General features: G+C 40.8%; 1 protein-coding gene across 3 annotated transcripts; it reads right to left on the bottom strand.

The window, feature by feature from the left end:
• Window positions 1-23,017: 23,017 nt before the first annotated feature.
• Window positions 23,018-61,279, bottom strand: SLC16A9 (solute carrier family 16 member 9). 3 transcript variants are annotated; one of them, XM_075216349.1, is made up of 9 exons: window positions 60,869-61,279; window positions 60,699-60,746; window positions 54,491-54,528; window positions 51,511-51,568; window positions 47,855-48,076; window positions 37,239-37,382; window positions 36,004-36,099; window positions 30,290-31,186; window positions 23,018-27,337 (listed from the first exon to the last, which is right to left on the bottom strand). In XM_075216349.1, the coding sequence occupies exons 5-9, from the start codon at window positions 48,048-48,050 to the stop codon at window positions 27,159-27,161; spliced, it is 1,512 nt and encodes a 503-aa protein (XP_075072450.1). In that variant the 5' UTR covers window positions 48,051-48,076; window positions 51,511-51,568; window positions 54,491-54,528; window positions 60,699-60,746; window positions 60,869-61,279; the 3' UTR covers window positions 23,018-27,158. The 3 variants fall into 3 exon arrangements, with proteins under 3 accessions (XP_075072450.1, XP_075072451.1, XP_075072452.1); XM_075216350.1 differs by lacking the exon at window positions 51,511-51,568; XM_075216351.1 differs by lacking the exon at window positions 60,699-60,746.
• Between the last annotated feature and the right edge of the window lie 10,810 nt (window positions 61,280-72,089).

The raw sequence follows: 72,089 nt of genomic DNA, 5'->3' as shown, positions 1-72,089 counted from the left end.
AACTCTCCTGTGTTCATCGTGTCTGCAGTCAGCTGATTCCTATCTGCTACTGCTGCCGGATTCCAGTCCGCCTCAACTCTCCTGTGTTCAGCGTGTCTGCTCTCCACTGCCTCCGTTACTACTGCCGGGTTCCAGACCGTCTCAACTCTCCTGTGTTCATCGTGTCAGCTCTCCACTGATTCCTATCTGCTACTGCTGCCGGATTCCAGACCGTCTATACTCTCCTGTGTTCAGCGTGTCTCCCCTCCGCTGCCTTCACTACTACTGCCGGATTCCAGACCGCCTCTACTCTCCTGTGTTCAGCGTGTCTTCTCTCCGCTGCCTCCGCTACTACTGCCGGATACCATCCTCCAGTGGTCTCTCCTCCTGCCGGCGTTCAGCCGTTCAGGTATCCCTGCACGTCTCCTTGACAGCCTGCTCTCCTGAACCGCGGTATGCATACTTTCCATTGACTTTGCTATTGTATTGCATAACCGTCTGGACTGTGTTGTGTTCATCTCCGGAGTCTTCCATCTACTGAAGCTATTGTTGCTATTGACTTTGTTTCCTATTACCTGGATCTCTATAGTGACTTTGTATACTTCAAGCAGCGCTTGTCAGTTATTATTGTATTGTGGTTATCATCGTGGGATCAAGTTCCGTATGCCCCGTGTATCCTCTGCATTCCATTCATCTCCTCGTGCCCCTCCTCACATATATATATATAGCAGTGGTACAACTTGCTGAACGCAGACCACTGACTCCTGTTTCCCATTGGCACCAGTTTCAAGTATCCTCTCACATAAGCAGTGGTACAACTTGCTGTACGCAGACCACTGACTTTCCCGTTACCTACTTGCTCCTGGAATCCATTCCTTCACTATAGACAGTGGTACAACTTGCTATACGCAGACCACTGACTTTCTCTACTCCTGGACATTCCTCCTCACTATAGCAGTGGTACAACTTGCTGTACGCAGACCACTGACTCTCCTCACGTTTACTTGTCCATCTGGTTCCTCGTGTTCATACATCTAAGTTAGGGGTGTCCAACCTTTTAGCTTCCCTGGGCCACATTGGAAGACGACGAGTTGGTTTGGGCCGCACATAAGATACACTAACAATAGCGATCGCTGATCATCCAAAAAACCATAGAAAACATAGTTAACATATATATATATATATATATATATATATGAGAAAAAAAGTGATATATATATATATATATATATATATATCTATCACTTTTTTTTCAAATCCCCCTATACTTACCTTTCAATCGCCCTGTTCAAAAAATCCTCTCTAGTTATTATACTATAATCACTTTTTGTATTGTTTCAATGCAATATCAATAAAGTGCATTTAAGCCAGGCATTGTATATCAGGGTGCCCTGACCAGGCCTGTGGTACCAGACATATACATCACTGTGACCCCAAATTGTGACCTGTTTTGCTAATTACACCACTATCTTAGTTAAAGGATAACAACTTATAATGGGCCAAAGAGAATAATATATAATGCCCCATTAGTATTACAAGTAGAAGTATATAGCAGGGAGATAAGGTCCATGATGCTCCAGGACCAGGTGACTTTTATTCACTGGTCAGCGTCCCTTGAAATAATAAAAAAAATCCCCCTTAACTTACCTTTTAATCGGCTTGTTCTCCTGTCCTCTTCTCTTCTTTTCTCCAATTCTGTGCTGCTGATTGTTCTTCTCGCGCGGGTGACTCCTCTGTGCTGCGCTCCGCAATGGATGTTGGGCGTGATGTCATTCACTGCGAGCACCGCACGGAGGAGACAAGGGAGGGAGCCGGAATACCAGCTGACATGACCGCGTGACCGCAAGGTAAGTATTTTCTTTTCTTTTTTTTGCAGGATTTTTTTTTTCCATTAACAGTGCTACCCCCTTGCCACAACCAAAACTCCTTCTGGGCCACATTTACAGGCGTGCTGGGCCGCATGGCTCAGGGAGCTGAGAGCTGAAATCCAGCGAGTAAATTACCGTATTAACTGTTTTTCCGCGCACGATTACCACGATTACCGTAATAACGGTAATCGTGTGTGGACCACGGGATTTTCGGCGTTTCCGCCGACAATTGAATACGCCCCTTAAAGTTGATCAAGGACACACATTTTAAATCTAGCTCCCTCTCCAATGCAACATGGTTTTGTCAAGGTGCAAAGTTACTCATTTTTTTTGCTTTACTTTCCTTAATGAATCAGGCCCTACATGTTTAATTTCCCTCAGCAAAGACCATTTCAGCTAATCCAGGGTACACTTTTGTCGATGATTACAGTCTAATACAACATTTGGATTTAATTTTGTGTGTGATTTAAAAGTGTCTTTTTGCACTTGTCAGTCTCTTTCTCTGGAATGTATTTGTGTTCTTTGCTCAGTTTCCTGTGATTGTCTTATGTAAACTTGCTTCATAAACAAACTGTGTGAGAAATCAGCTTTTACTCTCTTCTTCTCTTTAGTCTAAAGTTTAGACCAATGTGTTGCAAACTCATCACCTTTCTGTTAATGTTTTGCCAAGGAAGCAGTTGGCCATGCAAAAAGCAGATTAAGCAGCACTATCTATAGATTTTGATCTATATGGGTCCATTACAGTGTGTGACAAAGGATGTCTTGACTTTGTGAAAATTCTATAAAAACACATACAGGCAGGTTAAGGCTGCAATGGATCATTATTATAATTATTATCCTTTATTTGTTAGGCGCCACAAGAGTTCCGCAGCGCCGTACAATGCACAAACAGTAGACAATACAGGGTAAAACATTACTGAACGATAAAAAAAAAAATGCCAACACTTCAGAGGCTCCAGGCAGGCTAATGCAGTAAAGACGGAGCAGAAGAGCAGGTATGGACACAGGAGGGAAGAGGGCACTGCTCAAATGAGCTTACATCCTAAGGGAAACACAGTAGAGGTAACACAGAAGGGGTAACACAGTGTGTAGAGCAGTTGGGCAGCCAAATAGATAGAATTGAAAGAGGAGGGGGTAGCAGTGGTCAACAAAGTCTACAGTGACATTCAGGAGAGCTCCATTGCTAATTCTCATTGCAGAAAAATACAAATACAAGTGCTGGCAGGGTTGGTGTAAATTCTGCAGTCAAATTCTACTGTGTTATATAGGTAACACACAAAGAGGAGAGCTCCATTGCTAATTCTCATTGCAGAAAAATACAAATACTAGTGCTGGTAGGGTTGGTGTAATTCTGCAGTCAAATTCTACTGTGTTATATAGGTAATACACAAAGGAGAGCTCCATTGCTAATTCTCATTGCAGAAAAATGCAAATACTAGTGCTAGCATGCTTTTCTTCTGACTTTGCAGTCAAATGGTACAGTATAGGTTACACACAAAGAGAAGAGCTCCATTGCTAATTGTCATTGCTGAAATACAAAAAATAGGCCTTGCAAGCTTTTCTTCTGACTTTTCTTTTCTGCCACTGCTGTGTGCCAATGTGTGTCCTAGATGTGCTAGGAACTGCCATGTGTTTGAGTCATTGCTCTGTCGCTTAGCATCCTACCAGGTCGCTGCAGTATTTGTCCAATAGTGTATGAAAATAATAATGTGACCTGTGAGGTGGTCAAAATTGACTGCAAACGACTTGAAATTACAATTGTAATAAATCGCAATGTAGAGTGGCTGATGTGTCAACAGTTCGTTGCTAGTGTTTGTAACAAAACATTTAGCAATACGCTAGTAATATTAAAGAAAAAATAAGTTATGAGAATTAAACCTTTGATTTGTGCAAACTTAAGCCAAGCATACTCTTACACCAGGGACACTGGACATCAACACAAATATGGGAAGGATATTATTGATCCCACAGAGACAATAGCTTTGTTGAGGATTTGAACTCAGGTTTCCACTGTTGCGAGGTGGATTGTCTAACCGCTTCGCCAATGTGCAAGTGGTGAAAGCAATATGTGAATGAAAAAGAATAGACTGAAAAGCTGAGCAGCAACTTCTCTAATAACAAGCTTTTTTTCTTTTTTAATTTTAATTAATGTCAATACTTTGGAATATTATAGACAGAAAGCATTGGTACATGCACAGTTAAAACTTTTGTATATGGAAATTCAGTCATGCATACTAATAGTAATAAAAATTATAATAATAGTAATAATAATAATAATAATTGAACTTCAAATTGTTTGTCCGGTTTTTTTTGTTTTTGTGGCACTAAGGTTTTTTTTATCTTTCATCTGTGGATATTTCCTATGTCTTTGCAATCAAGTCATTTTGAACAGCTGCTTTTCTGTGTTGTAGCTAAACACAATTTTCAACATGCCATTTAGCCATATTACACAAAATGTAGCAGGAATCAAACTCATGAACCCACTGATACAAAGTGGATTGTTGAACTACTACGCTAACATGCAAGTGGAAACAGTATGTGCATGAAATAGACTAGAAGGAAAAGCTGAGCATCAACGTCTCTCAAGACAAACAGTTTAACGTGAATATTTTTAATTAATGTGATTATCAGTCAATTATATGATTATTATCAAATCTACAATTAAATATTCAAGCCCTCAGTTCTTGGTACATGCACAGTTTAAATTTTTGGATATGGACATTCCCAACACAACACATGCATTACTGCCAACATGAAGATTTAAGGATAAACACTAAAGTATTACACACACACATTCTCTTGTTCTCCATAACTAAAAATTAGGAAATTAATAAATGTAAATAAACGTGGATGCTGATGTAATGGCTAACAATTCACAATCATAAATATGCACGACAATAGCCATATTACAAGCCAAAATATATACTAGCATACTCTTTTATAAGTGACACAGTGGAATACATCCACAGAAACATGTGGATATACAAAGTCAGCACAGATACAGGCATGAATCTGCTTTCGAACTCTTGACCCTGCTCTTGCCAGCTCATTGCTTAAACCGGTAAAACATACTTCAGATTGAAACACCTATACAACACAGCACATGAACTATTGGCAAAATAAAGTGTTAATGACCATAATTAAATAAACAATTGCACACACCTCCTTAGTAACAGACATAAAGGATCATGTTTTGTTTTCTAAAAATGAAAATAAGAGAGTCTACGCTAATGCATATCAGATTAATACGCATTCAGAGATAAGCACAAACATGTTTTAATCGGTATAAAAGGAAACAACAGATTTTCTTAACCAACGTGGCATAGACCCAGCATCAGATCTCGTCATCTGATACCTCAGTGGGCCTATACACCTGCATATACTTGTCTCTTTACAATCCACTATAAAAGACTGCTTCATGCACAATTGAAATTGGTTAGGACTCTTTGGGGGGAATTCAATTCCCCCTGAAGTACCGCCACGCTAAAACTATTACCATTATTAGGGTAGTTTTAACCCGGATTTCTGCTTGCAGCTCAGGGAGCAGTGAGCAAACAGCCGGCGTACTAACGATAATTACACGCACCATTAACGTAATAACAATAATAATGCGCAGGCGTTACTTTTAACAGTAATATGGCCAATTGAATACCCCCCTATAGCAGGGCCTTCTTAACAGCATTATAGGCCCCCAGGCAAAGCAGTACACTGGGGCCGTACTTACACTACCACTCACCCACTGATGTACTTGTACATTGCTTTCGTCAAGGTCAAGGTATGTATTTGCAACAGCAAGATCACGTGTACAGTTAACAGCTGATACTGAGGTGATTAGTTCACCTAAACATTTTAGTAAAGAGAGTTTGAAGGTTCTGAATAAATCTCCCGGAATAATATACTGAAACGTTGTCAAGCCTATGGGGCCCCTAGGCTCATTGGGCCCCCGGGCAACTGTCCAGCATGCCCATGCGTTAAGACAGCCCTGCCCTGTAGTGTGTTGTTCTGCTGTGGATTTATATAGTGGTCCTTTATTTGTTTTGAGTGTTATATTTTAGTTTGCTCTTTTATAGACACTTTAAATGTTTGTGTTTGTAAGATATTGTATGTTACACAATAACAGTGCATCTATATTTTCATATGTAATGTGCAGTTTAATGTGTTATTTGTGTTTTAAATTTCAACCCTTTTTTTCTTGTGGTTGTGCTGTGAAAGCTTTTCAATCTAATATCTATTAATTTAAATCTTATGTGCTTTTGAAAATTGCCCCCCCCCCTAGCAGGGGCTTGCTGACGGCGGCTGCACATTATGTGCAGGTCCATTCAGCAGTGACAGGCAGGGCCAGCGTTCTGCCCGGCCGCTCTGATTGTGTTTTAAACACAATCAGAGCATCCGGGCAGCACACTGTCCCTGCCTGTCACTGCTGAACGGACCTGCACATAGTATGCAGCCGCCGGCAGCCTCAGATGTCAAAAAGAGGGCGATGCCTAAATCGCCCCCCCCCCCTACATCGCCCCGGGTAGCAGTATTCTCTAGATCCGCCCCTGTCCCCAGCCCTCCAGAAACGATGCTCTTTTGATAATTAAAATTATCAAAAGAGCATAGCGTACATCAACTTATAATGTCAGAGTAAACCCATGCATACATGGAAAACACCATACAAACTCCACACAGATAAGGGCATGGTATGGTTTGGAATTGAACTTATGTTCCCAGAGCTGTAAGTCAGTAGTGGAAGCAAATCAACCACTGTGCTGCTTCACTGTAGTATGCATTGTTTTTGTGTAAAGCTGAGTACATAACATAACACATACAAGCCGTAGATGGAGCAAAAACAAGGATTCAAGTAAATGTTGCATTTTAGTCCAAGAAAGACCCCTAAAAATCAACCCACCCCCTCCGAGTCTTAGGCCATTCATAGTAATAGATGTCAGCATGCACATAGTAATGTGATTGTGACCTGTGGGGCAACTTTCTTTATGAAGGTAAAACATTGTATTAAATTCAAAATGCACCTTGCCCTAAGAAAGTGGCATTTGAGTGGAAGCTACATCTAAAACAGGACTCATTGTGATAGAGCATGTAGTAGATCACGTTTGAACGACAGAGTAAAAATCAAGCTAAAAAGTGTTTATGTGTTACATAAAAGCAAACCATTACTTTATCTAAATAGTATCCTAATTGTACACCTTGCAATGTTGTATAAAAAAAAAAAGCCTGGCTTGGCCAAAGTTCCTGTTGTGCTCATTTCCTTAATGATTCACAGCTGAAAGCTGCACACAGATGTTAAAGGACATGTTTGGTATTTGAACTTAGGATGTCAGTGTTGTGAGACCAAAGTGCTAACCACTAAGGTACCTGTGCAGATGTTAACTGGCGTTTATTTATGGGTAATAAGGAAGAGTGACTGTGTTGTGTTGCTTTTTTCTCTTGAAGTACTATTATCTATCACTTACATCTGTAGCAAGCATGCTGTATTGTTGAGCGTCTCACTCTTTTTTTCAAAATGAATGTTTCCTTAGTGGTTAGCCAATCCAGGGGCGGATCTAGAAATTTGTCCTACCCGGGACGATTTTAGGGGGGACGATTTAGGCCCCGCCCCCTTTGTGATGTCTAAGGCTGCCGGCGGCTGCATAGTATGTGCAGGTCCGTTCAGCAGTGGCAGTGTGCTGTCCCGCTGCTCTGATTGTGTTTAAAACACAATCAGAGCAGCCGGGCAGCATACTGTCACTGCCGAGCGGACCTGCACAGTGTGCAGCTGTCGGCAGCAAGCCCCTGCTAGGGGGGGCGATCGCCCCCCCCCTGGATCCGCCACTGAGCCAATCCACCTTCCAACAATAGAGTCATGAGTTCAATTCTTGACTTGTGCCCTTTGTCTGTGTGGAGGTTGTATGTATTGATCATGGAAGAGTATGCTATGCATTTTGTAACAGACGGAATACAATTTTAAAGCATATATTATTTATTTAAATTAATATGCATATTTATTTATGCTAGCGAATTACATGCATTTGCATCTACATGAGCTCAGTTCAACTCATTATACAATCTTTCATGTTGGTGATTAAAAAGGTATGTTCATTTAACTGAGTCACACTTTAAAATCATTTTATCAGCATCAGCTATTTACACACACACACACACACACACGTCAATTTGATAGCAGCCAATTAACCTACCAGTATGTCTTTGGGAGTGTGGGAGGAAACCCATGCAAACACGGGAAACACAAACAAACTCCACACAGATAAGGCTATGGTCAGGAATTGCACTCATAACCCCAAAGCTGTGAGGCAGAAATGCTAACCCCTTAGCCACCATACAATGTACAATATACACATTAATGATTGTGTTTTAATATTTGTAAACAAACTCTTCATACCTCCCACATTTGCCATTACATAATACCGTCTTGAGATTGAGGATCTTAAGATGAGTATCTTAAGATGGACTGACTGCTTAAGATCCATTGCATCTTATTTTGCATTGCTTAAAAGACTTAAGATGGGCGTGTCTTTGAACTTCCTTTCCTTATTGAATTGCAAATTTATTATCTTCCCTGTTTCTTCTTAAAGTACTCACAGCAACTTAAGATGAGGACAGATAAGATAAGATCAGTAATGAATCAGGCTCAAAGAGAAGAGCTCCATTGCTCCATTGTTAATTGTCATTGCTGAAATATAAATACTAGGCCTTGCAGGCTTTTCTTCTGACTCTGCAGTCAAATTGTACAGTGTTATATAGGTTACACACAAAGAGAAGAGCTCCATTGCTCCATTGCTAATTGTCATTGCTGAAATACAAATACTAGGCCTTGCAGGCTTTTCTACTGACTTTGCAGTCAAAGTGTACAGTGTTATCAAAATGGATTCACAACAGTACACAGAAGAGCAGGAGCACCAAGCAGCTGCTGCCACCAGTCATGATGCTAGTAATCCCTGTACGTCATCTGGTAAAGCCTATGTAAAAGTACATAGTGTTTTTAAGTTAGGGAAACAAAAATGTAAAAAACACCTTTTACCCTGGTCAAGAAAAAAAGACCTGTAATCCAGACAAAGTTATCTGCAGAAAAAATAAAATTGCCAACATGCCATTCTACACACGTAGTGGCAAATAAAGAATGAGACCTTCGCCTTTCTCTATGAGTGCGAGTTCTGCAGCTGTTTCTGAGGTATCTTCTTGTAAGGTCAGTCGTGACCAAGCAAGACCTTGTCACTTGGACTCCAAAAGTGGTGCCCAAATACTTTTACGTGTAAAATCCGAGCTGGAAGAAAACATTAAGGCATTAGAGGAAAATGTATGCTCAGAATCAGAAATGACACCAATCCCTGAGGAGAGTCCATCCAGGATTGGTATGTGTAATTGTGACCATTCAGATAGTGTACCCATAAAGAAGGGACCTTTCAGCATTTCTGCTGATGTGTGCCTGAACAGCCCGAGTGTAGCCGATGATACACCAAGTGAGGATGACACTTTGGAATTAGAAGAGGATGAGGGGGAGATTTGTGTAGCATACGAGGGCATTGATGAAGTCCTGCACCAGTGGCAGCAGTGTGGCACCAGTGGCAGCAGTTCTGGCACGTGAGGTTCTGGCACCAAATTGCACTTTCCAAACACAAGCAAGGATGACGCAGGTGGCAGACCACAACCGTTTGACATTTGGGCTGGTTTGAAAGATTTTACCAAAAAATGTGGGACCTTGCCCATAACTCCAACCAATCCCACTATTAACATGCAAAGGATGGTAGAGGGCCTAGCAGAAATTAAACTGTATTTTTTCTAATTTGCACTAATAAGGTTTGGGTGTAATATACAACCAAAGACTAGTGCTCAATTCCTAAGAGACAAGATGGCTTGTCTGTAGAATTTGCAGGCAAATTCTACAGCGTTACGTAGGTAACACCCAAAGAGAAGAGCTCCATTGCTAATTGTAATTGCTGAAATAGAAATGATAGCCCTGCCTGGCTTCGTCTAAATCTGCACTTACATTTAATTGTACCATAGCTCACTCAGAAACAGGAGAGGTGGCAGGGTTCAGTGCTAATCTTCCTCAAACAATACTAATTCATCCCACCATCATAGAAGTCTGTGTACTATGATGAGGAAAATGTATGTTCAGATTCAGAAATGACACAACAGGATGAGGGGGATATTTGTGTAGCCGACGAGGGCGCTAATGAGGATGTTGATATGGATGATGTTGTTTGTGTAAGTCCTGCACCGGTGGAAGCAGTTCTTGCACATGATAAGAAGAAGACAATTGTCATGCCTGGACATAAGACTAAAAAATCCACCTCTTATGTGTGGAATTATTTTTATCCAAATCCTGACAACAGTTGTCTAGCCATTTGTAGCATATGTAAAACCACAGTCAGCCGAGGTAGGGACCTTAACCATCTAGGAACCTCATCCATTTTACGCCATTTGACACAAGTTCATGACAAGGTGTTGCAAAAATCACAAAGTTATGCTTAAAAAATAACAACAAGCAGTCCATCATCAGCTAGGACCCTTCCCTCACCTACATCCCGACGTCTGCAATCTACACCCACAACACTGTCCTCGTCAATATCCTCAGTAGCGATCGGAGATAGTCCTGCATCCAAGTTGCTAAGGCTAGATGACTCCTACACTACCCTGGATTCCTCAGAAGAATTCTTGAGCGCTAGTCCCATTGCTGCTACTGCTGCTGCTGCAAAGGGTGAATGTTCATCCCAGAAGCAGACCAAGAAGAAGACTACTAGTAGTTTACAACAATTAACTGTTAAATAATCATTTGCAAGAGGAAGCAAGTATGAAAGCTGTCACCCAGTCGCGAAGCGGATCACAGACGCCATGTAGTATTAGATCTGCGTCCAATATCCATTATTAATGCAGCTGGTTTTAGACAGTTACCTGAGGTCTTCTGTCCCCATTACAAAATACCATCACAACACCATTTCAGCTGAAAAGCTATTCCTCACCTCTACCAGAAGGTTCGTAAAAATTTTATTATTGGGCTGCAAAATGCCATTCTACCCACTGTACACTTAACCACAGATATGTGGACAATGACTGTGACAGCCCACTGGGATGGTGATTTGCCTTCAGCAGCAGGAACAGCAGCAGCATGTACCCAAGTACATCACATTTGTCAGAGGCAGGCTACGCTGTGTATCACCGGCTTCACTAAGAGGCATATTGCTGACAATCTGTTACAGAAACTATGAGATGTCATAGCAACATGGCTTATCCCGCTTGGACTCTCCTCAGGATATGTAATTTCTGATAACGCCACCAATATTGTGAGAGCATTACAATTAGGTGAAATCCATCACATTCCCTTTTTTGCTCACACAATAAACTTGGTGGTGTAGAGCTTTTAAAAAAATGTCAGGGACGTGCAAGAGATGCTGTCTGTGGCCAGTAAAATATCTGGACATTTACGGCATTCAGCAACAGAGTGTAGGAGATTGCAGCAGCTGCAAGAGCAATTTAATTTGCCCTGCCACCAACTGAAGCAAGAGGTGGTGACAAGGTGGAATTCCACCCTGTATATGCTTATGCGGATGGAGGAACAGCGAAAAGCTATCCACGCTTACTCCACAAGCCATGACATTGGGAAAGGAGAAGGGATGTATTTTAGTCAAGCACATTGGAGAATACTTTCATTGTTGTGCAAGGTGCTGAAATCATTCAAAGTAGTCACCTGTGAAATGAGTTGAGACACTGCTAGCTTGAATCAAGTGATTCACTTAATTAGACTTTTGGAAAAGCAGCTTGAGAATGTCAGAGGTATCCTACCACTGGACTTTAGAAAAGTCCTATTAACTTCTTGTTCACACGTATTTTGGTATAAATCACCCAAGGAGAAGTAATTAGGCCAGGCCTGAGAGTTACATATGACACAGACAAGAAATGTATGTATCAAGTTGTAAAAAGCTCTACCTTTATTAGGTCACAGAAACATATATATACATTAGGACAAACGGTAGTGAGAGGGAGCAGCCCTCTTCTAAGCCAATAGAATCTATATATCAGATACTATTTCCAGTAAAAGCACGCCTATACAGTTATTTCTCATAAATGCATAGTTCTAAGTTCCTCTTTTTTGAATTAACACCATATTTAGCCTAAGCTTAGTTGGAAACTACAGTTAGCACAGGAAGCACAGGATATTTGTTCAGATAACTGGGAGTTACATTTTAGTATTAACCTCTTCATGCCTCCTTCAGACCCTCCTTTTAATACTAAATTAACTCCTTCCTATTCCCCAGAGGATAACCCAGGCTCCTTCCCCGAGAGTAGCAGGCGATACTACTGTCATGCACGTCTGACCTCACGAGTCGATGCTAATCATCTGCTTTTAGAGTTCATAACTATCAGGTGAGGGGTAATGACCGTCCCGTGCAACAGGATCCTGGTTTATCTTGGGGGACTAAAACACCCCTTTCCTACAGGTGGGTCTCGGAGTCTGAGATTCGATCTTTTCCAGCACGTCTGTCAGCTTCTCTTTGCAGTGCAGCTGTACGGTCATCAGCCTCTTGCAGCTGATTATAAGAGTCTCTGTTAGTGGTTCGCAGAGCCGGGTATGTGTCATCCCTGGGACCCTTGTGTTTGGTCTTTCCAACTCTCAGTATTTTCTTAGTCACATATGGAACACACTAGAGAAACAACCTGATTAGTAAATATATCAATAAACCAAGTCCTGCAAGTTTTGCTATGATTAACAGAATGCCTGACACCCATCCAAACATTCCAGAAAACCAGTTAGAAGGGTTCAGCCAGGACCACCATCCCCCTGAAATCCATGCTTCTTCCTTATGATTACTAGCAAAGTCTTCCTTCAATCTTTTTACCTCATTTAAATGTTCTTCTATAGCAATTTCTACATCATATGTCTGATTAATGTAGTTACAGCATGCTTCTTTTACTATCATGCACATGCCACCTTCTTTTGCTGTGAGATAATCCAAGACTAGTCTGTGAGCCTGTACCTCTTTAGTAATTATTTGCATCTCCTTTATCATTAGTTTGAACGTTTCATCATACAAATCTGTTATGTTGTCAATCAGACTGGCTAAATCTATGATGTACGAGAAAGCTTTTTTTAACAACATCTATTTACCCAGGGGAGGTTAATTAACTTGGTGTTGGATTTCGGGGCTGAGGGCACTGACCTCTTTATTATATCATGGGCCTTTAAATTTGCGGGGTCATAATAACCTGGAATCATGTTATCTATGTAGTAGGTGCTGGGTAAGATCTTTCCTATTGTGCAGTTACCATATCCCCCATAGGGCAACCATTTATATGCTCTTTTTCCACATAAGAAATAAATATTCCCTGGGAGATAATAGGTACCTGGAATCTTTGCTATCAGTAGTCCAATTAATCTTAACAGATCTAATGCCTGGGTTCTATCGATACCTAACATAGTCTCATTTCCTCCACATTCTGACTGGTTTAACCATTCTGGGTATTTTCCCTGTAATTTCACCCCGAGTAGCTTGTGCCTTGACAATGCATATGGCCTTGTTTTGTTATCTTGATCGCAAACGTTGCACTGAATAAGGGACCCTCCTGCCTCCCCAAATGTTATGTTAGCCGTGTGACATTGTGTATTTCCAAGAGAATAATTCTTTGGTCGCAGATCCATACTTACACTCCCCAGCGTGGCTGTCATTCTCCTAGACTCGGATTTTGTTAACCGGGGAATTGTTAAACAAAAATCAACTGGTTTTGCATAAAGTGTAGTTAAAATTGCTACGGGGAGAGTTACATATTGCTCTACTTTTACTGTCCTTAATTTGGTCAGGTTTACCTTGGCCACTTCTTGGATACTAAGGGGAACCGCAATCCAATTCATGGATCTAGCTGACAAAGGGGAATGTGTGCAGATCCAACAGTTAGTCAAATTCAGCGTTTTTGCTGCCGTATAGTGCATCTGGACAAAGGCATTGCTCCATGGTTCATTTAGTACCTCATGCAACTGCCTGCTTTTGCTATCTACATTATTATTACTATTGGTGTTGGATTTCTCTGTTGGATGGCTACACCATTCTATACATCTTTTCTCAGGAGGTTTCCCACAGTATTTACATTCTTCATTATGTAATTCATCACAATTATTGCATACACATTTTTCATAGCCTGTGTTCCCCCTGCATTCTCATGTGAAGAATTGACACATACAGCTATTTGTATAGCAATTACTAAAATTAAAGCAGTACTTCTCTTAGCCATTGCTTTGGCCTGTCTGGATGGTTATCTTTGTTTTCTTGCAGTGGGATGCGTGTACCCAGGAATCTTTTCCCTTTAGTTTTACTGAGGTCGGCGTAATCAACAACACTTGATAAGGACCTGTGTACCGCGGTTCCAAAGCCTTTCTTACATGTACCTTCAGATAGACCCAATCACCGACCTCTAGCCCATGCGGTTCCACACTTTCGTTCTCAGGCTGAGAATTCTGTACCTGGGTGTAAATGTCAGACAAGTATTTAGTAAGGGACCTCACATATGATGTCATGTTCCCATGTTTGTGCTGTAGTTCTTGGGGAAAATAACATCCTGTCTTGGGTCTGGTTCCAAACAAAATCTCATAAGGGGAATACCCTGTCTCTTTCCCCGGGGTAGTCCTCACTGCGAACAGGGCCAAGGGAAGACATTTTACCCATGTTTTGCCAGTTTCTGCCATTGCCTTCTGGATTTTTAATTTGAGTGTACCATTTAGCCTTTCTACCCTCCCACTGGCTTGTGGTCTGTATGCGCTATGGAATGCCTGTGTGATCCCTAAATCCTTCATGATCAATTGCATGGTTTCACCTGTAAAGTGGGTACCTCTGTCTGACTCGATTACCTCCGGCACTCCATACCTACATACCACTTCTGCTAGGATTTTCTTTGCGGTAGTTATGGCATTGGCTTTTGTCACTGGCCATGCTTCGGGCCATCTACTGTAAATATCACTACAAACTAGGACATACTCATATGTCCCACTTTTTGGCATCTGTATGTAGTCTATTTGTAGTCTTTGAAAAGGGAAAAATGCTTTGGGTATATGACCCATCTGTGTTCTAGTTCTCCTACCTGGATTGTTTTCTGCACACACCCAACATTGATCACAGTACAACTTAGCTGCCACATAGAATCCAGGTGCTATCCAATGTTCTTGGACTTGTGAAGTCATCTGTTCTTTTCCTTTGTGGTCCGGTCTATGAGCAACCTGCAACATAGGAGAATAGAGAGCCCTAGGGAGACACAACAGTTCACCTTTCTGCCAGAGTCCTGTGGATGATTCTAATGCTCCCACCTTCTGCCAGGCCTTTTTCTCTTCTCTGGATGCTTGTTGCTGCATGTTCTGTAAGTTTTCCAGATTTGGTTGCTCTGGTGTCGCTGGTAGGAGAGTGTAGATGGTTGGTATTTGCTTTACAGCTGCCTTTTTTGCTTGTTCATCTGCAAACGCATTTCCTTTCTCTTCCTCACTTTTTCCTTGTGTATGTGCCTTTACATTCAGTATTGCCATTGCTTTTGGCAGATCTAGTGCTCTAGTCATCCTTTCAATTAGTTCACCATTTTTTATGGGTTGTCCAGTGCTGGTTAGGAAATTTCTCTGTTTCCAAATTGAGGAGTAGTCATGTGCCACACCCCAGGCATAACCTGAGTCTGTGTAAATGTTCACTGTTTGTCCCTCTGCCAATTCCAGAGCTTTGATTATTGCCATGAGTTCTGCTGCTTGTGCAGAGTAGCTTGGTGGAAGAGGTTCCGCTTCGATCACTTCCTGCAGGGTGACCACCGCATAACCCGTGTGACATTTGCCATCTATGAAATAGCTTGAGCCATCAACGAAAAATAAAAAATTTGGGTTATTTAGTGGTTCTTCAGACAGGTTCCATGATGATTTTACCTCTTGTTCCATTAAGGATAGGCAATCATGTTCCTCATGCTTCTCATGTCTCTTTTCGTTTTCTTCATTACTCCCTCCTTTTGTACCGTCAGGTACAAATTCAACTGGGAGAAGCGTGGCTGGGTACAAAACGGTGCATCTTTTTATTGTCACATTGCTGGCACTGAGGAGAGCTACTTCAAACTTGGTGATGCGGGCTGCAGAGAGATGTTTAGTAGAAGCATGATGAAGAATTTCAGTTACAGCACGGGGTACCTTTATTATGACTGGATGGTATAGAACGACGTCTGCACACTTGTCCTTCAGTACGGCTGCAGCTGCTACAGACTTGACACAGTTAGGTGAGCCTTTCATTACATTGTCCAATGGTGTGGAGTAGTAGGCGGTGGGTCGTTTTTTGCCACCGTGTTCTTGGGACAACACTCCCAGAGCGTGGTTCTTTGTTTCATGACAAAATAGATTGAAAGTCTTACCATAATCAGGTAGTCCCAGAGCTGGTGCTGAGCAGATGGCTTGCTTGATCCTTTGCACTGCTTCCTCACAAAGCCGTTGTGTTGTTTCATTATTGTCTGCATCTTTCTTGGTAGCATCATAAAGGGGTTGCAGTAGTAATGATGCTCCTGGCACCCACTCTCTCACATACCCAGTGAGGCCGATGAATGCTCGAATTTCTGATACCGTCTTTGGTGTGGGAGCATCCATAATAGCTCTTGTCCTGTCAGTGGTAAGATGTCTGGTGCCCTGTGAGATACAATGTCCAAGAAAAACAACTTTTGTACTTACAAATTGCAGTTTGCTCAATGAGGCTCTGCAGTCTTCCTGTGCTAGAAAGCAGAGTAGGGATATGGATTCCTCTCGGCATTTTTGTTCTGTGGTTGATGCCAGTAGTAGATCATCTACATATTGTAGTAGCTGTGTCTCATCTGGATAGAGAGGGAGCCATCTTCTGAGGACTTGAGACATTGCAGCAGTAAATTCAGATGGGCTAGTGGCTCCCCCTTGTGGAAGTCTAGTCCAACAGTACTGCTGTCCGTCATGTGTGAAGGCTAGAAAAAGCTGAGAGTCTTTTGTAATGGGCACAGAAAAGAATGCATTTGCTAAGTCTATTACTGTAAACCATGCTGCCTGAGGAGCTATGCTGTTCAAGAGGGTGTGTGGATTTGGTACAATAGGTGTAGGTACCACCAGTCTTTTGTTTATTTCTCTCAAGTCATGAATCATCCTAAAATGGACTGTGGTGTCGCCCTCCTGTGGCTTCTTGCGTACTGGGAACAATGGCGTGGAATAAGGGGATTGACACTTACGTATGATCCCTTTGCTCTCTAGTTCCTTTACTAAAATTGTCAGGGCCTCTCTTTGCTGTTGACTCAGTGGGTACTGGCGGACTGATATAGGAAAAGTATTTGGTTTCATTTGCAGACTCACCGGTTGCACCTTTAGAAGTCCAACATCTGTTTTCCCCGTTGCCCAGAGTTTCACCGGGACCCCTAGTTCAGTCTAGTCTTCCACAGACAGATTCTGGAAGGTCTGTTCTTTTTCTCCTTGTTCTGTACTGAGAAACAAAAGCACCGCTCCACCAATTTGGGAGCATTGATCATTTGATAGGGGTGTGGAGAAAACAATACCATTCGGAGTGTATTTAATAGAGGCTTGTAATTTAGACAATACATCAGCACCTAGCAAGTTGACAGGGCAAGTAGAACTGACAATAAATTCAACTGGAATCTCTTCTGGATGATTTGCTATCTGCACGGGTAAAGTTCTAGTTTTTCTTAAAGTGACAGGAGCCCCTGTCAACCCTGTAGCTTAAACCTTCTTTGTGGACAACATTTGAGGTAGTACATCCTCCTCCTTTAGTAAAGATTGGCTTGCCCCTGTAACTATTAAACAATTAACATTCCTTCCCCCAGGCAATGTCAGCGTGACATATTTTTCTGTGATTGATGGGGGACTAGGGTCAGAGACAGAGGAGACTAGAACAGGGGTGCCTGCGCTTCAATCTGAGGTTGTATTTAGGGAGTTTGACAGCTGTGCCTCTCTATCCCTATTTTGCATCTGTCTCTTATTTTTCCACTGACGGCAGTCTTTTCTCATGTGTCCCTTCTTCCCACACTCAAAACAAATCCCAGACTGCGCACTTATCCACGGTTTTCTACTGCTGCGGGGTGGGTCGTTTCTGTCAGTATTTATCACATAAACCTTACGTCCTGCCTTGTCTCTCTTTTCTGCCTCCTGTTCTTCCAAACCTTCCAAAGTCTCCAACAGCTGGTTTAAAGGGAGCGTTTTGTAGGCTGGAGATGACTTCTTAAGTGCATCTGCTAATGATGGGCGTAATCCCTCCATGTATTTTAATCTCACCAGCCTTTTTCCTGGCCCCTCTATTGTTGGATTTAAACCTTCATTTCTCACGTATTGGGTCATTTAATGTAAATACTGCCTACATGATTTGGATCCCTGCGGTCCTAAATCCTCAGGGTTTCTTGCTTTTCTTACCATAACCCATTTTCTAACCCGTCTCAGGAATTGTACCCCACTTCCTTCGGTGTCTGTTTTTGCTGGAACAGCCTCAAACTGCTCATACCCCTCTGCTCCGGCATCAGCAGCATAATTACTGATTTCATGGAGATCAGTTGACATTAACTTATTTCTACAAACATTCACCAAATCACTCCATGTTGCCCGATGTATTTGCTGCATTGTGGTGACATTTTTCTAAGATGGTAGCCAATTCCATCATAGTAAAAGGGACATGATAGGGATGTGACACCCAAGCCTGCCCCTGTTGATTATATTAATGTATGTCCCTAACTGGGGCCATTACCACCATAGCGGAGGATTCTGCATCAGTATCTGTGTCATGTTTAAAACTTAACTCTTTAAGACCAGGTTTATTGTAAGGTCCTAAATTGGCTAATTCTTTTTTTATGCCTTTTGGTCTGGTTGCCTCCTGTTTACTTTCTGACACCAGACATTCACTACAAAAAGTACCGCTGTATTCATTTTTGCATTTTGCACACAATTTGTACTGTATACTTTTACTTAAATCACTATATGGGGATTGGGCTGAGGTTGAAGGAGAATCCTCCATCTGATTCTCTGGGACTGAGACTGACTGACCCCTGCCTATGTCTGAGCTTGTGGTTTCGTTGGTGTCATTATACGGGGGAGGCAAGTAGCATGTTGATGAATTATACATTGCAAACTCCGCCTGTCTCTTGTTTTGTTCCTCATTTTCATTTAACACTTGTTCCTCACTCATTACAATCCACATATGAACCATGTCACCAAAACCATGTTTATCAATTCATTCCTTATGATTGGATCTAAAATCCTTCCATTTCTTCACGTCAAATGACCCATCTTTTTCAAAACTACCTCTCCGTAATACTTTCTCTATACCTCTCACAGCCGGCTTGCCAAACCTGTCCCTCATCCTTTCAATTGGATTTGGGCCAGGCATGACGACTTTTGAGCTAGAACCCCCCATAATCAAGAAGAAATCACAATTTTCAACACAATTTTATGAGAGTAACATCTATTCTGCCCAATCACAAATAATAACGTCTTATTATTTAAATCTAGGTAAGAGATCAAGTATTTTCACCACAACAAAACTTCCCTATTTTTCACCCTCCACAACGTACTTAAAAACAATCCATCTAAAAACAACCAAAATGAGTGAGAAACAAATGCTGTTGATATCTCTTATTTAGAGGATTCAGACAAATATTGCAATGCAAATTATAACAATTCTGTTTGATAACATTTACAAATTAGACTGAAACATTTTATACCAGGTGAACAGACAGGGTTTACGGGACCGTATAGACTCAGAAAAGGGGTAACATACCATCCGACAGACAAATCTCAAGTACGAAGCATATTTTTGGCTAAAATCGCTTGACAAAAATAGCTTACCGCACGGATTTGTCGTAGTTGGGAGTTGTCAGCCGTTGGATGGTTCCAGATATCCCCTTAACCGGTCATCAGGTTCCCGGGATTTCGGCACCAAGAAATGTCAGAGGTATCCTACCACTGGACTTTAAAAAAAGTCCTATTAACTTCTTGTTCACACGTATTCTGGTATAAATCACCCAAGGAGAAGTAATTAGGCCAGGCCTGAGAGTTACATATGACACAGACAAGAAATGTATGTATCAAGTTGTAAAAAGCTCTACTTTTATTAGGTCACAGAAACATATATATACATTAGGACAAACGGTAGTGAGAGGGAGCAGCCCTCTTCTAAGCCAATAGAATCTATATATCAGATACTATTTCCAGTAAAAGCACGCCTATACAGTTATTTCTCATAAATGCATAGTTCTAAGTTCCTCTTTTTTGAATTAACACCATATTTAGCCTAAGCTTAGTTGGAAACTACAGTTAGCACAGAAAGCACAGGATATTTGTTCAGATAGCTGGGAGTTACATTTTAGTATAACCTCTTCATGCCTCCTTCAAGAAACTGAAGGAGGAGATTAAACAAAGCAATTATGCTGAGACTTGTAGATCAAGTACTTTATTCGCTTCTCCAGGATCCAAGAGTTATCAAAATCTTGAAACCGAATCACTACATTTTGGCGACTGTGCTTGATCCTCGGTTTAAGAGCTATGTCTTCTCTTTGTTTCCAACTGACCCAGAGATGCAAGGAGCTCCTGGTGAGCAAGCTGACAGCTCAAGTGGTACATGACACAATAATGTCTCCTCCTTCAGTTTCTCTGAAAATTGTTGCTAGGAAAAAACTTAGCTTTCCCAAGACACCCAGTGTTGATGCAGATGAGTCTGCACAACATTTTGACATTTGGTCTGGTCTAAAAGAATTGCCCAAAAATCGTGACAGCTCTTCCATGAAATGAACTACAAATTCCATGAGGAAGGCCATTACCGACAATTACATCAAAGTACACTTCTGTGATGGTGGATTCCAGCGGGGATGAATTGGTATTGTTTGAGGATGATGTACACACTGATGAGGGTAAATATGATGACAGTGTAGATTGCAGGTGCTGAGATCTAGCTGAGAGAAGGGAGCTAGATGATGCTGGTATGCTTGGTAATATTTTGGGTAGTTGGCAATTTTATGTTTTTCTACAGTAAACTTTCACCTTTATTAGACAGGTGTTTTTTTTCATTAAAAAGGTACAAGCTTTTTATTTACATTTTGGTTTCCCTGACTTAAACCACCATGCACTTGAACATAGGCTTTAGCACATGAGGTAGAGGGATTAGTATCATCATGACTGAGACTGGAGAGTGACAAGAACAACAGTTACTGAAGACTGGAGAGCGACAAGGAGATTGCCACCCGTCCTATTGCTGTATGAGCTATGGCACAGTAAAATGTGACTGGAGACTTTTAATAACACTGCCAGCCCTAATATTTGAATTTTTGTTTCAGCACTAAACACTACCACCTCTCCTATTTCTGGCTGAGCTATGGCACAGTACAATGTAACTGCAGATTTTGAAGAACACTGCCAACCCTATTATTTCTATTTCAGCAATGACAATTAGCAATGGAGCTCTCCTCTTTGTGTGTTACCTATATATAACACAGTACAATGTAACTGCAGATTTAGAAGACCAAGCCTGTCAGCCCTATTATTTCTATATCAGCAATGACAATTAGCAATGCAGCAATGGAGCTCTCCTCTTTGTGTGTTACCTATATAGCACAGTACAATGTGACTGCAGATTTACAAAATAGTATCTGCAGCTGGCCTATTGTGGCAATTTTTGTTTGCTTTGTTCCAAAATCTGGCATTTGAAACCCCTCTCCCTTGAAACCCTGTTTGTCCCTGCCGACAGTTAAAATTCAACAGCAGGCAGCTTGGCAGCAAATCTGATTTGCTGTCACACTGTCTCTCATGGCAAAGCACAGACCGAGGAGACCACTTGTTAAATGAAGGAATTCTTGTCTTGTGAGACTAACAGAGAGATCAGATTTCCCAATTACTCTGCAGGAAACTTACACCCTGACAGACGTGACACTGCTGTCAGCAGCACAGGTTCCGCACATTTGTTGATTAGTTTACAGGTAGTTAATTACAGTTATATTTAAAAGCATGTAGTTTTTTATCTTTAGAAAGCCACCCATTTCCAAGAAGGAATGCAGAGGACATTTTCAGGGTGGAACTTCATTTTGGAGTTAAGGGCATGTCCACCACTATGCCTGGGACACTCTAAAGTTTTTAGTAAAGGTAGACAGCTTCAATGTGATTTTGTTTTTTGTTTTATACTGCTGGGGAGAACTTAAAACCAGTGGGAGATTGTCAGTGGATGAGACCACAGTAAGAATGACCTATCTCATGGTGGCCGGGATTCTTGCAACATCAGAATCAACTATTATCTCTTGCTAATCCTGGAAACTCAATGTTGTTGGATTAAGCTACACCCATACTTACTTGCTCTGTGAGTGTGGAGGGGAACAGGGTGCTGTGAATAACATCATTTTGCCCCACTGCGACACAATAATGCATCCATATCATTCTGTGCTTAGCTGCAAATCGCTTCATGGAGGCTCCCATTTCTCCCAATTCACTAGGAAGTGGGCAGAATACTGGAGAATGGCCTGCTCTCCCGGGACACCTTCCCAGAATTTCGGAGTCTCCTGGACATTTCGGGTGAGTTGGCAAGTATGGTTTGTGTGCTGACTGCCTACATGGGTTTGATCCACCTTCCAGTGCAATACTTGCCTATATGTGTTATCTCCGCCTATTAGGACAGGCCTGCCTGATGTTGTAGTGACTCCGCCAACCATTGTGTGTTGTATTGGCATTTCTCACCAGTGACCTGGCTAGAGATAATGGTGTGCTAGCCCTGCCCACTTTTGTGTTGGCCCTGTCTAAAGTTAATTTGATCCTGTCAACATGAGGCCACTTTCAGAAGATTTTCCAGGTACACATAACATTGCCAATCCGTCCCTGTCCACCCCTATGATGGTGCTATCCGAGACAACATTCTCACCTAACCTCATAGGAGAAATGTCCCTGCTTAGCCATTTAATGTAAATTACTCTGCCTAATGATCTAAATACATAGTTAAAATGCATGGACGGACATTAGTGAAAGAAAAGTCATATTTAGGCAGGAGGACTTGTAAAGAAAACCTCCACTTTTTTTTTTAGAAGGTTTGATAAATGTATCCCTACATGTACACTCTAAAAGTACAATGTTAATATGATGTCAAACCTCACATTTCAACCAGTAAAGTGATGGTCATTGTACAATTGAACAACGTAGTAAATAAACCCGACAGACTAAACTAAACTAAAGAACACAGAAATAGAAAAATATTTTTATTTGGATTTGAAAATTACAACACTAAGCAATAAAATGACAACTGTCATGTCAGCAACATACCTACGTTTTTTGTATTTCTTTCACAAACACCACACCATTCTCTTCCTTTTATTGCCAGGGCAGCCTCTACTTTTCAGTAGTACAACACCCAAAACCCTTGGCTATTTAGAGCGAATAATTCTGGGAATAGTAGTTAAGCTATAGAGGAAGAGGCTATCTCTTTCTTATCACAATGCAGCCTAAACATTTGCAATGGTTTCGTAAAGATTCTTATTGCAGGCCATCTACATTGTACTACTGTAATACCATAAATCCCAGTAGATTAAACGTCCTACGTGACATGTACTTTTTCACTAATTCATAGAAACACACATACAAACTTAGTCTTTCAGATAAAAATGATCTTAACAATTGTTTTTATAAACACCTACATATACCACAAAGCACTAAAATACTAAGGTACAATTAAAATTAATGAGTCAAAAAGACACTTATGCTCAGTTATTTAAATAAATCTCGACTTCATACAAAAAAAGAGATACAGTTTGGGGGGAAAAAAGAGGGGTATGGGAGCGTGGGTGTAAAAGAAGAACTATTGGGTATATGAATGATCACTTATTCTTATGAAATAGATAGGTATTTTATCATTTATTACATTCTCCAAGTATCTTGGGTGGGTCCCAGTAACATGTTTGATACATGAAAAGTTAATGAGCCTATGTACAGTATAAATTTGTGTTACTTAAAACTTTATTTTAAACACTTAAATAGGCCCCTGTAACTGGCTTTGCATATGGACTCTGTGTAGCTCCATCTGACGGTTTATATTTATTACTTGAATAGATAGGTCTGTAAATAAATGTGAATATTACATACTTGCCCACTCTCTCCTATTTTTGGTCTCCTAGACTCCCAGGAGAGCCGGCTATCCTCTGGCATCCTGCCAACTTCATAGTAGAGTGGGCAGGATGGGAGACTTCATGACGCCATTCATTTTGCACCCGCCCCCCACTGAAAACTGACACTTTCGTGTCATTGCATTGCGAGGCATCAATGACGCGATTTGCTGCACCTGCCCCCCCCCCTCCCCTCTCCTCCCCCTCCATCCTCAGTCTTCACCTTGAACATTGAAAGGTTGGTAATTATGCAATATTACCTCCAGGTGTATGTGTGTGTGAATATAAAATCATCATAGAGACTGTCAGCATTAAAAATGGGGCCACAGTAGGGCCACCAAGGCTTCCGCTGCTATCCCTATTACTACATCACTGATTGCTGGACATAAAACCTAATTCTGTTAAAGATCAGTCTTCATAACGGCTTCCTCAGGGCATAAAATACATTCTGATCAGTCTATGGTGGTAACATATGTATGACATATAAATATAACAAAGACAATACATATTGCTAATTTAATAACTGTATCTGAAAACTGCATATCAGACCTATTTATTGGCTTTACACAAAAGTGTATCTACCCACTGAAGACTAATTACCATAGTTTCATTTTTGTTAGTAGTCATAATTGTACTCATTATGGCAAACATTACTGCAACTGTTCTGCCACTTGAATGACAGGAAAATACAAGTTGAAATATAAAGAGTTGTGTAACATTCACTACTACATATGTACAGTAAAATGAATGTTTTTATTTCTTGTGTAGGAAGCCATATTGACATCCACAGTCTGACTTTCTGTACAACAGGGGGCCTGTTTGTCTAACGGAGGACAAAGGATTAAGCTGGTAAAATCGGATGAACAATTAGAGAACTGACTTGTATTATTTATGGAGACGTACAGATGGAGTAGGGTCTATTGTTCTGAATAAGCAAATAATGTTTCTATCTTGGGACACATGAGTTTATACTAGCCTAAGATATTTAAGGTAATGAAAAAGAAAACATTCAGTTCCATGAGATAGCAATAAACCCCTCCAGCTGAAATACTGCAAAAACCATTTGACAAAGTTTATACTTTATAATTGTGAATGCCACATAATACTGTCATAGCGGATCAATGTCTTATTTGAACTGTTGTTTTCCTTGCAAAACCAGTAGATATAAATGTACATAGAAATTCCGTACCAACTTATTGCCTAGGATTGTGACTGTGTATGAACATTCCGTAGACGTTTGCATGGCTCTAACAACATTTAGATGCATTTGTTGTACAGAATCATTGCATGAAAAAAACAAAACATTTCTTTTAAAGTTAATTAAGAGTTAAACACTGCATTGGAGTTGCAGAGAGTGACACAGATGAACCTATACTTCACAGTAATATGTAATAGTATGAGTACAGTAATACATATAGAATTACAAAATGACAGCCCCAAACCACTGGCAACAATGTGCAGTGAACTTCAATATCCTCCAACTGCCTAAATATGGTACTTCCTTACTTTAAACATACCGCCCAACATTTAGGAATCTGTCATCGGGACAGGGGGTGTGGTCACATCCCGATGAGGACGTGCCTAGCTCTTTTGAAGTGCTAGACTGTCCTGCTCTAGCCTCCCCTCCAAACACAATTCATTGCCGTACGCACCAGTGCACACAGCACCTGCTCATTGCTGCTCTGCCATGCAAAGCAGCAGTGAATGAGACATGCCTCCCAAATTGTTCACCTGTGTGACAAAGCTGTCCTGATTGGGATCGCTGGGCAGAGCCCTCAAATCAGGACAGTTGGGACGTATGCTTTAAAAGTCATTGACAAACTGTAATATATGCGGGCATACAGAGCTTTTCATTTTCTGCAAAAGAGCTTAATACTGATATTTTGTGCAAATGAGCTTAGTTTAAATGAATGAAGGGGGTGCTCCTAAAGTAGTAGGAGGTTGGACTGTCACATGGCATTATTACAGTTCTTACTCTGCTCCTTTTCAGGTTTCTCCACCATCAGAATTAGGGAAGGGGGTTTCCAAAGTGGACATGTACCTTGAAATGCGCTTGGTGGAAAAGGGCACTTGCCCATATAAAGAAGCAGTTCAGATGAGCAGATTTTGTGATTCATAAATTACCATTTGAGAGTACAAATTATTAGAAAGGAAACTCCAACTTCACAAGCAGGCTTATCTTCCAGGCAACGTTATTTATGTACATTGTCCTTCAGTTTCACAGATATGTGAATTAGAAACAACTGTATCACAAAACAGATCTACTGTGTCATCGCAGGAAAATGATAATAAACTAATTTGCTTGGAAGATTTTTCTGAAGGTGAAGTTTCCCTTTAATGTTTTTCTTAGGGCTAGATTTACTAAGCTGCGGGTTTGAAAAAGTGGGGATGTTGCCTATAGCAACCAATCAGATTCTAGCTATCATTTTGTAGAAGGTACTAAATAAATGAAAGCTAGAATCTGATTGGTTGCTATAGGCAACATCCGTACATTTTCAAACCCGCAGCTTAGTAAGTCTAGCCCTTAGTCTCTGTTTTATGCTAGGACTAAAAAAAGCACAGAGCATTAAAAACAAAACAAACCCAAAACATTTGGTCCACATAAAAATAAATGAAATAGCAGTTATGTTATCACTGTTGGCAAACCCTGACATAAAGCATGCCTTGATCATTTATAAGATACTGCTATTGTATCACAAACTATAAAAACATTGTTTCCTTTGATAGTCCAAGCAGTGTCAGGAATTAATATGAAATTATTACTAAAGTTTTCAAATTGAATAGGTCTACAAGTTTCCTGAGAAGATAAAAGTTTATCGGTTATTAGACTAACAAAATAATGTATTTATCTTGAAGTGTAGAGGTACACAGAATTACAGAGAAATTTTGTGCAAATCCAATTCGGCAACGCAATCTTCGAATTCCACTTTTGCACTGAATTTATAGTCTATGTATAGAGCTGGGACCGTGGTCCATTCATTCTGCTCTGTAGTGTGGTTAGGACACGACTGGGGACACAAGGCCAAATTCCACCAAAGTTTTGCAGCAAAATGAGGAAGGATTTTCTGCAGAACAGTTTCACTATTGAAAAATAACAGACTGTTGTGCTATTTTTATAATGTTTGATAGTAATCTGTTATTTGGGAACTCAGCATACATCCCCCTAGATAACTAACTAAGAAGCATAGAAAAGTCCCTAAGATTTAAGAAAAGTTTTGTTATAATCCGTCAAGCATGTGAAGCTACTTTATAAGAGTAACTCTTCGGAGACGGATCCAACTTCTTAGTTTTACAGGTCTTCCAAAATGGCAGAGCTACAATTAACAAGAAAAATCCTCCCAGGAGAACACAAACTCCACAAAAACAGAAGGCAATGTCATAGGTCTGTGTCCAGTCGAAAAACCAGCCTAAAAGAGAGAGAAGGGGATGTTACATAGAGGCAATGACAATAAAAACTAATATTTTCAACAAAACTACAAATCTCCTGACCCCTGTGCACAATTCACTATTAAGAACCGTGTGTAATAGCACAGTGTATTATAAATCATATACAGCTTGATCTAGAAATATTTGAACAATTACACAATTTTAATAATTGTTTTCTGCATGCCACCAAAATGGATTTAAAATTAAATATTGAAGATGCAAATGAAGTGCAGGCATTCAGCTTTAATTAAAGGGGTTGAACAAAAATATTGTATGAAACTTTTAAGAATTGCAACCATTTTGATACACAGTCCCCTATTTTAAGGGGTTCACATGTAATTGGACAAATTAACATAATCATAAATAAAATGTTAATTGTAATACTTTGTCATGAATCCTTTTCAGGCAATGACTGCCTGAAGTCTAGAAACCATGGGCCTCAGCAAATGTTGGCTTTCCTCCTCCGTTATGCTCTGCTAGGCCTTTATTCAGCTGTCATCAGTTGTTTGTTCGTGGGTCTTTCTGCCTTTTTAGTTTTGTCTTCATCGATTGAAAATGCCATTGGAAGCCATGTATGCCCATGCCATGACACTGCCGCCACCATGTTTTACAGATGATGTGATATGCTTTGGATTATGAGCCATTCCAAGTCTTCACCGTACTTTTTCTTCCCATCATTCTGGGACAGGTTGCTCTTAGTTTCCAATAACAAATGTGTCCAAAGAATGTTCCAAAACTGACCTGGCTTTTTAAAATATTTCTTGGTCTAATCTGGCCTTTCTATTCTTGGGGCTTATGACCTTGTGGTGATAGTCAGTTTAATGATACTGAGTTGTCGGTAAGTCCGACTTTGAAGAGGCCTTCATGATTACAATGATTACACTGAAGGTGTAATCCAGGACAGGCCGGTAACACTGACAGGTTGAAAATGACACTTGAAACAGCTCCAATGAAGGAACATCCCATCAGTTTCAAGTTCCCCACTGTCATTCACTGATAATTTAAGGCGCTGGCTGTACATTGCTCTTTACAAAGCCTACAACATTCTACAGCCAGGGTTTCTTTAAATTATCTCCTTAACAGCCAGAATGACAGTGGGGAACTTGAAACTGATGGGATGTTCCTTCATTGGAGCTGTTTCAAGTGTCATTTTCAACCTGTCAGTGTTAACAGCCTTTGGTGTAATCATGTAGGCCTCTTCATAGTTGGTGTTGTCACTATCGTTAGAAGCATACTTGCCAACATTGGCAAGTTGTTTCCCGGGAGGCAGGTGGGTGTGTGGCTCGAAGAATCGTGCCACTAACCCCGCACCCAAACTGTCATCAATAATTTGAACCAATAAGACAGGGGCTGGGGCCATGTTTAATTTACCAAAGCTGGCCGGGATCCGGGATAATTGCCTGCTCTACCGGAATGTCCGGGCAACTATGATTATAAGGTACCCACCCGTGGTGAATCCTCTGTATTTGCACTGGAGAAGTCTTCTCTTTATCGTAGACTTGGATAATGATATGCCTACCTCCTGGAGAGTGTTCTTTGCTTGGCTGGATGTTGTGAAAGGGGTTTTCTTTGCATTGGAAAAGATCCTGTGATCATCCACCACTGTTGTCTTCCATGGACGACCAGGCCTTTTTGTGTGGCCGAGATCACCAGTGTGGTCTGTTTTCCTTAGAATGTACAGGCCACTCCTAAGGTTCACACGATCTCTATGGTGGATGTTTTCTGTTTTTGCAGCCTAAGGATGGCCTGTTTCACTTGCATTGAGAGCTCCTTTGACCACATGTTGTGGGTTCATAACAACAGCTTGAAAATGCAAATGCCACACTAGGAGTCAACTCCAGACTATTTGTCTGCTTAATTGATAAAGAAATAACGAAGGAATAGCCCACACCTGCCCATGAAACAGCTTTTGATTCAATTGTCCAATTACTTTTGGTAGCATGAAAAAGAGGGGGCTACATATAAAACAGCTTCCTCCTATTTGGATGTGAATACCCTCAAATGAAAGCTGATAGTCTGCACTTCATAATATAGCTGTAATTTGAACATGTTTTGGAAAACAGCTAAAATATCAAAAGCTGTGTCCGTGGCCTTATATATATATATATATATATATATATATATATATATATATATATATATAGCCCAAACTATATATAAATAATGGCATTGGACAGTGTTCTCTGTGTAATAACATGAGGGCTATGCTACAGGTATGTGCTCACAGGCCCAGTACTAGTAAAAGGGAAAAAAGTTGTCATACAAAAGCCTATAGGGAAGATGGGTGGAGGGGAAGGATTTGAGAGGGCCAAAGTGTCAACTAAGCCACGTACTAGATTTAGTATATTTACAGTGTATCTCCATAATGTACATACCAAATGTACAAACTGTTCTTAGAAATGCATTTATTACAACATAGGGCATCATGTTGGACATTAGCCAATTTTTGATATATGATACACTTAAGTACTACACATGTGTACCAAAAAGAAGAGTGTGTGCGGGCTTAGTGGTTAGCACTCCTGCCTCACAGTACTGGGGTCATGAGTTTGATTCCCAACCATGGCCTTATCTGTGTGGTGCTTGTATGTTGTCCCCGTGTTTGCATGGGTTTCCTTCGGGTGCTCTGGTTTCCTCCCACACTCCAAAAAAACATACTAGTAGGTTAATTAGTTGCTATCAAAATTGACCCTAGTCTCTCTCTCTGTCTGTGTATGTGTTAGGGAATTTAGACTGTAAGCTCCAATGAGGCAGGGACTGATGTGAATGAGTTCTCTGTACAGCGCTGCAGAATTAGTGGCGCTATATAAATGATGATGATCTACCTTTTTGTGCTTTAACTTATATTACCTTGATGTTCAGTACTCTCATCTACAGGAAAAATATGTGTCTGTAAGCAGAGAAGCTCAAACAAACTCATTTCAATATCTTACCAACTATTGGTGGTCCGAGGCAATTTCCAACACCAGCAAAGAACATCAGAATCCCGTAGGCATGAGTGAGTTTCTCCAGCCCAACAATGTCTGTCGTTACATATGGGAATATTGACCAGTTTCCTGTAAAAAATCCTATTGTCCCAGCAATAACAGCCAAGGTGGTGTATGTTTTGGCAAAAGGAACTGCAGATATTGCTAAACCTGTTGCTATCAAAGTGAAGACATACAGGTACAAAGTGTTAATCCACTTAAAGTCAGCGAGGATGCCTAAGACCAGCTTGCCAATGGCCATCATTATGCCAATGATGGACACGAGTGGTACTACCATGTCTTCTTTGTCGATATTGGCACTTTTGGCTACATCTTCCAACAGAAAACCTGGAGGAAATCCTCCTATGTCAAAGAGTAAAATGTTAATAAAAAGAGCAGCAAACACTTTGTTTTTGAACAGACTTATGGTATCTTCCCAGTAATCCAGGTAACGGTGACACTTGTTTTTAACGAGCTGTGTGCAATTGTTTTTCTCTGCAACTTTACTATTACTATAGTCCTTTACAATCTCACATTGAGCCGCAGATCCCCTTTTACTGAGGTTGTTTTCCTGCCAGCAGAAGTCCCCGTCTGATACATCAGGTTTTTCCTTTTCAAACATTCCTATGTCTTCTTCATTATTCTGTTCTTTTTCATGGTAGATGAGGTAGGTATCTGGAACTTTTTCCAAACATGGCTTTTCTACTGTAGCGTTGGACAACTTGGCTAGAGGTCTCATCAGTATGCCACATGCTAATATGTTCAATGACAGCGCCCCAATAATCAGCAAACAGCCATCTAATCCGTAGAGGGATATCAGTTCCTTCTGCAGACTGGCATATATAAAGGTACCAACGCTGGAACCTGAAAAATACAAATAATACAAATGTTTATTTACACATAACATACTTGTTCAGCCACTATCTGAAGAAAGGCACTAAGATCATGCAATTCCCGGGAAGCTTTATGAGGATGACGTTGGATCAGGTTCTGCTCCATTGGATATAGTAGTTCATGTAACCAATATTCATATGAACAGCAAGCACACACTGGTGCTGATACCAGAGTACTGAGCTTCCAGGAAGAAGGGGCCTGATTCATCAAGGATCTTAAATGAATAGGATTCTTATTTCAGTCTCCTGCACAAAACCATGTTACATTGCAAGGGGTGCAAATTAGTTTTCTGTTTTGCACATAAGTTAAATACTGACTGTTTTTTTCATGTAGCACACAAATACTTGATAGCTTATTTGTACACTGAAATTTAAAGTTGATATTTGTGTGCTACATGAAAAAAAATAGCCAGCATTTAACTTATGTGCAAAACAGAACACTCATTTGCACCCCTTGCAATGTAATATGGTTTTGTCCAGGAGACTGAAATAAGAATCCTCTTCATTTAAGATCCTTAATGAATCAGGCCCAAGAATATTATAATTCTCTCACTGATTGGGGACAGAACCGTGTGGTTTTAATGCACAATTATGTGAAAATTTGTGGAAGCTAAGATGACATATGTAATAAATAACCGTCACCTACACAGGCAGTGGTTATGTACAATGAACCAAAGATCATGAAAACACAGCCTGTTAATTCACTAGAAACTACTGACATCGCTGAGGCACTTGTCTAAACACAGTGGAGGCAGCCATATTATTTCATGATAGTGAACTCTATCAGTTAACTAGGAACTGTCATAGTGAGGCACTTTGTGTGTCGGAGACAGGTGATGAACAGTATGAAACCCTGGTTAGGGGCAAATTATCCCAAAATTACCAGCTTTACTTGTTTTTATAGTATTTCTCCCTAAGTGTTCAGTAAAACATTTAAGTAGTAATCATTATACACAAAAAAGGGTATTGTTGCTTTTATAAACATGAATGTGGGTTCCACACTGTTAGCAGCCGAAACAAAACATCATCTACAGACGGCATTTCCACAGGGTCCTAGCAGCCAAATTGACCAATTGACGCTTAGGGGTATATTTACTAAAGAAAATTAGAGATGTTGTCTATAGCAACCAATCAGATTCTAGCTGTCATTTTGTAGAATGTACTAAATAAATGATAACTAGAATCTGATTGGTTGCTATAGGCAACATCTCCACTCTTTCTAACCCGCAGTTTTGTAAATATACCCCTTAGTTTTACAGATTGAAAGTTTGAGACATGGGAGTACCATAGTTTTATTCAGACAGGACTGCTCTACAAAAGTGATGAGATGTATAGGCGCAGCAAAAAACCCTCTTTGGAGGTGTCATATTCCTCCATTTTCATACGCGCGTCTAGATGTCCATCAAAGTGTGTTTGTCCATGACGCAGGATAACGTTGCTAGAGGAGAAGCAGATGTTTGTATCAGCGGGTGCAAGGAGTTGGGTGGAGTGAGGTACTGCCTTGCACCAGTGCGCTTAGCATTGCGGAGCAGTACAAAAACAAGAGCAGAGAGGGCGCATTTTTAGGGGCATTACACGTCACAAAAGACTTTAGATTTGCATCTTTTCTGAACTCGTGGACATCAAATCTCTGCCTATATTTTGCGTTTTACACTTTCCCCAATGTAAAATAAAGCTTCAACACACAATGGTGTAAGAAAGACGGACCCGATGTCCATTTACTCTCATGAATAATTTAAGCCATTTGCTTAAAGGGCTGGTGCTAAATTAGTGTGAGGCTGGATTTTTAAGGTGACACTTTTGCACAGTGTGCCTCTTCAGGTTTCTCTTGAGAGTGGAGAGTAGGGCGTGCAGCTTGACAAGCAGCAGGGCGGAACAACTGGGCATACCGGTGCAAAACAAAAACGTGTGCATCAAGTGCACTTTGAAAATGACATTCTCTGAATCTAAGGAAATAGCCAAATACTGAGGGTTTTTACCATGAGGTAGGTGTAGCTGAAATTAGTGTACAGGATTTACCAATTTCAGGAACTAAATACAAATAAGATTTTATGTTTTATACCACATTTGATTGTTTAATATGCAAGTTAGGGTTTTGTTCAGTATTCGTCAGAATGTTTACATAGACATTTGGAATTCTGCCTAGTAAATTTATCATCCGGATTAAGTACACAGTCTCCTCAAGAGATTTCGAAAGTGGTTTGCTTGCAAACAACAGTTCTGTATGGTGTCAGTTGAATTCAGCAACACCTATGTACTAGACAACCTAGCTGTGGGATTGATGTATAACCTCTCCCATTTTCTATAGGTTAATTATCATTTATCTATTTATTAAACTTTTTCAGCTGGGACAGTGGCTCTAATAAGAGCCTGTCCTTCCGTATAGTCTATAGCAGGGGTGTCCAACCTTTTAGCTTCCCTGGGCCACATTGGAAGGCGACAAGTTGTTTTGGGCCGCACATAAAATACACTAGCACTAATGATAGCTGATCATCCAAAAAAAACATAGAAAACATTGCTAATGCTCCTTGTTGTTGCTCTGTGCTTCAATGACATGCTAATGGCTGCTGTCAAACATCAAGTGATATTGTTACAACATTTTATGAAGGGCTTCAATACAGCAGTCATTAAGACAGGAAGATAAGGTCCGTGATGCTCCAGGACCAGGTGAGTTTATGCACTAGTCAGCGTCCCTTGAAATAATAAAAAAAAACAAAAAAAACCCCTTAACTTACCTTTTAATCGGCTTGTTCTCTGATTCTCTTCTCTTGTTTTTTTCGTTTCACTGCTGCTGATCGTTCGCGCGGGTGACTCCTATGTGCTGTGCTCCGCAATGGATGTCGGACGTGATGACGTCACGCCCGACATTCACTGCGAGCGCCGCACGGAGGAGGAGTCCAGGGAGGGACCGCGTGACCACAAGGTAAGTATTTTTTTATCTTTTTCTTTTTTTGCAGGATTTTTTTTTTTATTAACAGCGCTGCCCCCTTGCCACAACCAAAACTCCTGCTATGCCACATTTACAGGCATGCTGGGCCGCATGCGGGCCGCGGGTTGGACAACCCTGGTCTATAGTAAAGTGATCGTAAGCGATCTGAAGTTTCCTCTCCAGTGATGCTCTTCCCATAGGGTATAACGGATAACGCTATTTTGAGATGATGTTAGCGATGGGGGTCATGCTAGGTATTTCGGAACTTGAGAAATAGGGCATTTATTCGCATTCCCCTATCAGGGATGTAATTGCGACTGCCCGATATCTGCTGTGATCTTCTAATAATAAATAGCCTTGTTATTTTAAAATAATTTATCATGATGGGAGGTTAATAAATTATCTTTTTTATTAGAAAGGTTACATATATGGTACATAAGGGCGGAAGGAAGTAGGGGAAGGATAAAAATGTGTGGAAACTAGGATCACATACATAAAAATAACAATCACCTACCATATGGAGGTTGCAATCGTGCTCTGAACCAATATTCATGACAGTACAACCTATAAATTCTCTAAAAGCTACTGAGGTACTTGGCTACACAGTGCATGAAGCCACTTTGTAAGGTGACCTGATATATATATAAGTGGAATTGTTCCACCTAACTTGCACTAGTGTGAACTTATGTCTGTAGAGTCCAGGGGTGTGCAAGCCTGGTCAGTATAGTACGGAATTCCCTAGGGCACAGCAGCCCCATGCTGAGTAGCACCGAGGCTAACCCTGGCACCCAGAGGCGGTTGGTGCCAGGGTTATAGTGAAGGCAGAAAATCATTAGGTATTTTGATGGAACTGTAAATATGAGCATGCCCAGGCAGCCATTGGCTGGTAAGGCATGCTGGCACTTGTAGAACTAGAAACGCCACATTCCCATGGCTGCCAGGGCAGGCTGGAGGACATGGAACTACAGGCAACAAATGCCCTAGCAGCCAGGGTCCTCTGAAACAAGCAGTTCCCCAAAAGTAATAGTCTCATTACCCCCTCGAGGTCAATTTCATTCATTCACATCACAGCTGTGCTAGGAGCTAGTCCTCATTGTTCTATTAGGGCTTTGTAATTCTTTCAAATTGGGCTACTTCAGGATAGAAGAAATTATTATTTTACTTTTCACTAGTACCTTATTATCCACTGCCCAAGGGGTAACAGTATGAGACCTAGTGCTAGTCCACATGAGGTTAGTTAGCCCTGCTGAGGAAGGGTGGTTATGAGTTTTTTGCAAGCCGCCCAATTTGAGAATTCCACCCTGTTTTGATCAATTTGGGGCTGGTTTCACATTATGACAAGAGGAACCCACACCTGATTCAGCTGCATAATTACAGCAAATTGTGAGTAGCACATATTGCATGATGCATACAACTCATAATACACACATAAAGCCACAATTTTGTGGCCATAAATTTACACGTATGCTGGAGCCACAAATTTGTGGCTTACTCTAAACCAGACCCATTGTGTGTGGGCGATAGGTGCACATTAAGGGCGGGGCTGCATGGGACAAGTTGTTGCAGGCACAAAGTCGCCTGACATCAAACAGCATATAAAAATACCTGCAAAGTTAGCAACTTGCCCTCAAGGTGCATCCTTATAACTGATATGAAGCCAAGACCTGACACATCAAATACATTTTACCAGACTCTGTCACCTATGTGGCTCTGCCCTAAATTGTGCCAGTATGAATGTATAAATAAATTAAATACATGGGAAACTTCATCTGCTCTATTCATTGTTCAGTTTGAAAGCTGGTACATTTCTGTACATAAATGAAGGTGTGGCTTGAATACATCCATCATATTGGTCCTACCTGTTGAGACGATACCAAGTGCCAGTCCTCTACGTTTGTCAAAGTACTGACAAGTGATAGTAACCGTGGCTGTGTACAGTAAGCCACATCCAAAACCTAATGACAGGAACAAGAAAATAAGCTGTATGAAAAGGTTTGTAAGTACAGCAGTCATCACCATCTGATACTCTCTGTATAATACGTACAGCTACACAAATCAGGAGTTACAAGTATGGTGAGGAAGTCTTTAGTTGTGCACAGATGATCTGTTCCGTAATTATCACATCTATTCTGTCACAGGGAAATATTGAAAACTTGAACTGTTGGTCATATCTGAGTACTAGGAAACTGTTTCGATTAAAACAATAATAAACACTTTTATTTACCTTCCCTACACCCTTCCCAAACCAGTGTCACAGGTTATTTGTACGTGGGTGGCTACAGATCAAATATTATAACAGACAGGCCACTGTAAGCAGTCTAGAGACACCACAGTCTGATATCCTCTCTTTACATACCAGGAACAGAATGTATTGGCACATGTAGAATCTTCAAGTAATCTGCACTGATGACAGCACTTTGGCAGCTACTCTAGCAGTCAACCGGACGTCACTGCAGGAAATACAACACTTTGGCAGCTACTCTAGCAGTCAATCAGACCTCACTGCGTAGAATCCACATAGATCTATATGCTATACCCAAGAAAGGAACAATTTGGAAGGAAAGAGGGCCAGGGGCCTAAAGAGGGGCTTGAGAGAGATATGACACTACCGTATATCCATAAAGTCCATTCCACATCTCAAGATCTTGGGTAGCAGGACCAGGACAAGTGGGAGTCTGACAAAAGAACTGTTTTGTGAGCAAAACAAGGACATTTTGGAGGTGTGAATGTAAGTTGTTGGTTTGTAGAATTTGAGAACAAAATTTACAAACATTATAAAAATTTTGATCCAAAATTACAAGATCAATTTCACTACATGTATCTGAATCCAATTAATCAGTAGTCCTCAGGAACCAGTCAAGGAAAATAAAGGTGAGATTGGGGAACAAACCCTTTAAAATTAGTGTGTCAAAAGTTAGCTATCTTTAAAGGAACTGGACTCATTTTTATTCATATATCCAAAATAATAATAGGATAGTTTGCATAGTCATTGCTGGTTTTTCTGCTGTCTCATCTTAGAGCACAACATGCTTTTGTGGTATATTCGTCCTGAGTCAGATTGTATGTTTTTTATTATATAACATAAGTCACTTACCAACCATAAATCCATATGAGAAATAAAGGAAGTACAGGTTGGGTGCAAAGCTGCTCAATATTAGTCCACCAGCAATCAAGAAGCCGCTGAAGATGGTGACGGGACGTGCGCCAAAGGTTGAGACACTCGCACTACACAAAGGACCTGAAGCGAAAAACATACAACTAATTATTTTATTTTTTTTAAAGGAAATTACAAACTTTAACCTTTGTCACCAAGTAAATACTGGCATCAGATATGTATAGTACACTTATGAGAACTAATTGGATATATAAACTTAATGGTATAAAATGCATCCAAGTATGAGACTTCCTGCACCATATTAACATGTACCTCACTTTAGAATTCTGTGCTGTTGGGGAACCCGACTGATTCCATTATCTAACTCTCAGTCTGTGGCTTCCCACTTTCTTCCATTTCACTTTCACATCATGACATTGCCCCAGATGCATGAACTCCTGTCCTCACTAACATGTTACAGAAGTGGGTAGGTCCCTACCTCCCACGAGGTCATCAGATTCATCTCCCAAAATACCGCTGTGACCATTTCAGTTGCTATAGGTTGCTCAATCAGTTCTAGCTAAAAATGTGTGTTCAGCAAACGATCTAGTAAACAAAGTTTCTCCCTCTTTCCCACTGAAAGTATCCTCGAGCTTTGCCAATCTTAATAGCTGGCAGATAGTGTGAGGAAAGCTGGAGACAGGACCAAGCTTTTCTAAGGTGGGGTCCACATTGCACAAAACTTCTCCCAATGCGATATCTTTAACGATTTTACGAATGACTGAAAGAAAAAAAAAAGCTCAGATCAGCATGCCGATTCCTGTTTACACACTATTGAAGTTTTACAGGATTTACTTTTAGATATGTCACAACCATCGGCTGAAAAGATCATGACTCTGCACACTCCACAGAGATCTATCTATGGACACTGCTGGTCGTGGGTGCATAAACACTGCAGACTTGGAACGACATCGTTCCATCGTTGAACAACATTTTTAGTTTGGTTTAAAAATCAAACGAAACATTATGATGTGCTTTGAAACGATACTCGTTTATCGTTGAAGCGTACACTAATGCGACATCAGAACAAATGGTCATTTATCGTGTGATTGGACTGATAATTGCCTGGAACCCCTGTAGTGTGTACCCAGCCTTACTGGACAAATCCCACCTGAATACACAATGCTTTTCATATAATGTGATCACTTCAACCAAAGGCAATGGAACCCGATGGGCAGTTGTATAGACAGCCATGGTACTTTGCCCTGTGAATACGCCCTGTGAATGAGCACCAGAATACTGACCAATAAAAAATATGAGGACCACACTGTCAGTATTCATGGTACAGATTTCAAAGGCTGGAACAATTGCTTCTTCATGCATCGATGGTCAATCCATTACTTGAAGTCGGTAGTGTGTGAACTGAGAGTGTGATAACCACTACAGCTTCACAGAATGCAGCACAGGTAATTCCACCACAGGAGGCTGTAGCCTGAGAACCTACCCTTAAACACACGTAAGCCGACAATGGAGGTGCATAGAAACTTTTCCAGTTTGAACTGTATATTATGTAACGCACTGCTCTCTAGTACAGATTTATAAAAATTGTTATACGGTAACTGTAGAAGAGGAGGTGCTGCCCAAAGTAACCAAATACAGTCTGTCATATTTCTAGCAGAGTTTAGAAACCTCTGATTGGTTGCTATGAGTTACAGCACTATTCCTACTGTTTCCTGTGAAACAATTTTATGACTTTCAGGACAAAAGGTAGATTGTAGTCAATTAAACACAAGAAAAACTATTTGGGAAGAGAAACAGTTTAGTACGAGCATTGTATGGGCTCAGCTTGCTTACATCTCCTTTGTCACATATATATATAATTAGGACCATTTCCATTATTTTAAAGCGTCATTGTAAAGGTTTTTGGAGTGTAAGGTCACCCCTGGAGCCATCTGTACCTAATTGTACATGCTTTCTCGTTTAGATCTGTATGTCACTAACTGCAGCTGCTGTCTGATTGTACTGTGGGATACGGCCGAAGCTTTTCAATGACAATAAAAAGACAAAATAATATTTCTCTGTGTTTAATATTTTTATGACTGCTGCGAGCATGTTCCAGTTCCAATGTTAAAAGATATCACCCTAACCCCCAATATGTTGCACTAGTTGTGGGGTGGGGGTGATGGGTAAACACAACTAATAGTATTCCGCCAGTAACTTTACTTGTAGCAGCTTTTAATTTAAACTTAAGGTAACACCTACCCGCCTTAGAAGGCCATTTCTGCTAATAAATAACTGTTTTTTTACTAAAGCTTGCCAAGCATGTCACAGTCCTGCACACTTATGGCACTATACTGGTCAAGAATAGGGCTGAGAAGTCGGATCCTTGCCATCAATGGGTCCAGTTAGTGTCCTCAGAAAACAGCCACACTCACAGGGCTGTCATTGTCTTCTCACTGCATTTACCAACATGCCTGTTAATGATCTCATTAACCATCTCATCATTATCGCATAGGCAAACCGAGGGGGTTTCCTACTGCCTGGAAACCCCCCTCCAAGCCTGGGGCACTGTATAATTGAGGTGGCTGGACCCTGCCCCCGCTTCACATGGCTCTGCTTGAAAAGGGAAAGCTGCGTGCACCTAACAGTAGTGCACGCAGCATTGCCCATGTATATTATGGGGATAGGGAGAGTTGGAGAGCAGCCAAGCACTCTCTAACATTATAGCCCCGTCCCCATGCATGCTGGTCATGCCCACAGTCGGCATGGTGTGGAAACCCCCCTCTGCAAATCCTGTGTTTGCCCCTGTATCGGGCATCTTAACTGTTTAGGGGTGACACACACAGTATGATATTGGTCCGACTGCCCGACATTTCAGCATGTGTCCAATTGTTAGAAAGGTCCTAACGACCTGGGAACTACAGTCTCTAAAATGTCCATGTACATGAAGATATTCATGCATGGCTGAAGAGTCAACAAGCAAAATACCTATTAACACAGAGCATCTGCTCACCTTATGCTAAAGGTTGTCAAATTGCTTTCATTATCATTACCTACAGCTAGACTAACACATTTATAACAGAGAAGTGCGTAGTGATATGTTATCTCAGCAATTCTGACCTTCTAGTAAACAAGAAATCTGCCGTCAATCAGAAAACAGTCCTCAAGAAATCCATCATGCATTAAACTGGTGCAAGTAACTTAGAAACCAAAGGCGTTATCTCTGTGAGATTCATTACTAGGGTTTGGTGAAGAAAAAATGAAGAGATTTTGCAGAAAAAAGACAACACTTCAATGCTGAACTGTGTGAACAGAGATAGTGCCTCTATATTGCCCCCTACATATTCTACCATCGTCCTCGCATTGTATTTTCTTGTCAAATAAGCACAACAGGCCCCACAATTGCATACAACACACACTACACAGCATCCCTTTAAGGTTCTTCATTGTTATATTGTTGTGGAATTCTTCTACCTGTTTATGTTTTGTAACCACCCCAAGTGGACTTGTTCTTTTTACTCTGTTATCCAATTCACAATGTAACTTGGTGTTGCCCTCTTAGGCTTCAGTGTTTTATCTATCTAATGTGTGACAAAATTTACAAATAAGCTATTTAAAAAAAAAAAGCAAATAAAAATCCCACAACAGCCATAAGATGTACGGAGCAGATGTCTGCTTCCTGCGGGTGTACATCTGTAGTCTTAATAAGACCAAATAAACTGTAGGAATAGGCACTGACAAGTACTCCGAAATAATCCTGCCAATGCCCAGTAATATGATATGTGTGCAATCAGAGATTTATTTACCATATAGCCAATCCATTCATGGGGCAGCATAGACAAGTTATTATGCTATGTGTATTTACTTTTTTCCTGTTGAAGCATGGACATGTGGAGTGCACAATTACTACATCAGTGCATATCTACTTACAATGCGCACAGCGACAGCACCTGTACATACCCCCCTACACTGAGGCAGCAGGCTTTGGGGGTTCCAGTTATAACGGACATGAAAATAAATGCTAATTCTTTTACTGCAAATCACTTGCTGTATTCTTGGCAGATTCAAAAATGATTAAAGTGACAATATCTACGTTTTTTAAAGTACAAAAGATTTTTATGCAAGCCAGCCAATTACTCACCACTGCTTGCACTGGAATAGCAGTGACATCTATATTTTGCATATATCCCCATACCTGACAATAATATGTTTCTTGATATACTTAAAAATCTAATGGATGAAATGTCACCTATGTGTGCAATTGCTACATCTTATTCACAGTCCAAAGGGTAAATTTATCAAGCTTCAGTTTTGAAAATGTAGAGATGTTGCCTATAGCAACCAATCAGATTCTAGTTATTATTTATGTAGTACATTCTACAAAATGACAGCTAGAATCTGATTGGTTGCTATAGGCAACATCTCTACCTTTTTCAAACCCAAAGTTTGATAAATTTACCCCCAGGTCTACAAAACACTGTGGAGAACTTGACCAATGAAGAGTTATTAAATATAAACAAACTAGTATTTTGGTTTAAATGCAAACTCCGCTACTTAGCAACTTTTTTTTATAATGTTCCAACTGCTGCCTTTCATTATTAATTTACAGGTGCCAATAAGTACTTGTGGCACTATCATCCCCAATTTCAGGTCATTCAAACTGCAGGTCCACATCCTATTTGCACTAACATTTTAAGGTTAGGTTAGGTGAAAATAATATGTTGATACTAGAGGAAAGTGGTCATTACTTTTAAGCTACAAATTTTCCACAAGCAACAATAACTGTATCATGAGTGTGTACTCCATGAAATTATATTTGCTGTTGTAGTTTCTAAAGCTATCTGATTACTAATTCAATGTATTACCTTTAAGGTTATCAGTAAACATGGCAGATGAGAACATTGTGACCATATTGTAGTAGAGAGAACAAGTGAGATAGTACAAGTGACGTGTTTATAGAGCAGCATTCAAATATCATCTCCAACATGATCAGTAATGCCACTGAGTTGAGTGTTACGTATGCTGGACACAAATATTCAAATATTTGGTGGTCAATATGGTAATGTTGAAGAAGCTGCTGAACATTGTATGTTGGGCAGCATGGTGGCTAAATGGTTAGCACTTCTGCCTCACAGCACTGGGGTCATGAGTTTGATTCCCAACCTTGGCCTTAACTGTGTGGCGTGTGTATGTTCTCCCCGTGTTTGCGCGGGTTTCCTCTGGGTGCTCCATTTTCCTCCCACACTCCAAAAACATACTGGTAGGTTAATTTGCTGCTAACAAATTGACCCTAATCTGTGTGTGTGTATTAGGGAATTTAGACTGTAAGCTCCAATGGGGCAGGGACTGATGTGAGTGAGTTCTCTGTACAGCTCTATGGAATTAGTGGCTCTATATAAATAAATGATGATGATGATGATTTAGAACAATGTTTATACAAATAGGTCAGATCGGAAAGAAAAACGAGCTGAACAATGACACCTATTAATATGTGTGGCTTCATGGTGACACACATATTGAGATCTGGATGGGTGGTCTGGCACCTGAACAACCAGATCAGTGCGATGTTGTGTGCCTGGTCAAAAAAATGATATATCAGCCATAGAAGCGCCATCTGCGAACAACAGCTTGGCATGGCTTAAAAAGCTAGAAAATGAATTTTAAATGTTTAATTGTTTTTAATGTGCCTTAGAAATCATGTACTCTCTTGAACCTACCAAATGTTATTTACATGTCTTGTTAACGGTTAATCAGATAACATCCGGGGATTTAACTTAAAGATTTCCACGAGCTTAAAACGCAATGCTTTGTGTAATTCCTCTTTATTAAGATACTTAGGGCAGAGTTTAAGTGACTGTATTATTCTTATATTCCACTGCCGCACACAAAGCTTTCCCTGTAAAATGACAAATACTTTCTGCAAATAAATCTCAGATATTCTGTAGAATTATGAGAATTATAAACATTAAAAACTTAATAATTGACGCTTGCTGGTACTGTACAATGCAAAAAAAAGTTTAACAGGAAAGTACCTTAAGTTTATTTTCCATGAGGCAAAACACTTGTGGGTAATATTTTCTCATATACAAGTAGTTTGTGTTTCAATTCTTACATGTAACTACAGCATTCAAGTCAAGCCAAAGGCTGGTTAAATGTTATAAGTTAATACACACGGGTGTCGAAAAATGATGCTAGTTAAAACGTATATAAAACCAAGTTGTATTTTGTGCTCACTTTTACAGAGCATTTGAAGACCATTCATTAACATGTCTCAAAGCTTCCCTGCAGTATACTGTATTATGTACTTAAAGGGGCATTGTCATAGAACTTCATTCTATCTTTACAGAACATTAATGCTTCTGAGCGTTGTAGGCAATACTGAAATTGGCAAAACAAACTGAAGCATACGATTGTCAGAAATTGTGTGCGTATAAGTCCAATAGCCCTAGTTACGGCCCTGGTAGAGACTAACAGTGATGGCTGCAGCTTCTCTTCTCCCTGTTGTGGACACAGCGAGGGGATATGGACCAGAGATGGACCCCACCTCTCTGCTAGATTGAGGAAGGGGGCTGGTGGCTAGAAATTTACCTAGTGGGTGGACATATCCTTTCTGATGAAAACTAGGGTTCAGTATCAGCTTCCCTGTTCATACAAGCTGAGCCCGTCACTCCGTCCTACCCATCAGTCTTTATTCCTCCTAAATTTGCTCTTCACCCAGAACTTGAAGTGGAATAGTATGCTAGTGATCTTTTAATCAAATTGAGCTGTTTTGCAATGATATTGCTGAACAAAGATGATGGATACAATGTAAGTCTTGCTTAGCAAACAAACTTTGAATCAGTTTTAATTCCTCAGAATTAAACAGAAGTAACCCTCATTAATCTTGGCAAGAATTTGTACAGAGTAAACATTTGCTGAAAATCGAGCGTGAGCAATGAGCAGTAAGTAAGCTGTTGTCAAGATTCCATAGATGACCTCTATTTAACATGCTATGAATATGACACTGTATAAGTACTCCTACGCCTGTTGAGTAGGATGTAATGTATGTATTGCCGTCACACTTTAGATTTTGTATATTTTCTAACTATGCATACAGAGAAACCTAAGATTTAATGCATAAATTATGCATTTTTCCACGTGTTCATAGACATGCGCAACAAATAATTTCAACTTTTCTGGAATGCTCTGGAATTAATTTACTGCAATTATGTATTTTTTCACAACATATTTTGATTACATAGTAACTGTAATAAGGTGCTACTCGTCCTACCTTATATTTATTTGGTTTTAGCAGAAACTTTACAAATCAGTCCACAAATATGCACTTAACCGATATAGGGCCTGATTCAATAAAGAACTTAAATGCTTATACTTGCCATGTTTTGCGTTAAATTGCACTGCGCATGCGCTGAAAAACTAACTATATGGCAGAGAACACAAGAGTATGCAATTCATCTTCAAGCGCCAAGGACACTTACGACAGGCTATGATTTAATGGGCGATATGGGGAGGGGAGGGGGCGTATGCACGGGCTCAATATTCAATAAGGACGTGCCATGCTCTTGCGCACACAGCAGCGACCGATTCAAGCTTTGGGCATCTCTAAGGTACATGTTTTTCAGTCGTATCACTTGCACCAATTACAGGTCATGTGTTATTGCTGAGCCATAGTGACGACGGTGGCATATGCCTGCTAGAACATGTGTTTGCAATTAAGATCAACTGTAAAAATGCTTTTTATGTACAGTAGACATTAATAACATCCTGATAAATGTATTTCATGGAGGAGGGGGGGGGGATTAAGAAACAAATCCTTGTTTTTAATGTTTTTCCATTAATGACTATATTATTAAGAGATGAAAATAAAGAAAAAAAATTCTGTGCATTCTTCTGGGACTTTATATTCCACATCTGTATTGTACGTATCCTGCAGTGTCTTGTGTCTGTTAGAGCAGAGCAGACCTAGACCCATATTCAACTGGAGGCGTTTGTGTGGCCCATAATGTTCAATTATACCTAGACAGGATGTAATTGTCAAACCCTTTAAGGTAATGTCACAGCAAATATAAAATTATTTTTTTGTTTTTTGTTTTTAATTAAAATGGATTATTGACCCTGGGCCCGATTCATTAAGGATCTTAAATTAGTATTCTGCAAATTAGTATTCTGTTTTGCACATAAGTTAAACACTGACTGTTTTCTTATGTAGCACACAAATATCAACTTTAAATTTCAGTGTACAGATAAGCTGTCAAGTATTTGTGTGCTACATGAAAAAACAGTCAGTATTTAACTTATGTGCCAAACAGAATACTAATTTGCACCCCTTGTATTGTAACATGGTTTTGTCCAGGAGACTGATATAAGAAGTTTCTTAAGTTAAGATCCTTAATGAATCAAGCCCCCTGTTATGACACCCACCCCCACCCAACAGATCATTTTTATTCTCATGCTAGCGCAACCGGAACTGATCCAGCTGAGGGCACCAAGCTTAAATGGAAATACTGGGACTTCACAACAGCTGAAGTGGCCTAAGCTGTACAAGTTAAGTGAGCTTTGTCCCTGTATTTTCACAAACAGACGGAGTGATTGTCCAAGGAAATATTTGCACTGCGATAAACAGTCTTTCCTCCACGGTACACATGTACACTCAAAGCTAATCCATTATGGGGATTAGTCCTGAAGATTAAGAAGGAAATTATACATAACAGAGTGGGTAAGTTACACTGGGCACAAACTCTGTAATCTTCCTTCTTTCAGCAGTGAATGATAAATAAACAGACTAAATACATAAATACTATAACGAATGAGCAAATAAAACTCACATGCTCTGGTCATTTCAGTTTCTAGGAAGAGTAGTGATTCGAGGAATTGCTGATGTGATTACAACCTGGTTCACACGAACTCTGATCTGATGTGCTCAGTTAAGCAGAAAGGCTGACATCAGCTGCTGCATCTACAGTATCCTAAGCTCGTCTGCCTACCCACTGTGATTTTACATAAGGACTGGACTCAAGGACTTATATTACCAGGCCAGAGCCCTTAGCTCCTCTGAAGATGCCTCAGCTATGATATCCCATAGACACTATGACATGACCCAATCTTCTGCACCCGAAACGTCACACTTCATTTACTATAGCAATTACCTGTGCTGAATTAATGAGTTTATGTGCTAAAAACATATTTCAGGACTCTGCCCGGGCTGTTTCCCTGCTGTGGAACAATCTTCCACATTCCATCAAGTTAGCATCTACTCTCAAAGGCTTCAAGCGCGCCCTTAAGACTCATTTCTTTATTGAAGTCTATCAGTCCTCCTCCTAACTTCCTTGTCCTGGCTCTCTCCCCCAGTTAGTACCACCATATTTGTGTCTCCCCCTTCCCTTTAGGATGTTAGCTCTCAGGAGCAGGGCCCTCTTTCCTTGTCTGCTCCTTCTGCTATTCCATCACCCTCTGTACCTCTTGGCCTGCTTCCCTAGCCCTGTTTTCTTAAGCTTTGGCCTACTTCTCGTTGATTTCTACCATCACTTTCACTATCTGTCCCAGAAATAATCTGATTTGCTTTACCCTGTCACCTGTGTTTGTATATATTTTTGTTCTTTCTGTATTATGTTGTGTCTTGGGTCTCTGTTTTCTGTATATGTAATGTACGGCGCTTTGGACCCTTTGTGGCGCCTTATAAGTTAAAGATAATAATAATAATAATAATAATAATTAATTAAACCAGCTCAAGTAACTGCAATAGTAATTTAAGGGAAGTTCAGAAGCAGAGTGTTGCACTGGATGAAAGGAAGGTCTGCTGGAGGTCTGACCCCTTCACTTTAATGTTAATAACTTGTTGTACATTTTATTGCTCGTGCTGCCCCTTTTTTAATAGCTTAAACCCTATGCTAGCTCACTTTTGTTTTACTTGTAAATCTCCTAGAACCAGGAGTAGCAAATTACAAAAAATTACAAAATGCTCCAAAGGTCTTACCCATTATCACACATGAAAAGCAAACACAGCAATGATATAGGACTTTATGTTAGAAACATAAAAACATAGACTTCTGATGGCAGATTAAGACTGATTGGTCCATCTAGTCAGCCCATTTGTGTTATCAATGATTTAGTTTCAGGACACACTTGTCTTTGTATTTTTAAATGTCTTTATTGTTGTTTCTCCCATTCCACCTGTTGGGAATTTGTTAGTGTTCATCTAAGACCTATATCAGTGGCACTTGTGTGATTTAAAAATAAATATTACCTGATAGACAATGGATAGTGGTCATTGCTATACAATATAAATAATAACTGGAAATCGGAATATAAAGTTGCATTTCACATAGAGGAAGTGATGAGACAGTGTCTTTCTTGTGTATATTATATTGGGCAATAGTGGAGAGCACAGAAAGCGTGTGATGTTATTATTACCCATACTGCTTTGCACTGTCACTTTCTAGGTGAAACAGCTTAGAGGAGGTGCTTACAGTCCTACCCATGGTATATACCTTTACCGCAAAGAAATTACAATAAAAATAGTGCAAATGTGCCTAATTGATAAACAGATCATTCGTTTGGTAATGAATATTGCCAAAAAAAAAGATGAATAGATGAAAACAAAACAAAACAAAACTTACTTGCTAGTAATCCCACTCCAGCAGCCAGAGACCCAACCCATGCGGTCTTCCCTTTTCCTTCATCAAAGACATCTAACCATTCAACATATAGGACTCCAACAGCTAGAGGAGAGCCATAGCACAGGAACTGGATAAAGAAAGAGGCTGTGACAATAATCCAGCCACATCCTCCATCTGGAGCCTTCTGATAAGTCATTTCTAAAATGGCTGATGGCTAAGGTTCTGTGGTAAAAGAAACAAACAAACACATTAAAAATGAATATATATACATATACATATAAACATTGAAAAGTTTAACAGTTGCCAAAGAAGCAGTTTTCCAAACATCAGGTTGCTGGCACTGCTCCTTCAGCAGTGTCTGCCAGCTTTCTGCTGCGTGTAGATACACTTGGATGCACACATGCTGCTTTGGCTCCTGTAATCTCCTTAAAGCTGCACTTATTCAAATAGTACTTCATCAATGTTTTTTAGTGTGTGGCTCTAACAGCTGCCATAACTTACTACAGGGACCTTTATGCTTCATTTTCAGCATCCAGGCCCGGCTCTCCCATTAGGCAAGGTTAGGCACTTGCCTAGGGCGCCGGGCTCTGGAGGGCGCCACAGAATTCTGAAATACTTTCAAACTGTGCGGCGACCGCTGACCATACCTGTCACGGCCGCCGCACAGCATTCAGATGGACGGGGAGGGGAGGAAGAGGCTATTTTGTCACCACCGCCGCCTCTCTGCTCCGTCTCCTCCCCTCCACTTACTAGTGTCAGTGAGTGGAGGGGAGGAGACGGAGCAGAGAGGCGGCGGTGGTGAGACAAGGTAAGAAGAGGAGGGAGGAGAGCAGGGATTTTTGCCGGGGGGGGGGGCCCGCTTTTTTAAAAATGCCTAGGGCGCCGTGGACCCTAGCACCGGCCCTGTCAGCATCATATGATATTATTATTTCAACAAAGATTCCTTTTAAACAGTTGTAATCACCCATTGTCATGTATATTTAATATAACAAAACATTCTAAAGATCATCTCCATTCCCCAGTGGTTCTACTAGTTTATGGTGGGCAATTTCAGTAACAAAAACAGTGAACTGGAGATTTAGGGGCCTAATTATCAAGCCCTATACCAGGCCTGGCCAACCTCTGGTTCTCCAGGTGTTGTAAAACTACAAGCCCCAGCATGCTTTGCTAGTAGATAACTAGCTGATAGCTGGCAAGGCATGCTGGGATTTGTAGTTTCCCAAACACTTGCAGACCCACAGGTTGGCCAGGCCTGCCCTAAACTATGCAGAAATGTTTTTTGGTTTAGACCAAGTAAATTGACTATTTAAGGAAAGCCTTACACAGGAGATATCTCATACTTGCCTACTTTCAGTAGGCGATGTCCGGGAGAGGGGCATGGCTAGAAGGCGGGAGGGGGCAGGGCGACTCGAATCGTGTCATTTTGGCCCCACCCCCACGAATAAAATGATGTTTTGTTGCGGGGTTGGGGCCAAAATGAAGCGATTCTCTGTGAATCGCGTCATTTTAACAAGGGAATTGCGGGATGCGGGAGAAATGCCAGCTCTCCTGGGAGTCCGGGAGACTTGGCAAGTATGAGATATCTCCTGCATTAGGCAAATTACTGCATAATACCACGGTCCCTATAATACTCGAATACTGTGGTGTGGGCACATGTATCTACGCATCCCTCTCAGCAGCCTTCCTGCTCTTCCTTGCGTTAATTTAGGTAAATGACATATCCGCAATAGCGACCCTAAATCGTGCATGCACAGTAAAGACTCAGTAGAACCCAGAGTTAATATTAGAATAAGTCATCGCAGAGGCAGCCTCCTATTGGGTGCTCTGTCCCTACATGACTTCTATAGTAAATTGCCACAATAATTAATCTGTCATCGAGGAGGTTACAGATAATAATTAACGTGGCAAAAGTCCGGCTGTAAATAAATAGGCTCCTTAGCATCATTCTAAAACTATTACTCTATGTCCATGGATGAAACAAGCAAAAAGTTAAACTCTTTGCTATCTTTGTAAGTGACAGCTTCTGTGCATACTTCTCACCATCTAACAGTCCATACAGACTGACTCAAGAAATAAATAGACTTCATATTGTACTTAAGCAGAAGCCTATCAAATGTCCGGGTCCATTTACATTTTCTACTTACATAGCATGACATTTTTTTTACAGCCATTTCCATTTTAGATGACACAGTCCCTTAGACAATTCTGTTCATCAGCGGGTGCAAACTACAGAGGCCGCCCTAACACAAATAGTGCTAGGCTTTCTAATCGAATTCCTCAGTAATGTTAGCCTTGATCTCTCCTTCTCTGACATACTGATCTGACTTTCCCTGGACTACATACCAATATTCCTAGCCTTATCCAAAGTTAGATTCTAGCATTTAGGATGATGTACCAGGCACTGTAACCCTTCATGTTTGCGTGGGTTTCCTGTGGGTGCTCCGGTTTCCTCCCACACTCCAAAAACATACTAGTAGTTCAATTGGCTGCTTTTAAATTGACCTTAGTCTCTCTCGGTGTGTATGTTAGGAAATTTAGACTGTAAGCTCTATTGGGCAGGGACTGATGTTAGTAAGTTCTCTGTACAGCGTTGCGGAATTAGTGGCGCTATATAAATAGCTGATGATGATGATTTAACCAGTGCATGTAAGCACTACAAAATCAATCAATTTTCTTATAAATCAAGTTTTAACATGAGCATCTTAAGCGCTGGATCAACTTTTTAAACATACTTGCCAACTCTCCCGGAATGTCCGGGAGACTCCCGCATTTTGCGAGAGTCTCACGGACTCCCGGGAGAGTGTGGCAATCTCCCAGATCTGCCCACTTCACTAGGAAGTGCCCCACTTCCTAGTGAAGTGGGCAGAATTAGGTCCCAAATGCCGTGATTCCTGGTGAACCGCGGCGTTTGGCCTCGCCCCCCCGCTGTCAAATGACGCATTTGCATCATTACATCACGGGGGCGGGTCCAAAATGACGTGCATTTTGGAGCCCCTCCCCCATCACACCCACCTCCCTGGCAGGCTCCCGGAAACCAACTTTCTAAAGTTGGTAAGTATGTTTTTAAACAGTAAAATATGCCCATGTTTAATTCTGTTTCGTGGGAATCCACTTTATTATGGCAGACATTGTAACAAATACTGTTTTAAGCATTAAATAAAAGTAATTGGTTTTAAGTGTGCTGGCTTTTTCTAGCAATTATTAAACATTGTAAAGATTAACCTGAACATTCCATAGCTAAAAACATTTCCAAGATACCATCCTTAGGCATACCTATAATGTCACCAGAGGGAAGGAGCCTACATATTCTGTAAAATGTATTTATGTATAGGTCTAAATTCACTTTATTTTCCTATAAATGTTCAGTGAAATATTTAGCAATGGTTAGTCTCCTGAAGGAAACACATTTCTCAGCATACCATAATACTATTTGATGTAATTCCGTGAAGTTCAATGGATCACAGGTTTTAGAGGCCAATATATCCTGAATAATGGCAGATGGGTTGTTTGACAACTCTCTGCAATGTTTTACTTTGCCAAAAATCATACACAAAATATGTACTTTTGCAAGGAGTATTTTTCAGCATAATGTTAAGCCATAAGCACTAATTTGTGAAAGGTGATTAAGAATAAATTATTGAAGTACTGTCACTTACAGATAAAAATGTGGATGCCTGTAATCTTGCACATGTTGTCAGAAATCTTCATTTATATCTATCAAGAGGAACAAACCCAGTGAGTAAACATGATTTTTCATGACACATCATCCTTTACCCGTCTAGCAGCTTTCAGTTTCCTACTGGTAAGTTCTAAAATTACAGAGACTTGATGAAGTGTGTGAAACAAATAATCTATTCAAACTGACCGACAAGTCCCTGTTCCTACATGCACCTGGCCACAAAAAAATGCAACAAAAAGCTTCATCAGCATTTGTGAAGACACTGGGTTTATCGGGCCCAATGTTACCCATTTCACGCTGGCTGACCACCCACAGGTGCCTTCCTATGCCAGGGAAGTCTACGCAGTACCTTCTAGGGTTTGTATAGTCACTCAGGCAAATGCAGTTAGAAAGTAAAGCAATACATTTTTTGCAATAAAAAAATCACTAGATTATTATGTACACACAGTAAATAAATGCCAGGCAGGTTTACGGGTTGGGTACGCTTTACCGATGTCTACTACTCCGATACGGAAAAGGCATACAAAGAAAATCCGAAATTATGAAAAAATGATTGGAAAAGAAACAGACTTACCTTCACCCAACGCTGGAGATGCTGACAGCAAGTGATTCTAATTGGAGAAGTGTTCGGCACTGCAGGCTGGCGTCACTGCGACGTCTGCCAATAGAAATTTAAAGCGGCAATGTCGGGTTAAGTGTTTAAGCACTTAACCTTAGGGGTCCCCACATTGTCGATTTAAACTTCTATTCACAGATGTCGCGATGACGTCACCCTGCAGTGCCGAACTCTTCTCCAATCGGAAACACTTGCTGTCAGCATGGTGCTCCCATCGGAGATCTCCAGCGTCGGGTTTAAGGTAAGTCTGTTTATTTTCCAATTGTTTTTTCATAATTTCGGATTTTCTTTGTAGGCATTCTCCATGTCGAAATAGTGGTAATCTTAAAAACGATTACCACCAAGGCTTACCACATCATCTGTCCCTTACCCCACTAGCTTAAGGAATTACAGTCACCTGGCTGTCCAGACTTGACGACTCATGGATCTCTCTCAGCTGCATATCTCGACTCTGGCATTGAACAACAACTCAAAAACCAGATCTTGCACATTTCATGAATGAAATCCCAAAATGAACATCACCTCCCCCCTGGAGCGGCTCCTTATATCTAGAGTCAAATTTCCACAGTGCTTTCCCCGCCCTCGGCAAATCCTTGGGTCTATCTCTCTTTACACATTGATAGGTCCTGGATCAGGGGGTTGGAGGGGGGAAGTGGAGATGAGCTGTGCTTCCACAGAAGCCCACTGCTGGGACTCAGACAAAATGTCTGGTGTTGTCCTATGGAGAACAAAGGATAACAATTGGCTTCTTCCACCTCCAAAGATAGGGTAGCAGTCATCCCCTCCTAAAATTAACCCCTTACACTACTTTGTGATGTCACAGGGTCCCCAGCTGTTCCATACTTCCTGTAGAGGAAAGAGGGGGGAGAATGAATGCAGCTCCAGCCCCCTCACCTGTATCCTGGACACCACCCGATCTTTACCCATAACCCTCCCGGCTTCATTTTAAGGACAATGAATAGCAACCTCACTGCCACATCATCAATATGCAATACTCAATATTCATATTTGCAATGAGCTACAATGTCCCCTTCTCCACATGTAATTAGACACTGCAGTGGTATTCTGTTGAGCTGGGGAACAAAAGCAAGGGCTATAAAAAGTACATGCTATAATCCACATTTTGTGAGAAACGAGGCTGGTTATGGTGTTATCAAACCCGTTTCGTCACAGCATTCGTGTGGAATAACCTAGCAGCCAATGTTTTAGGGCTGTCATGAAATGGACATAAGAGGAAACAGCTGTGTGGGCTGCACCAAAATGCATGAGAATTTTATTCACTTGTAAATAGTGACATCACCGAGTCACAAAGCACAAAAGTTTACCATTGGTAATAAAAAAAATTGGTGCATATGAATGAGGTGGTGTAACTCATAGCAACCATTCTAATTCCAGCTGCCATTTTTTCTAATGACAGAAAAAATCATCATCAAGTATTTATTTATATAGTGCCACTAATTCCGCAGTGCTGAACAGAGAACTCAATTCAGAAAATAAAGGCATGTGTCTGATGGGTTGCTAATGGTTACAGCACATTTTTTCAGTGCGCCACTTTTCATAAAAGTCCACAAAATGCCTCAGTGAAGTCATTAGTTCCCAGTGAATTAATAATCTACATTCTCATGAATATTGGTGTAGTCTACAAAATACATTACACACAGCTAGTGACTATGCTGTGTTTCATTTGTCTTTCATTAGAAGGAGGAGAGTTGCAGATGTATGCAGCCCCTCTAGGGATCATTGAGCCCTATCAGTATAAGCACAACCAGAATATCACAATAAAAGATGGATACAGATAAATACCCTGATGCAGGGGCAAACGCAGAATTTGTAGAGGGGTGTTTCCACACCACGCTGCCAGTGGGCGTGGCCAGCATGCATGGGGACGTGGCTATAATTTTAGCCAGTGCTTGGCTGCTCTCCAATTCTTCCTATCCCCATAATATACATGGGCAATGCTGCGTGCACACCTGTTAGATGTACGCAGCTCTCCCTTTTCAAGCAGAGCCGTGTGAAGCGGGGGGCAGGGTCCAGCCACCTCAATTATACAGTGCCCCAGGCTTGGAGGGGGTTTCCAGGCACTAGGAACCCACCCCCCCTCGGTTTGCCTATGTGATGATATTTAAAGACGTTCTTTACTTTCTGGCTCAGTGATGCTCTTTGCACACATACCTTTTCATAGAGTATTTACAGTGGGACATAAAAGCACGTTAAATAATTGTAGAAATACAAATGATGAAAGAACAACACTGATTAGTTTATTACATGTATCACATTATCAGTACTACTCGGGGAGAATGGTTCCTGAATCAGACACAACTCATGTAGTTTTAATACTTACTGTCTTATTTCAAGAGGTAGAGATATTGCCAATACTGTCTGTTGAGAAAGAAATAATTTGGTGGTTAGTGCAAATATATGGGGAGGGTTTGTAGAGATTGTCTGATCAGCATACACCATTAGCATCTCTGAATGAGATGGTTTAGAATGTGCACAGTACAAACTGTTTAACAAACGATTACTGAAATCAGCTGTTGACTTGTTCAGTTTGCCAGCAACATATCTGAACTTCTGTCCTGATCTACTTGGCAGCCCCCGGCCAATCTCAATTATAACTTGTCAAGTCTGTTCGAGGGCCTTGTTTTGTTTCCGTTTGCCCATCTGTTGAGGCTTAAGAGTGCCAAACACACCATAAGCTTTCCCAAGGTATACTGTTTAAAGAAAAACATAACTCTGCATGTGACTACTGGACATTTCTTACCTAAGGTGCTTTTAGTACTGTCTGTGACAACATGTCAATTTTAAAATGCTGAGTGATTTTATTTTTTTTATGTGAAAGAGCAATTTCAAAAGTATTTTCACTGGAATTGCCCAACAAGAAGATACACTGTCGGCTTCAAAATGCTGATTGATCTAATTTACAGTTAGTTAGAATGAAACCAAAAATAATGTGCTGACAGATTTAGAGTTGGGAGTTAGATATTTTCTAGTTTAACTCAATTGCAGTATAACAATAAAACTGCACAGTATTTGTGGGCTACATGCAATAAAATGTATTTGTACCTCTTCCTTTGCAACGTGGTTTGTACAGGTACAAATTTGCAACCTTTATTTGCTTTACTGCTAACACTAAATGAGACCTCATGTGTCATAGTCCTATTCCCTTTAAGATGAGCAATCTGGGAATAATAGAATTAATTTGAGGAGAACTCTGAATGACTGCTGTTCAGTGCAACCCTCCAAAACCGATGTCTTGAACTTGGAACATTTACAGACTGCTGAGGCTAGTGTGAACAGCGGTGGTCCTAGTATCATCATCAACATTTATTTATATAGAGTCAGCACATTCTGTAGCACTTTACAATTGGGAACAAACAGTAATAAAACAGTACTGGGTAATAAATACATGCCGCAAGCTTACAATCTATGGGACAAGGGGAGTTTGATACACAAGGGTGAGTGCTACATCATATTGCATATTTTTCCAGCTAGAATGCAAAGGTAAAAAGTATTGATTGAGCTGTATAATCAGTCAAACAGCAATGTTGGTCAGAGGGTTGTTGTCTTGTGTTAGCTGTGCAGAGAGTGGTAATAGGGTAACCTAGGGAGATTAAGAGGGTGGTAGAGGACTATTATAAGCTTGTCTGACGAGGTTGGTTTTCTGAGAACGTTTGAAAATTTGAAGACTAGAGGAAAGTCTTGTGGTACGAGGGAGTGAATTTCATAAAGTAGGTGCAGCCCGAAAAAAGTCCTGTAACCGAGAATGGGAGGAAGTGATGAAAGTGGAAGAGAGATGAAGATCTTGTGCAGAACGGAGGTGTCGAGTTGGGAGATATTTTGAGACAAGTGAGGAGATGTATGTCGGTGCAATTTTGTTGATGGCCTTGTATGTTAGTAGAAGAATTTTGTATTGGAATCGTAGAAAAACAGGCAACCAATGTAGAGATTGAGTGGCTCAGCAGAGAAATGTTTGCAAGGAAAATCAATCTAGCCGCTGCGTACATAATAGATTGTAGGGGCTTGAGTGTGATTTTGGGAAGACCAGTAAGGAGGGAATTACAATAGCCAATGCAGGAGATGATGAGTGCATGAATTCAGGTTTTTGCAGTGTCGTGTGAGATATGTGCATATTCTGATATATTTTTTAGATGTAACATGATTTAGATATAGTGTCGATGTGAGGAACAAAGGATAATTGTGAGTCAAGGATTTATGGTCATATTATTAACAGAATAGAAACTGAGGGCTGAACTTAAGCTCGAGGGATTTTAAAAGCTAAGGCTGGAGCTGTGAACTGTATTGGTACTCTGAGGGTTAATAATTTGACTAAGGGAGAACATCCAACTGATTCATGGTGGAGGGATCATGGAAGTGATATATGGGATGGGTGGAGGAGAAGGAGTCTCTTGTGCAGCTGGACATTACCCATCCACTCTCCCTGTTGTTTGTGGTTGTTAGAAATCGAAGGTAGATGGTTGGTTATCTACATCTTGGATACAGTCACGGTATGTGTGAGTGTTGGTGGACATCATGAGAGGAGAAGGGCCGGAAATCGCAGTGCAGTCGACGGCCAGTGGTGAGGGCACATTACGGTATCGGACACACTTAACCCACCTTTTTTCTATGGAATTCGCTATAGTCTCGGTCCAAGTACCTCCCGGGCGGGTTGGCTTGTGGTTGCTTCCATTAGCGTAAAATGCAGGCGGGTTTTGTAGTGCCCGGGGCGGCTGCCCCATTTAAGGTAGATATGTGCACCTGGGGCGTGTTGGTTGTCCCCCATTTGCGGATGTCCCATGGTAAGTGCTGGGGCATCCTGGTTTGACTGGCGAATGTCTAACTGACTGCTCTCTTTCTCCACCACCACACCTTACAAAATAAATGCCTTTACTTTCACCACATTAAGTTGTTGTGTCATTTATTTTATGGTTTTAGTTAAATGGTTTAAGAGTATAAGGCGGCGGTTCCCAAAGTGTGCGCCGCGGCTCCCAGGGGTGCCGCTGTCACTGGGGTGCCGCGAGCCAGACATAGAAAGAAAAAAAAAAAGAACACATAAACTTACCAATCCGCCGGGCGCCGGGACCCAGCAGCCTCCTCTCCCCGCAGCAGCTGTCACTGAATATCGACATCAGTTACAAGCTGCGGGGAGAGGAGGTTGCTGAGTCCCGGCGCCCGGCGGATTGGTAAGTTTATGTGTTCTTTTTTTTTTTTTCTATGTCTGGCCCGTGACAGAGGAGTGACAGGGATCGTGGCAGCGGAGAGTGACAGCGGGGGCAGAGTGAAGAGTGACAGCGGGGGCAGAGTGAGGGGGACACAGCGTGAGAGGGGCAGTGGAGGGGGACACCGCGTGAGAGGGGCAGTGGAGGGGGACACCGCGTGAGAGGGGCAGTGGAGGGGGACACCGCGTGAGAGGGGCAGTGGAGGGGGACACAGCGTGAGAGGGGCAGTGGAGGGGGACACCGCGTGAGAGGGGCAGTGGAGGGGGACACAGCGTGAGAGGGGCAGTGGAGGGGGACACAGCGTGAGAGGGGCAGTGGAGGGGGACACAGCGTGAGAGGGGCAGTGGAGGGGGCACACAGCGTGAGAGGGGCAGTGGAGGGGGGACACCGCGTGAGAGGGGCAGTGGAGGGGGACACAGCGTGAGAGGGGCAGTGGAGGGGGACACAGCGTGAGAGGGGCAGTGGAGGGGGATAAAGCGTGAGAGGGGCAGTGGAGGGGGCACACAGCGTGAGAGGAGCAGTGGAGGGGGACACAGCGTAATAGGGGCAGAGGAGGGGGGACAGCGTGACAGAGGGCAGAGGGGGCAGTGTGAGAGGGGGCAGTGTGTCTGGATGCAGAGGGGGGACGAGTGCCTGAGGGCAGAGTGTCTGGATGCAGAGGGGGCATTTTTGCATACAACTAAATAAGTATTTCTGTCCTGACCTAAATACTTATTACAATTTTTTGACCCAACTACTTCTAAAACAGGACTGCTCAATAATTATTTTGGAGGGGTGCCTTGAAAAAATTTGGAGACTCTAAGGGTGCCGCGAACTGCAAAAGTTTGGGAACCACTGGTATAAGGTAAGGAATTGATATCAGCCGTTAAGCGTTTTAATAGAAATGTCAGGCAGGAAGCTTCTGTTTTTGGGTGGTAATAATATAGTAACAGTACTACTCAGCAATTATATACTGTCACATTCTCATCACAATGTAAGGAATGCTGCATGTTGAGGTCTAGGAAAGTATTTTACAACACTGTGACGGTACAGGTGTCCTAAGGTGAGCTGATGGTGGACAGAAACCAGTGCTTGCTAGTTAAAAATGCTCTAGGAGAAGATGATCCTCAGGGAGTACAGAAACCGGTTTCAGTCCTCCCTGAGCTCGCCTTAGGTCATCTGCGTTACGGTTTGACATGTGTACTGTCCCAGTCAAACTCCCCACCTGCCACTGTCAACAACACACAGATCCCGAACTTGACATAGCACTGATAAAATATTACCTGATCTGGCATCTCTTTTTATTTATAGTTAGCTAAACCCGACAGGACAGCAGTCTAAACCAATGCATGATAACAGATAACTGAATAGAGAATAGCAAAGGGGCAATCCAGGACTATGCATTGCTATTAATGCCACACATATAAAATACCATTAAAACATTGGTCAAGTCTCCATAGCACTACAGCGAATGCCCTGTTTGACTAAAAATGCAACTGATGTTTTAAATATTGAATTAATCGAGTGTTTGATTAAGTTTTTAAGAATAAATATAAAACATTAAATATTTTCCCAGTGTAACACATAATGATATCTGCATGTCAGTTATGTGAGTAAAAACTTCAGCTGCTCTACAGAATTTGCAGAACTGCTACCACTGCCACGGGTTGAGTCACCATCAAGTTGGCTGGAGCTGCACCGTATCCTCCCCTTAATATTTATATGGAGCCCTGCCGATGCAGTGTTCGCCCCTGATGCCTGCTATCACTGGGAGTAAACTTTGGCAGCAAAAAAAAAAAAAAAAGCCCCTGAAACGAAGGTCTAACCCAGTGTTGGCTAACCTGTGACACTCCAGGTGTTGCGAAACTACAAGTCCCAGCATACCGTTCCAGCAATAAGATGCTATATATTGGCAAAGCATGCTGGGACTTGTAGTTTCACAACACTTGGAGTGTCACAGGTTAGCCAACACTGGTCTAACCAGTAGAATTAAAGTGCCACCAAATTCTTTGTGCCTTATTTCCCGGAGCTTTGCAAAAATGGATAGTTTGGCAATTGCGTAGCTGAGTTTCAATGTATGTGCAAGGTAAAGAGAGAGGTATAGTGTGTGTGGTTATCATGACGATTACCATGGTCAGTTGTCTATTAGAAGTCTTGAATAGCTTGCAGCTCTTCACTTAATTTGCCCTCATATCCAACCCCTTAACCTGCTGGCTACTCACCTCAATTAATGTTCTCCTCTGAGTTCTTCTGAACAGAACAAACTAATTGCAGTTGCCCCTGGCACTGAAAGCCACTATCACAGTCGGACACTGACAGCTAGCTCCATTTTTTTGTCCTGACATGAACTGTTTTTAAGTCACTGAATGTGTGAGAGGGACAGAGGGGACTGGCAACACACAGTGTACGGTATATGGAGGCAGAAGAGGCGTTCATGGACTGGAGAAGTAGTAGGTAACAGTTTAGTAGGCACAGTGAAACGGGACAGATGTGAGTAGTAAATAATGAAGTTTAGAGCTTTAAACTGCACAATAACGCTGATGCTGAATTTACAATGCCAAATTTCATCAATGCTATATCCCAGTGATGGATAACCTGTGACACTCCAGGTGTTGTGAAACTACAAGTCACAGCATGATTTGCCATTAGATAACTAGCTGATAGCTGGCAAAGCATGCTGGGGCTTGTAGTTTCACAACACCTGGAGTGTCACAGGTTAGCCATCACTGCTATATCCTATGATAGATAGAGAGATAGATAGATGCAAATTGATACATTGATACTATCAATTCATTTCTGATCACTTCTTTATCTACATGAGTCTTGTCTCACACAAGGAAAAATAACAAAATAGCATATATCCTATACAATATATCCTATACATAGTTGCCAGCAATTTAAAATGATGTTCAGGGACAATTTGGTATTAACCATGTCACACACAGTTATAATTTATGGTTTTGCATGTTATATACTCACCTTTATTGGGTATTATTTTCATTTATTTATAAGGCACTTACATATTCTGCAGCACTGTTAACATTAACATATGAAGCCTATAGGATAATAGTAAATAAGGAATATTACATCTAATATGCAGAATAAGATTAAGTATACAGTGTAGTTACCCAATATTGGGGAATATAGAAACATTCCAAGGGACAAAGGTTTCCAGTGTTGAATCTGTATAAGGGACAACTGGCAACTATGTATCCTATTGAAACACTCATACAACACCATGCAATATAATACAGGAGAATAAATGACATTTTTTTTAGACAAATAATAATATTTACAATCTTGTCCAGTCTAACAGAAGTGGGATCATGCCATCAGATGGCTACAATGACATACCTTGTACACGTAAGCTTTATTTCCTGTTGAGGAGGTTGATGTACCTTTCTGCAAAGGAGTTAGAAGAATACAACTGAAGTCACACAAGCAAGAATGTACCCATGCAGAGACGTGATTAACTAGGTGACAGCAAAACAATATACAGAAGACATGTTATTATACTGCTTTACCTGAGTGCATGCTGTTACCAGTGAAGACCACATTGAAGCACAGCCTCAGTACCCGTCTTCGGTTTGCAATGATAAGAAACACACTTCAGCTTCATTTCTGCCTCCAGCTCCAGGGGACGGACTGTGCAGACACTGATGCCAATATTTTTTTTTATTTGCATTTTGTGTCTCCTGTATCCCTCCTACTTCTCCACCCCACTTCACCTCCTTTTCCTCGCCTGACATCAGTCTAGTCTGAACCGGTTACCACAGAGTTATGATAATGGAATCGGGAGGAGGGGGGGGGGCTGCCAAACGTAATGACAACCCCAGAGTTTTCACTGCTGCTGGCACTCAGCTGAGTGAATGGTACCTTTGTCACTGACTCACTGGTGACAAAGGATCAGCAGCTGTGCAGTCCACTGATATACTGAGCGAGGTTTACTGCATCCTGCTATTCAGTCAGTTATTTCTGCTATTTCCATTTCCCATTCCCAGGGAGTAGGTAAAAGCCGGAACGCCGGAATGAGTCAGCTTACTACAGCGCCCTCTGCAGCTTGGTGTCTTGAGTGAAGCTTGTTGTGTTCTCTCTCCCTATACAGTGCATTCTGTTCTTCTACACAGATACGTTCTCTGCAATATATGGAACAACTGTTCCACATATTATATTGCATAAATATTGTATTGTGTATAAATATATATTTATATATATTTCTGTATATCATAGCTATACATTCTAGTTATCTGGTCAACCTGCCTGAATGTATGTCGGAATGAAGCGCTGAGTGCATTACCCATCCAATCCGGCTGCCAGAATGAAGCTTCGATGATCTTCTGCCTGCCAGAATGGAACCCCCGAGGACATTAACCATCCATTCCGAATGCTGGAATGGGATTCAGAACACCTTAGCCATCCATTCTGGGTGCCAGAATGGGTCTGCCAGTCCAATAGCTATCCATTCCGTGCTGAAATGGGTCTCAGTGTTCCATAGCATTCCAGTCCGGGTACCGGAATGGGTCTGTGAGTACCATAGCTATTTATTTTGAGTCCCAGAATGGGGTTCTGAGTACCTTACTCATCCATTCCAGGTACCAGACTGGGACTGCCAGTACATTACCCATCCATTCCAGCTGCCGGAATGGATCTCTGAGTACATTAATCATCCATTCTGGCACCCAGAATGGATGATTACTATAAACAAAACCTTATTACGACACCCAGAATGGATTGCTAAGATACTCAGACATCTATTTCGGCACCCAGAATGAATGTCTAAGATACTGAGACATCCATTCCGGCACCCAGAATGGATGGTTAAGGCAGTCTAAGCCCCATTCCGGCACTTGGAATAGTTGTCTAAGATACTTAGAGACCAATTCTGGTAGCCGGGATGCATAACTAAGGTACTCAGACATCCATTCCGGCACCCGGAATGAATGGTTAAGGTACTCAGACATCCATTCCGGCACTCAGAATGACTGAATAATGTACTCAGAGCCCCATTCCGGTACCGGGAATTATTGTCTAAGAAAGTGATAGCCCCATTCCAGCAACCAGAATGGATGGTTAAGGTCCTCTGAGCTCCATTCCGGCAGCTGGAATGGATGCATAAGGTCCTCAGACATACATTCAGGCAGGAAGAATGGATAACTAGAATATATAGCTATGATACACAGAAATATACTGTGTGTGTGTGTGTATATATATATATATATATATATACATACACACACACACACACAATACAATATATATATATATGCAATATAATATGTGTAATAGTTGTTCCACATATTACAGAGAACATATCTGTGTAGTAGAACAGAATGCACTATACAAGCAGAGAAAACACAACAAGCTTCACTGAAGACACCAAGCAGGGAGCCAAATCATTCCGGCGTTCCGGCAATTCCGGTTTTCACCCAGACCCCATTACCCAGTGTTCATGCAGGTTATCAAATGCAGTATAATCAATAATACAGCTGTACATATGTTACATTCTTAATAATTCTACTTTTTTGATAATAAACATATAATGAAAATAATTATGAGAAAAATGTTTTGTATGACAGATGTTAAAAAAAAAAAAAAAGATATTGCAGGCTAATTTCAAGAAGTAGCTGGGCAGTGCATGGATGGGGAGAAGGAGCTGGGCAGTGCATGGATGGGGAGAAGGAGCTGGGCAGTGTATTAATGGGGAGAAGTAGCTGGGCAGTGCATGGATGGGGAGAAGGAGCTGGGCAGTGTATGGATGGGGAGAAGGAGCTGGGCAGTGTATGGATAGGGAGAAGGAGCTGGGCAGTGCATGGATAGGGAGAAGGAGCTGGGCAGTGCATGGATGGGGAGAAGGAGCTGGGCAGTGCATGGATGGGGAGAAGGAGCTGGGCAGTGTATGGATGGGGAGAAGGAGCTGGGCAGTGCATGGAAGAGGAAAGGGAGCTGGGCAGTGCATGGATGGGGAGAAGGAGCTGGGCAGTGTCTGGAAGAGGAGAAGGACCTGGGCAGTGTATGGAAGAGGAGAAGGAGCTGGGCAGTGCATGGGGAGGGACTGGGAATTGCATGGGATAAAAAAAGAAATTGAAAAAAATCCATCTGTATAAAAAAATCTCACTTGTGGATGGAGTACAATTCTTGCAGGTATATATATAGAACTATGCGCGTCGCATTGATTACTAGCAGCGTTTTGCACTGTAGAGAAAGTAAGTTGTTATGAAACAGGTGCCTAAGATTTGTTTGAAGCCTGTTTGGGTGGCCTAGGAATAAAGGAGGCCAGGAAGCTTAGCTTTACAGACTATAATTAAACATATGCAACTATTTTTATTACAAACTATTTACATATACATAGCACATTTCCCTTTAATGTTTATTTTATTTATGTCCATTAAACAGAAATACATTGTAATATATACATTGCAGAAAACAGCTGTATAAATGAAATGTTACAGAAACATTATACAGTGAATCCCATACACATCTGACTATGTAATATTTTATTGTGTCTCAGCAACATGGCATCTTTCTTTACACCTGAAAATTTAAAATTGCAAATAATTTATCTGTAGCATAATACATGCACATACACCCTGTAAAGAACCAAATAATATAGAATAACCATAAAGGCTAGGGTTTGGTGGGCTAAAACCAGCTAAGTAACGATGGGTGCTAAACGCTTCTCATAGGTCCCAATGGACACATTGTAAATTATACAGACCTAATTCTTTATGTTGAGACATTATTTTGAACTTCTTAGAATTCTCTTCATATATCACAAGAGAAACAAGGTCACCATCTTCTAATTAAACTATTCTGCAACCACCCAACAACAATTCACAGAAGTTGATTTCAATTCTGAGAACCTTATGCACACTGGCTTTTATTTTAAGTGTATATAAACAGTCTTATAAAATCTTTTAATGGCCCTTTGGGGCTGAGTGGGCAAAAAAATGTATGTGAAGGAACTTGTACACACTTTCTGACAAGTGCTCACTTCACCTTGCGTCACTTTCGACATTCCCGTAAACGCTCAAACACGGTGTGGCTCAATAAAATTCAGTGGACTTTCATGGGAAAGTCCATTAAGTAAATAATACATTATGCTGCATGTAAGCTTAGAGACGAGTTCATGAACGCATGTCTAATACTCTGCTAAAAGTAGAGATGTTCACTGACCCCCGTCTTTTGGATTTGGCTTTGGTTTTGGATCTGGATTAACTGTGTCTTTTGGTTTTGGTTTTGGCAAAACCGCCCTCGCGTGTTTTGGTTTTGGATCCCAATTTTTTTTTCTAAAATCCCGATTTTTTTTTTGTTAAAATCATATAATTTGGCTAATTTTGTTATCCCTACAGTATTATTAACCCCAATAACATTAATTTCCAATCATTTACAGTCAATTTTTGTCAAGTGACAAGAACACTGCTACCCCTCCTGTTTCTGTATGAGCAATGGCACTGAGCAATGGCACCAGAGACTGGCGAGGGACAAGAACACTGCTACCCCTTCTGTTTCTGTGTGAGCAATGTCACTGGAGACTGGAGAGTGACAAGAACACTGCTACTCCTGTTTCTGTGTGAGCAATGGTGCTGGATCTCCTGGGCAGGGAGGTACTTATGGAATCTAAAACCCACGAGATCTGACAACGCAACGATGACGTCTTGCCTCGATTCAGATCTGAGGACGCGCGAAAGTAACGATCCTCTAACTTCAGGTAGGCTCGGTTTTCAGAAAACCGAGCCTGAGCATCTCTAGCTAAAACATGGGCCAGAGTACAAGGTTTTGTCTAACACTTACTTAACATTGTTTTTCCCATAAGTACAAGCCCTGAGAAAGGGTTTTCCACTTTAAAAATATTTTTTTTCTAAATACTTCCCATACCAATAACAGTAATAATAATAGGACTTTCTCGCCTGGGACACCCATCACACAATGTTTTTAGCTGGGTCCTGACACTTACAAGTAGCCAGGATCTCTGCTGATAAACATCAGCCCCTCTGGTCGAGACTCTTTGTTGCAGGAGAGTACAGACACGGGGGGCCCAGGGGCGGGCTGGACCGGGGGGCAGCTCTGTCTAACGGCTGTACATGATGATGATGACGACGATCGCCAGAACTAGCTTACCACTTCTGATTGGCTATTTATGATATCACCTCTAAAGCTACAGGGTGCTTTCTTCATTTATAGGATTGAGGGTGTTTATTTGCAAAAAAATAATAATATGTTGTTACTTTAATGCATTTGTGAGAAGGAAGGCTACATCTGCTCCTAATATCAAATGTGTTTTTCTCTATGAAAACAAATGTTTACAAATATTTCCTGCTCTTATGATCTGGTTCTGTGTATGTGGGTGTAATTACGCCTGTCATACACCTTGGTGCATTTTCTACAGATGCAGAGCTGGATGCGTCCCATCAGCCTATATATCATTATTTTTCATGCACATTTCTGAGCAGTGGCACATATAAAAACCAGAAGTCCCATCTAGGTGTGCTGGGACCCTGTGGCATACTGCAAATGGCAAAGTGCTATTATTAGGGAGCGATTTGGTACAATTGATTTCTACAGTTAAAAACACTTTTAGGGGTTGTTCATTTTTTCGGCAGCAAAATCAATTCGGTAGGTATTGATCTTTCCACACCCCATTCATTAGTTTGTAATTATATTTGCTCTCCACTTTCAGAGAAGAGACTTTCTCCTGCTGGAAGATTGCTGCCTCCACTCCCATTACAGCAGATTTTCAGTCCTGGGAGTAGTACTAATTAAAAGGTAATGTTTGGCTCTAGGATATTCTGAATTACTGCACATAGGGGACAGTTATTTAAGAGAGGGTCAGTTTCTCTTAACAGAGCGAAAGTTACTTTTAAAACTGGTTAGGAAGAATCTTTAATCTTTAAGATTTTTTAGTTCAATGTGTTCATAATTATTAATATGGCAAATGTGGCAAACATTAGATATATTTGTATGTTTAAATCAAATCAATATATTATTTAAAAAAAAATTCATATGTTAAACAAAATATTAGACTGCACCCGGTTGCATTTATACAGCGGGTTAGCAAATTTGCAAAACCTATTTAATACCAAACGCAAATTTATTATAATCCAGGAGTGCCAATAATATTATAGCTTATAGATCATTGTAGTGCAATTTTGACAATAAAAACAAATATTATTGGTCAGTATTGTAATAACAACTTGCTCAAGAGTCATATCAAGCTTACCAGGTTGACACAATTTTTCGAACTTATGTTACCTGGAGCGGCCATATTGTTTCATCACAGCCAATCACTGAACTTGTCTACAACCACTTCTAACATAAAAGGGGAGATTCAAATCAGTGGTAAATTTTTACATAAATCACATAAAATCTTATAAAATGCAGGAAAAATATTAAACTAAATAACACTTTACTATTATTATTATTATTATTTTTTATTTATAGGGCGCCACAAAGTATTCGTAGCGCCATACAGGGACAAACAATGGCACAGTACAAGGTGAAACAACACAGTACAAATAACAGTAAGCACAATAACTCTGAGAGCTCAAAGCACAGCTATAAAGAGAGGGTGGGGGATAGGCAGTACAGACTGGTAACTTGAGCCCAAAAGGGTGGGCGTGGATGACAGGTTAAGAGCCACTGAGAGGAACAGAGAGAAGCGTGAGGAGTCGGAGGGCAGAAGGTCCAAGTGGAGGTGAGCTGAATAGCTGGAGAGCAAAGTTAAAAGTGGTGGAAACAGGTGGTAGGAGAGCCCTGCTCAAAGGAGCATACAATCTATAGGGAGGGGAAGACAGACAGAGACACAAGGGTGAGATGGAGAGAGGGGTGAAACGGAGACGGAGTCAAGGAGGGGGGGAGAAGGGAAGAGAGGGAGAGGTAGCCAACAGGTGGGAGGTTAGGCATGTGACTGGAAGGCTTTTAAGAAAAGGTGGGTTTTTAATGTTCGTTTGAAAGAGGACAGATTAGGGGAAGTTCTAATGGAGCGGGGTAGCTTGTTCCAATGAAGGGGAGCGGTCCGGGAGAAGTCTTGGATACGTGCGTGAGAAGAGGTAATCAGAGGGGAAGAGAGGCGACGATCGTTGGACGATCGCAGTGGGCGGGATGGAGTGTGAATAGAGATAAGGTTGGAGATGTAGGGAGCAGTGGAGTTGGCGAGGGCCTTGTTAGTCAGAGTGAGGAGCTTGAAAAGGATTCTGTAGGAGAAAAGGAGCCAGTGGAGGGCTTGGTAGAGTGGGGAGACAGAAGTGGAATGGCGAGAGAGGAAGATAAGCCTAGCAGTGGCGTTGAGTACAGGAGCGAGATGAGAGAGGGGAGGCCGATAAGGAGAAGGTTGCAGTAGTCCAAGTGGGAGATAATCAGAGAGTGGATGAGAGATTTAACACTTAACACTTACATCCCACTGTAATAAAACCATTACCACCATTTTTGAGACAATTTAGTAAAATAAATAGGCACATGTACAGTTTTTGTGCAATGGTTTATGTAATCGCCATTCACAAGAATATGTTTTGGATCAATGGACCCTTCCTCTTTTCATGAATATAAGAGAATAAAATGGTGGACAGCATGGTGGCTTAGTGGTTAGCATTTCTGCCTCACAGCACTGGGGACATGAGTGCGATTCCCGACCATGGCCTTATCCGTGTGTAGTCTGTATGTTCTCCCCATGTTTGCGTTTCCTCCGGGTACTCTGGTTTCCTCCCACACTTCAAAAACATACTAGTAGGTTAATTGGTTGCTATCAAATTGACCCTAGTCTGTGTGTGTGTGTGTGTGTGTGTGTGTGTGTGTGTGTGTGTGTGTGTGTGTTAGGAAATTTAGACTGTAAGCCCCAATGGGGCAGGGACTGATGTGAGTTAGTTCTCTGTACAGCGCTGCGGAATTAGTGGTGCTATATAAATAGCTGATGATGATGATATTAACGCCAGGCACATGCATTGTTCTGTTTGTCCAAGCTCTGTTGCGTCCACTCATATGCATGGTTCATTGATCCCTATTGATAATGCACACCGTTTTTTATAGATAATGTAAAACAAAATATAGTACACACATTTTAAATTCTCATTAGGTATCCATGATTTCTGTTCAACTCTAAATTGCTATTAGAGACTATGATTTTGCTGGGATTAAAAATGTAAAAATAGGTTGTTCCTATTTGATTCTTAAACTGTATAAAATCACTTCCTCACTTTACGTCCCATATTTTGCACTTAAACATGCCTATTGTTTGTGATAACTGTGGCACCTTACAAACCAACGACCATAGCAATAATTGAAAAATGTAGCAATCTCTATGTGTGACACAGATAGATATCTGCTACCACCTTTACCTCTAATAAAACAAAGCTTTTATAGAACACAGCAAAAAAAATATTTCTTTCTTTCATTAAGCAAACAGCAATGGAAGGGGTCCTATGGCAGCCTGTTGGAGAAGTATGGAGAAACATGAGGATAATGGGTCTGAACTCTCTTTCCACCTGATGTTATTTTTCTTATACCCTGAAGCTGAAAAAATTATGTGATCCCAATTATAGTGATCCTAGATAAATACAGATCCCTCCTTTTCCAACTGCTATCTGATCCTACTTTGTTCTGTCCTTTAGAATAAGTATCACTGGTTTCGGAGGGAAGGGCTTCTCTATCTTGCATTAGTGCAAAACCAGAGCTTGTGTGACTGGTTAGCACATATCGTCATCATCAGCTATTTACACAGCGCCACTAATTCCGCAGCGCTGTACAGAGAACTCACTCACATCTGTCCCTGCCCCATTGGAGCTTACAGTCTAAATTCCCTAACACACACACAGACAGAGAGAGACTAGGGTCAATTTGATAGCAGACAATTAACCTACTAGTATTAGTGCAAAGCCAGAGCTTGTGTGATTGGTTACTACATATCCATGGTAACTGAAATAATACAGTTGTGGATGGAGACAGCATAGACGAGGGCAAGGTCAGTGAACATAACTGACATGCTATAATTTGCATCATTCCATTTTTGTATCAGATCTCATTAGGATAGTGTCCCGGAGGCAAGGCATCACCTATCTGTGATGGAGTGGCAAATAATTGTTCAATCTCACTTTTAATGTGGACGGAGTGAAAAGTCAGTTTTAGACTGTTCAATTTATTTTATCTTCATGAGTCTTTTTCATCTGATTAGTTTCAAGACCCTGGCCATGCTTCAGTGCAGTATCGTGAATTTGTCTATAATTAATATTATTTCGTTTTAATTATTTCAAATAGGAAGTTCAAACGAATCAGTACAATTTCACTCCACGTGCTTTGGTAGTTTTTTGTGTAAGAGGAAATAATTTATAAAAACAGTTTCATCTTTAAAATAAAAATACTAATTGATATTAGTTAATATTACCTAACTATATTTTAACAAGCGCCACTAGTTTCTCTTTAAAAGACTCGAACTTCACCAAGATTTTCACGTGATAATCCTCTACAGGTTCACACGTTCTCTAACTGTCAAGCCGCATTGTTTCACATGTATGTTTGGAAGCCTCTTATCATAGAGAAACTTTCATCTTAGTTTTCTCATAGGGTCATTGAGAGGGGCTAAGCAGTCTTAATAATGGAACATTTGGTATTAAATAAAACCATTTAAGTCATTAGCCAATACAAATAGCATTTAGTCATGTATAGACTAATAGGTGAAATAAAAAGCGGGGAACAGATATGAGGTGAAATGCAGCGAAGTTTACAGACTATGATGTAAATATAGTACAGCAATGTACAGAATATGGGCTAGATTTACTAAACTGTGGGTTTGAAAAAGTGCAGATGTTTCCTATAGCAACCAATCAGATTCTAGCTGTCATTTGCTTAGTGCACTCTACAAAATGACAGCGCTAGAATCTGATTGGTTGTTATAGGCAACATCTCCACTTTTTCAAACCCGCCATTTAGTAAATCTAGCCCTTTGATGTAAATGTAGTACAGCAATGTACAGACTATAATGTAAATGTAGTACAGCAATGTACAGACTATGATATAAATGTAGTACAGCAATGTACAGGCTATGATGTAAATATAGTACAGTAATGTACAGACTATGGGCTAGATTTACTAAACTGTGGGTTTGAAAAAGTGCAGATGTTTCCTATAGCAACCAATCAGATTCTAGCTGTCATTTGCTTAGTGCACTCTACAAAATGACAACACTAGAATCTGATTGGTTGTTATAGGCAACATCTCCACTTTTTCAAACCCGCCATTTAGTAAATCTAGCCCTTTGATGTAAATGTAGTACAGCAATGTACAGACTATGATGTAAATGTAGTACAGCAATGTACAGACTATGATGTAAATGTAGTACAGCAATGTACAGACTATGATATAAATGTAGTACAGCAATGTACAGACTATGAGGTGAAATGTAGTACAGCAATGTACAGACTATGAGGTGAAATGTAGTACAGCAATGTACAGACTATGATGTAAATGTAGTACAGCAATGTACAGACTATGATGTGAAATGTAGCACAACAATGTACAGACTATGATGTAAATGTAGTACAACAATGTACAGACTATAATGTAAATGTAGTACAGCAATGTACAGACTACGATGTGAAATGTAGTACAACAATGTACAGACTATGATGTAAATGTAGTACAGCAATGTACAGACCTATGAGGTGAAATGTAGTACAACAATGTACAGACTATGAGGTGAAATGTAGTACAGCAATGTACAGACTATGAGGTGAAATGTAGTACAGCAATGTACAGACTATGATGTAAATGTAGTACAGCAATGTACAGACTATGATGTGAAATGTAGCACAACAATGTACAGACTATGATGTAAATGTAGTACAACAATGTACAGACTATAATGTAAATGTAGTACAGCAATGTACAGACTACGATGTGAAATGTAGTACAGCAATGTACAGACTATGATGTAAATGTAGTACAGCAATGTACAGACTATGATATAAATGTAGTACAGCAATGTACAGACTATGAGGTGAAATGTAGTACAGCAATGTACAGACTATGAGGTGAAATGTAGTACAGCAATGTACAGACTATGATGTAAATGTAGTACAGCAATGTACAGACTATGATGTGAAATGTAGCACAACAATGTACAGACTATGATGTAAATGTAGTACAACAATGTACAGACTATAATGTAAATGTAGTACAGCAATGTACAGACTACGATGTGAAATGTAGTACAACAATGTACAGACTATGATGTAAATGTAGTACAGCAATGTACAGACCTATGAGGTGAAATGTAGTACAACAATGTACAGACTATGAGGTGAAATGTAGTACAGCAATGTACAGACTATGAGGTGAAATGTAGTACAGCAATGTACAGACTATGATGTAAATGTAGTACAGCAATGTGCAGACTATGATGTAAATGTAGTACAGCAATGTACAGACTATGATGTAAATGTAGTACAGCAATGTACAGACTATGATGTAAATGTAGTACAGCAATGTACTGACTATGATGTGAAATGAAAAGTAAGGTACAGACTATGAGGTGAAATGCACAGCCGAGTACAGATGATGACCCATATAGGGTGTCATTTAGAATTGGACATGAGTCCATTTTTTTGGTGTAATTAGTTTTGGTAAGAGAAAAGAGATGAGAAGAAAGAGGGGTGAAAAAAGTAGTAAGGAGAGGGCAAGGAAAAAGAGAGAGCACGGTGGGAGAAAGGTAGGAGGCGGCGTGGCTGAGACCACAGATGGGGGAAAAAGGAGGGGGAGGTT

Source organism: Mixophyes fleayi, chromosome 6, assembly GCF_038048845.1.
Source record: "Mixophyes fleayi isolate aMixFle1 chromosome 6, aMixFle1.hap1, whole genome shotgun sequence".
Lineage (NCBI taxonomy): Eukaryota > Metazoa > Chordata > Amphibia > Anura > Limnodynastidae > Mixophyes > Mixophyes fleayi.
Note: the sequence above shows the minus strand (reverse complement) of the source record. Positions and strands in the feature narration are given on the sequence as shown.

Coding starts and splice junctions, on each gene's coding strand:
- SLC16A9 (XM_075216349.1), bottom strand. CDS start 48,050: ATGACTTATCAGAAGGCTCCAGATGGAGGATGTGGCTGGATTATTGTC. Junction 36,100..37,238: donor CTCATATGGATTTATGGTTG/GTAAGTGACTTA, acceptor TCCTGTCATTAG/GTTTTGGATGTGGCTTACTG. Junction 31,187..36,003: donor ACTTGGTATCGTCTCAACAG/GTAGGACCAATA, acceptor TGTATTTTTCAG/GTTCCAGCGTTGGTACCTTT.